Consider the following 60,948-nt stretch of genomic DNA (forward strand, 5'->3'; position numbering starts at 1 on the left):
GTAACATGCTTCTGCACAAACTACTGCGTGCCTAGTTCTCAACACTGTTAAAATTTGGAGAAATGGAGCAGAGAAGAAACTAGAAAAGAGAGGAGGAATGGAAGGGCATGGAGCAAGAAGAGCTAGGAATAAAATATTTTCAGTTGCAAAAAAATGTCTAAGCTAAAAATAGATTCCCACATTGCGTGCAAATTCTGAGGCAAAGCTTCCTCTCTTTTTAATAGCTAATCAAGGTTTTTTCTTATCCAGAATCATATTGGTTACCTTGTTTTCTTTTTCTTTTTTTTTTTTCTTCACAGTCCACCTGTCTTAAAGGTCATAATGTGGAACAGACTTCAATAATTTCAAGAAATTAAGTTAATGATCTTGATCTGTTTCCCTAAAGTGATAAAACCATCTATGGAAGGCCGTGGCTGTTCCAGCTCCAGCCAAATTTTAAGAACACCTTCACAAGGGCCAATAAATAGTTTGACTTTTTTCATACCCTTTTTCCCAATGTCTAAGTTACGCCCAGTAAAGTTCAGCTGACTTTTAAGCAGGCTTTCCTTTGTTACAGCTTGCAATCTGCTTTCTCTTTTATCTGGTCCTGGAAGCCTTTTCTCACTCTGCTGAGGTGGCATTGGTGAAGATGAAATTATTATGGTTAATAAAGAGACAAGAGAGATGTACTATAGGTATCACGTGGTTCATGTTTCTTTCTGACAACATTCTTTTGAACATGCAGAAGGTAAATTTCTAGGGTTATTGTGGTCCTGTCTGCTAAAGAATGTTTCTACAGAAGAAGTCTTAATGTCATTTTTAACTACACTGTCAGATTTTAACACAGACCAGTAAGGTTTAAAATTGTTCTGTGTGTTTTCTTAGCAGTTCTGAACACAGTGTGTGTGCTCTTCTATGTGTAATGAACCTTGCCCATGGCAGGAGATTGTCTTATGTTTCTTGTTACAGTGCAAACCTTGTTGATTAGAAACAAATGCAGACCATTGGGACTTGCCCTGTTCAACATCTATCTCAGAGCCAAGAGAATAATTTCCTATGTATCTTCACATGGTTCCCACTCACTCACATAGACAGAGCCATCACTTCACACTCAAAACACAAAAATAGAGAGTACTGTAGCAACTGCTGTTAGAGAACAGCTCTGTGATATTGGCAGTGAGCAGAAATATTACTTCAGAGAAAAGTCCACATGGCATTGTGTCTGCGACTGACATGCACTCAGAGCTCTGCAGTTACTATACTATTCTTCTTGGGAGGTGTGTGCGTGCGCATTTGGTCTTCTCTACCCTCCTAATCCATGTAGAGAGGATGACTAGCACAATGACGTCTTACTTCAAAGAAGTGCAGGACCTTATAATACCTAGTGCTTGTACAAGGGTTGGTTAGGCTCCTTTTGCCTTTCTGCCCTTTAGAACCATGGAAAAGCACTTACAGCCTAAAGGGTGTTCAGTTTGGCAGAGAATGTTATATCTCATGGGAATTATCTCTTCAAGTGTTCCTTCATTAAAAAGAAAATGGAGAACAGAGCAAAAAAGGCTATCTGGGCACAGAATATCAAGCAACACAAGTCAACAAACAGCAATACATAACTTGTATATAGATTACGAATAACAGCAGTTTCTGTTAAAGCAGCTGGGCAAAGAAATTACAGTTTCAGCAAATGTTTCTGAGGGTAAAAGGACTTGGAAGAGAAAATAAATTCACTGATCATGGAGGGAAGGGTTGGAATTGGTGTTGACACATAAATGTCTTGCAGATCCACTGTTATTGCTACCAGTTATTTCTTAAATACCATAGAGAATGTACTGAAAGACCTGGAGAAAAATAGAGAACATACTTTTCCCTAAGAGAGGAAAAGAAAAGCTTGAAAAAGAAACATCAGTCCCTGCCTACATCAATCCATAAGCTGTGATACCAAGTAGTTAAATAATACCACTCATTTTCTAGTCATACCTGTCAGTAATGGGTCTAGTGCAGAGAATTAATGAAAATACCATCATCTTAGGAAGAGAAATATTCTTTATACCAAAACTGCTCAGACTGAGAGACAGAGAAGGCTCAAGACAGGACTTCAAGAGGTTGAATCCCTTGAATGAAGTAACTTTGTAATGCTATTTTGGCTTGGCTATCAAAGTATAGGCATTGTGCATAGAATGAGTTAAGTCTGAAATATATCTTATTGATATGGGCTGCAGTATGATCAGCTGCTGCTTTGCCTAACCCTCTGAAGTGGGTTGATCTTGGACTGTGGCCAGATGCCTACCCTACTGTTCTCTCACTTTTCAGGGCAATCTCTGCCTTAGTGCCTGCAGCATCTCCTTCCACAGTCCTTGATGTCTGCAGGACTGTTTCTCACATTCTTCTTTCCCCTCCCTTCCTGTATAGCAGGCCTTTCTTATATACTTTTTTGCAGAGGTGCCACCAGTTTGGCTGATGAGCTCAGCTGTGCCCTGTTGTGTGTTCACAGGAACTAGTTAGGACCATCTGGAAGTGGCTGTGTCCAGTCCAGGGCAGTCCCTGGCCTCATCTCCCAGAGGCCAGACCTGAAGCTCTCTGCTATCGAAACTGTTCCACCTACACCCAATACACCTCATGAAGCAAAACGTTGGAAAATGTGATATATAAACAGGGTAGAAAGATGGGAGAATCCATCAAGATTTGGGTGAGTCTAAAACTGCTGTTCCTCAGCTGAAAATCTACTGAGGCAGGCATGAAGGAGGTCACATCAAGTCACACTGATGCTACGTGAACTCTGGGAATATGTTTATCTCCCAAACGACTTGTCCTTATAGAGGCTTGGTGAGTCATTGAGTCATTGCTCAGGAAGACATTGTCTAGCAGCAGAAAATATAGATATAGAAGCAAGGAGAAACTACCTTGAGAATACAGAGAATAACTGGTACATTAAACCAGAAAACAAAAGTAACAATTACATTTAAAGAGAAGTGTGCTGGGCCAAAAGAATTTTCTTATTTTTACCGTTGAGGGATTATTTTTATAACAGCTTCTCCTCAGACAATGAGGAAGAGGGATACTAAAGAGGATGTTACGGTTTGATCATCCATAATCAGAAATGTCTTTCTCTTCCATAGCCTACATCAACTTTGTCTCTTCTTTTCTTAGAGATTTTCAGTGAACGAGGAGCTGATAAGTCTCAAATGAAATTTTTTCCAACTTTTCATGCATATATCTGCGTGAGAGAAACAAGAACAGCTTGCTTGGCATACAGTTTATTCTAATTTTTGTCTAAGTAATAGCATAAGGTAATAACTACTTGTTAGAAATTCTATTTGATTCGTAATCCTTTTTATGTACTCTATCTACGTGAAGGAGCATCATTATTTTGCCTTATTCTGAACTTAATCACTTGACAGTAATTGAATTATTGCCATTAACTTCAAAGGGAGCAAGAAAAGGCCTCTGTTTTTGTCAGCTATTTAAAAAACAGAGGTCATGAGAAGTGACCACATTTCTCTGGAAAACAAAATACATTTCTAAAAGGCATTTTTAACTTGCAGCCTCTTCACTTTCCTTTTTCTACCAGCTACAAAACATAGGGAGAGTTTGGACTGTACTTTTTTTTTTTCTTTTTTTTTTTTTTTTTTTTTCCACTTACTGACAGACCTTTCTTTATTGCAGGGACAGTTCCAGTGCTGTATCATCAGCCAAGCCCAAATAATGAAAACCTAAACCCCTTTTCTTTCCCTTGATCCCTCATGTTTCCACCTACATTCAGTTTTTTCAACTCACCTGACTGTTTTCATGCCTCTCAGCTCTGCTATTGGAGATCTTTTACTCTTTTTCCTATTCTCCAGAGATCTCCTTTCCCCAGTGATTTGTTCTGCCTTCAATCTCCCTACTCTATTTTTTACCCAAACCTCTGGTTTTGTTTTCTCTCACTTACATGCCACATGCACAGTCAAACCTGTTTCTTTCTCCCGTGTTTATTATTCTCTATGGATTTCCACATGGGTTGTGAAATTAGTCATTTCACAAACAGTAGGACTACTGAAGCCAGGTTTCTAAAGGGCTTCTGTCATGAAAACAGCCTGGGCATAATCTCTGATGTCTAATTAAAAAGAAAAGTAACCTTTTAGTCTTTTCCACGTGGGGAATCTTAAAGGACCTCTTGTCTTTTCCCAGATGCCATTTAATAGTAATGTGTTATATCCGAATGGCTGTTACCCCTTAGGATAGTTGTTTGTCCCTTTGTGTGTATGGACCAGCTAAGCAGAGTCTTTTCTGTTTTTTAATTTTTGTCTCACTGGTGGTATGCTGTAGGGGGATGCCTAGGGTCTGGTGCACAGATGTGTGTGCCTGCACAAGCCCTATGCTCCCAGCTAGACTGTTACAAAATCTTTGCAAAAGAAACCTTAAAAAACTGCATTTTACTTCAACACGAGCATATGTTAACATATTATCTGGTGCTTGAAAAGAAAATAAAAATATGGTTGAGGATACTTATACATCCTATGTTGCTTTTAAATGAACAAAACCAAGATTATGAAGTCCAACCGATAAATTAATAGTTTCTTTATTTGTCAGTGCTGATGCATGGGCTGCAATAATTACTGCAGAGTGGTGTGCCAGTGGCAATAGGACTTACAGAAGCATTCTGGCCCCTGGCAAGAGTGGAAGAAAAAGCAGCACTGACCATCATGTTTTAGTAAATCTCCTTCATAGGAAACCTGAAATAGGGAAAGCAGGAATTAGTCAGAGACCTCAAATTAATTACACAAACTGTAACAACAGAAAAACTATGAGACTGAGCATTACTGAAATAAAGAAACCTTGGTTTGAATTATGTTGTGAAGAATATGGGATGGAGATTTGGATCAGTATTGCAGTAAATAACATGTATTTCTAAACTAATGGTTATTACACTGATATGCCATTACCAAACCTTAGAAATAATTTATGCTTCATCACAGTGCAGAATGCAGTTAAAGACCTATTGCTTTTTGCAATTTCTACTTGAGTTTTTTTTTTTTTTTTTTTTTTTTCTTTTAATCTGGTTTCAGGCAAAAAAGAGTGTGTGTTATGTGGAATTCAAGACAGCACATGCCACAGGAATGTCATCCTGCCCCCAGGCAAATAGCTTAGCAAACCCCAAACAGTGAACTTTCAAAAGCAAATTCATAAGCTGCTTTCTTCAACCCACTATATATTAGCAGGCGTGAATTAAACATGCTTATCCTTCCCATTGCTTTGCTTAGGTAACTGTTGTATAAGAACAAAACTACCTGGAGGGATATGATCTCAAATGTCAGGTAATAAACCTTTCCTGTTCTCAGTAAATTTTTATGTTTATACTCTTAATAATACCTAAAACCAGCAGACATTGCTTCCTCCCTCCAGAACTTTTTAACCCTGCAGGATATATAGCTGATGTAAACCAAGCATGCAAGATGTTTAACATTTGACTACATTATTTCATACAATTAGCAGTGATTCTATGTTAATAGCTAAGAATATATAAGAACATAAAATGAACAAAAAGGAAAATAAAATACAAATGGCTTTCCTGCAGTTATTCCTGATTTATGTTCTGTTGAAGTAGGCAGCAATAAAGGGGACAGTTCTTGTACCTAGAGACATGCCATTAAGTACATGAGTTTGGGTATTGTTATCACTCATTTTTCTGTTCAAGTCTTCCTGTTTGATTCTTGTGATTTTAATGTGTTATAAAGGACTCTGCCTGGTGCCTGGTCCTCAAGAGTATAGGTCAGGTTTACTATGTACTTCGTTGCCCCCTTTGAGATTCCATCCTCAAAAGCTTCTCCCAAAACAGAAAAGCTGCTTGGGCTGCAGGGATTTATGAATGACATTTGTTGCTGCCACTAGAGGGTATGATGTCTCCATCATTTATAGCTGCTCAGGCCTCCTTGCATGTGTATTTACACTTGGCTTTTTCAAGAGTTTTAAAACTGGGGCAAAACTTCTCAGAGAAACCCAAGGAAATTAAGGTTCTTTTGAATATGAGCACCTAACTTTTTCAGTCCACTTTGATGATCTCAGACTGAGACTACTTTTCAGAAGGCTGCAAGCATGAATGAGAACTGAACAAGGTATCTAAAGTGAAAACATAATTCTCAGGATTTTTGGAAAACATAATTAGAAAAATCAATAACCAGAGCTGTTTAACAGACAGAGAGCAGACGAGGGAAATCCTAGCGTATCTGTCAACCCAGTCTGAATGTGGAGGGCTGATGTAACATAAAGCATAAGCCAGACATCCATTAATCATGTTTCCATGTTCTTGGGTGGTAGGATCTCATGGCAGCCAAAACAAAGGTCACAAGGCTGAGCAGCAGCCCTGGATAAAAATACAACCAAAGAGATCACTGACTGTTAATTCTGAGGAGGGAACAGCTCATTCTGACTCTGCTGAAGTCACGAGCTCTGGGCCTGTGTTAACAGTTCCACATCAGAGTCCTTAACAGAGGGTTCTGGGCAGTACCACAACCCCAGCCAGAAGTGAGAGTTGTACCATGGCAGCTCTTCTTCTGGGTGTCTGGGGAGTCTTTAGGAAGAAAACTTGCACATTCAATTCTAGAATTTGTTCTGCCAGTTAACAAATACATATTTCTCCTTACATCTAATGAGAAAACTGATTTTTAGGAGAAAAGCTACTTACAAACTGCTAGAAAGTTCCATGCAATTGTAGTCTTGATGCATTTGGGGATACGTCCTGTATTTGATTGTCTGACTTACAGTAGTAATTTGCTGTACTGCAGTCTGAATACCTTGCTGGACTACATGCTACAAAAAGCCAGTGGGAAAAACAACAACAACAACAAACAACAACAAAAACACCTTGTAGCCTAAATTATATTTGCAGAAGTTCCTTCTTAACCTCTGAGAATAAAGATGCAAGATATTAGGTTCTCCATCCAACCCTTCTCTGTTTTGTGTTCTCTTACAGAGAGGTGAAACAATAAAAAAATGCATACATCCATACGTAGATGTTGCATATATATAAAAAAAAAGGTGGGAGTATTCCTTTAAAAAGTGGGAGACAAAAAAACTGTAAAAGTGAGAGAATGCTACCTAGTCTTTGTAAGAAACAAGAGAGAATACAGTGCCATCATGCAGACTGCACTGCATTTAGGTAATCAGAAGGGGTTTTTTTTGGCTAACAGTACCCGAGTCTCTTGCTAACACTGTATAGCCTCCTGCCCCTTGGAGCACAGACACTTCCTACACTGCAGTGCTGGGAGCCTTGGCATTTAGATGGCACCTGAGTACTAATGTAAAAATGCCAGTGTTGAATTCCAGATTTGCCACAGTTCAGTCTTTTATTGCAGAGACATCAAGTAGTCTCAGAAGTATTTGCTCCACTAATCTGGCCTATATTTAATGGCTATCAGATAACCTGGCCATGGTGATTGTTAAGAGGCTTTTGTCCCCAGCCAGTGGAAATGCAGATGGCACAGCAGCAAGGCTGCCGTTCTTGAGAGGGCAGTGCCTGAAGAATTCAAAAGCACAGAAAGTCTGCATTAGACTGGTCTCTGGCTGCAAGGGACTCAGGACTGAACTCTTCCTCTTCCATTTTGAGTGTGAAGGCCTGGAACAGTAGAACAAATCCCAGAGGAGAAGCCACATTGACAGGGACCATGTCCATATCTCGTAATGTATCCCACCATGTGTAAAATCCCATCACCACAGCTGAGTGGGCTGATTGAGAAGTGGGCTAGTATGATTATATGCATCAAGTGTGCACCCAACAGCCAATGGTACATTGTTGTAATGCAGAGAGGCTCTGCTGTTGCTCTTGGGCAAGAAACCAGAAATCAAACCCTTGTGAGCTATACTGGAACTGGGCCAATAAGTTGTACTGTAAAGTTTCCTTCAGGAATGGGACTGTGAGTGAGAGACAGAAATGTTTGAGCAGGGCTAGAAATGCCAGACCCAAGAAACTTTGACTGCTAGAAGTAAGTGCTAGACTCAAACCTTGGTAAGATGAAAACTTCCTCAATGGATTTCAATGGGGTTTATATCAGGCCCAGCTTCTATTTACTAGCATAACTGAGAGCTTTGTCTGTTTTTCTACTTTATGCCTTGTTGGAATAGTATCTTTTCCTTTCCTTTCCTTTCCTTTCCTTTCCTTTCCTTTCCTTTCCTTTCCTTTCTTTCCTTTCCTTTCCTTTCCTTTCCTTTCCTTTCCTTTCCTTTCCTTTCCTTTCCTTTCCTTTCCTTTCCTTTCCTTTCCTTTCCTTTCCTTTCCTTTCCTTTCCTTTCCTTTCCTTTCCTTTCCTTTCCTTTCCTTTCCTTTCCTTTCCTTTCCTTTCCTTTCCTTTCCTTTCCTTTCCTTTCCTTTCCTTTCCTTTCCTTTCCTTTCTTCTTTCTCAATTAATTCCTTAAAATGTAATTTTTAAAAGGAAAAGCAGTCTTTACTACTTTCTAAAGATTTGATTAATATTTATTAGTAAGTATTGAAAGCATCATCTTACTTCATTCCCCCAAAACACCTGTACATGGCCAAAATAGAGGGCGTCTCTGCCCATAGATTTAAATGGAAGAAATTAGATGTTCAAACCCAAGAATATTTTAGCAAAGAAAAATAAAATATGTATAATCAATTTTTCAAACATTCACCTTAGGAGAATTGGAAATTTAAATAAAACAAACAAACAAACAAACAAACAAAAAAGTCTTAAGAGACTTTAAGAGAATCCTGACAGTAGAAGACATAGACAGATTTGTATATTCTGCCAGAAATAGAGGGACTTGTTATGAAACTATACTGCAATGGAAATGTGGATTATGTGGATTATGTGTAAAATGGAAAAAGGCTTGGAAATTAGTACAACTATTTGTAGTTTTTTATCAGTTCTTATTATATTATACCATGCTCCTAGTGGGTCCATTTCAGTTTTTGGATGGTATGCTGACTTTAAATGCTCGTAGCATGGACATGTGATAGCTCATGTCAGCAGACATGCAGAAAATTCCAGTGGAAGACAAAGCCATTCACAGTTCTCAGGCATGTTAACAGGTCTTGAGGTTGTCTTCACCTCCTGAAGCTACAGTTACTTTGACCTATCTAGGGTATTACCTCCTGAGGATTACTGCATATTACATGTTCAGATAGATAGATTACTCTGGAAGACAGAATTAAGTGTTGGTTGACTCATGGATTTAGATAGAGATGACAGACAACAAATTTAAACCCTTTGTCCATTTGAGGAATTCCGCTGAACCTGAAGAGGTCAACTGGATGTAAATAAGTACATGTTTCCTTTGGCTTAAAACTAAACTCACTTAAGTGGATTGCTCCAGGAGCACTAAACAAAGTCTTCTCTAGAAATCAAGAGATTTGTAATTTTAATGCATTCTTGAAAACAAAAACAAAATACCAAAATTACCCTGTGTAGCCACTTGCAAACTTCTTAATGTTTTCCAAATGTATTGCTACGTTTGACAGTTATAATACAATACTGCTTATTGTAGGCTCATATTACAGCACAACCTTTTCCTGTCATTGTATTTAAGAAAACATAACTGAAGTTTGCATTCTGAAAGCTAGAAATGCATGAAAGAAGATGCAATATAATATTCATTGTCCAAAAAATGCAGAGAAAAATATGCAGAGCACTTAACACTATCTTTATTTACCCTGAAGATGTCAGCCCGTAAATTAGGAACTGGGAACAGAATTTGGTGATGGCTTCTTTTTGCTCCTAACCAAACTGTGACAGATTCAGTTCTCCAGTCTGTACTGCTGAACATCTCCAGTACCCACCTAAATTTAAAAGTTTTGGTGATGTGTATTGTTCTTAATGTTGAAAATTCAGTCAATTTTTTTCAGGATGCATGGAACATTTGCTATGAAACAAATAAAGCCATAGAGTTATTCTGTCTTCCCCTTCAGAGGGAATTTGTCTCTTTCTTCCTTGGGAATAATCTTTGAGGATCATTTTCCTTCGCTTTGTTCCCTCCTGAGGAAGGAGTGGGCTGTAAGTGCCTCCCCTCTCTTCACTAATCACAGTTGCACGTCTGTCAGGCACTGGCTGCCTCATATAGAGCTGAATATATTGTTGCCTAAGTGAATTTCTCTCTTGTAGTCAGGATATGTCCTTGCAGTCCAGAAGTGGTATTGCAGCTTCTGCAGACAGAGAAATTGCTTAAAACTAAAAATACTTACTTTTAAGAGTGCTATTTTGTGCTTACCCAGAACATCAGGAGGCCTTACTCAGCTCATGTAAGAGCAAGTATTGCTGCACATGCACTACTCTCCATAACAGCACTTGGAAATTTTAAGGTACATCTGCTATGTCTAAGAGTGCTGTGGCCACACCTCTGAATTACAGTGTGGACATGGTGTGTTTTATGATCCTATGTACTTTTGTTTGCACTTTAAAATACCCATATGCACTCTTAACTCTTGTTATGGATATCACAGATGAAAATATTAGTAACTGCTTTCAAGAATTTGTGCAAAACCACACTAAATGTATATGTGGTATACACATAATTTTTCATGTGAAGAAATATACTTAAGGAAAGATAGCAAAACTTTAAGAATAATCATGTTCTGTTATTGTCTATTTCTTTCCACTAATTATGGAAGAGTCCAAAGTGGACACATCTAGATATATCTGTATTTATATTTTTTATAGGGACAAGAAAATCCCTCCTCATGCATCCATGCATTGAAACAATCTTACAAATCACACTGGGCTGCTTGTAGGGAATAATCCTTCTCATGCACACTTTCAGTTTTGTTACTTTACAACATTGAAGCTTGTCAGCTTTGACTTACATTAACTTATCTTATAAGAAATGAAGACTTGTTTTCTACTGAAAACATGAGAATAAAGTTTTACACCTACATTTATATATATGACGGCTGGGAGTGTCAGCTACCTATAGATATTTTTGCACAATGCACGTTAATGGAAAAAAGTAGCTGACATATTTTAGAGAGTATTGAAAACTCCATTTTTATACTGCAAGTTAACATTAGAAGGCTAAAGAAGGTGTGAAGAAAAAGGAAAACCTAATAAAAAACGATTTTTCATTGACATATTCCTACAAGTAAAGCCTTGGAAGTTGAAATTTTTCCACTTATTAGCTATAGTTCTAACAAAGCTTTGTTGAACCTTTAACTAACTCTTTGTTAAATTTAAAAGAACAGTTGTTAATGTATCCCTGTAAATGTACTTTCCCAAGTTCCCAAGATGGATTCTCTAACAGTAAAGGGAAAGAAGCTTAAAGACATTGTTTCTCTTCCAGCCTTCATCTTGTCAGGACTGTGGTTAATTTTCTATTTGTATTGTGATTCTTAAATTCCGTCAATTTTTCTTCTATGTTACTTCTTGAGACTATAATATAACAGACCTCAAAATTGTCTGCAAAAGATTACCATTGAACTGGCCTCTTTGAGCTACTAACTGTTGTCTAAATGAGACAGAATTACTACCATAACTATTTGCTTGTTGTGCCGGCAAATAAATCTGGTAATAAAAGAAATTAAAAAAATGAAATTTAGAAATACGGAAGAATAAAATCTAATATCACTGTGGGGATTACAAAAGACTTTAGGCATATAGAGGTAATGTGTGTGGTGGTGTCTTTTTTTTTTTTTTTTTTTTTTTTCTGTAAGGATTTATAACACTGGATCAGTTTATAACTGCTCCACCTGAAAACAGATTTTTTTTTTTTTTAATGTCCCAGGTGACACCAAACTAGGTGTGCACACAGTGACTTGTACATGTGATGAACTTAGATGAATACAACAAAGGTGTGAAATGTGTCCAAGTTATGCTGTGGAAAAAGCCAAAAAATATTTTAAATTAAGATCTGCCAGCTAAGGCTACTGTATGAGAAATATTAAAACCCAATACACAGCCATACTCCTGTGGTGTTTGCAACAAAGATGACCTCCCAACAGGAGGCAAAAAGGAAAGTGGAGAGGCTTTGAGTCACTGTATGCAGCTACCTCCTTCAGCAGTGTCAGGGAGGCAGTGGGGAACATGGGGATACTCTGTCTCTTAGAGCTGAGTTTTCCTGTTTAATTAAGTATTGTTTTTTAATTAAAAGGCTGCTACCGTGTTGTACCTCTGTCTCTACATTAAAGGAGTGTAAGCACAGTAAAGGTACATATCCTCTAAAATGGGTGTAAGAAGACAAGCAAAACAGCTATTTAGGACCTAATATTAAAAAGTTTTGTCTCTAGGTTCATCCTTGCTCTCAGATTCTCAGAGGCCTTAAGGTTCAAGAAAGTTGCCCATTGCAATGCCAAAGCACCCCACAGGTATCTGCCATAGAAGCCTAGGGAACAGTTAACATCCTTCACGGGCTTTGTATGACATTTTAGTCAACATAGGAGGATCATTCAGGAGGAGACCCTGTAAGCAAGATCTCATGTTAGTCAAAGGACCTTAAAGCAATGATATGTTGCCAAGATGCATGAACTTATGCAGAACAAGTGACAGGCTGCAGAGCTCATCTGAGTGCCTTAGGATTACAAGTGTGCAACCAGTGAATGGTCTGCCATAGATAGCAGCAGCCCTTCAAGATGCTCTAACCAATGTTGGGACCATGACATTTCCAGTTCCTAAGAGATGAACTTTGAAAAGGTGCATTTCTGACTTCTGTTTGACACCTTGCAATGCAACAGGACCAAAAACATTTCCAAATCCATCTATTATCCCTTCCTGCATGTGTATATGTGAGGCACCAAAACCTTGTTTTTTTTGTGGCATTCACCCATGGCTATTGAGGCTTCCTCCTTTCCCAGTAGAGAATTTTCCATTAACAACACAATAAAGAGCATTTTCATCTATTGCACTTCCAGAAGAGTATAATTTCTGTGCCAGCACTGTCACCCTAAAATGTTCAAAAAAGATGACATATATGACATATAAACAATATTACACCTTAGCAGTCCATCTATGCTGTTTTTCATGTAGTGCCTTGCACTAGCAGCTCATTTGCGAGAAGCCTTGAACATTGTTGACCAAAGAGGGAGTTCATTCCTTACACTTCACCTAGAGGAGAGGTCTGAATCATGGGTCTTCATTTTGTATTTTTCCATATTAACAAAGCAGCACATCTCCTCTAAAGTAAGAATAAGAGGACAAGCAAAACAGACATTAAGGTCCTTGTATTAAAAACTGATTTTCCAAGTTTCATCCCTGTTTTCAGTCTCTCAGAAATCTAAAGTTTCAGGAAGGTCCTTCATGAAGGTCCTTCATCTTGCTAAATGTTTGACTTCAGTGCTTCTCAATGACTAATAGCATTAATCCCATACTAAATAGTATTGATAGCACATGTAGGCCATAGTAATGCCTATGCAGGAGCTACATTTGTATCAGCCTCAGGTGAGTTCTTCCCCTGTTAGCCTGAGGAAAACTTTAGAACAGTAGGGAGTTCCTCCATCCATCAACACACTGTATTCATGTTAAATGACCAAAATCCTTGATGATATACCATTGTTAATCATAGGAATAAAGGATATTTTGAAATCTGGAGTTTTTTTTTCCAGTTTTCTTCTCTGCTTCCTCCTTCAGAGTTGAATAATTCCAACATATGCTCTCCAACCAATTTTGGTCACTTCTTAAGTTGTCTTGACATTACTAGACCTGATTGCTTTTATGTTTACAATTTACTCCATCTTAAAAAATTACAATTATCTCTCTATTACTTGTGTGGTAAACTAATAATAAAAACTATGCCCACTTTCCTTGGCAGAGATGAGAAAAGCCAACAAGACAAGATGCACAGAAACTTTAAGAGATCACCTGGAATTAAAGAGGATTTATTTATTTATTTATTTATTTATTTATTTTTGCATTAGGTGTGAAATGTAGAAAAATAATATTGAAGTGAAGAGTGAAGAGGGAGTTGGATGTGATACTAAACAAATGATTTCCAGGTGAATGCTTTCCCTTGCTTTGCACTTTCTCCTTTATAAGACCCAACAGTGTTACTGCAGCCCCATTTTCACTGATGTTGTAGCTATGGCATTATTTCAATTGCAAAGCCCTATTTTCAGGGTTAAACCCTGAAAACCTGGCTATAAAAAGTCTCAGTGGGCAAAAGTCTTGGCAGACCTGGTCTCAGCAAGCCATTGAATTTTAAGAGATTTTATTTTCCTATAAGATGCAACTTAAATAGCTTCATGGGTTTTCCCTAAGTGAAACTTTTCAGATTATCTATGTCCTTTTATAACCTGAACAATGAAAGCCCCCAGGTGCTGAACAAGAATAACACCTGCTGCCTAGTGAGGAATGTCACGGATGGGTCTCTGAGCACACTTTTGTCCAGATCTTCCAGCTGTATTACAGCACTAGCAATTCTTAACCAGGAGGTGAGAGCAGATAAAACTTAGGGACAACTCAGCACTCTGTCTTCATTCCACACCAATATATTCCTGTTACCAAATCTACAGACTTCATAACTTGACCAATTCCCTTCCATCAGTGGAAGTTATAAACCAGGGAGCCATTCTTTTCTTCTTTCCCAATTCAGAGTTTAATTTCTCACTTTGGTCCTTACAGACATTTTACTCCTCTCTGAATATATAAAGGAGTGATTAAAAATACATAAAAGGTATTTATAGTTACTTTAAGGGCCCTTTCAGCTGTTCAAGTGATATAAAAGGCATACAGAGTAATAAGAAACAGAAGCAGCAATGTGATAATCACAAAAAGAATGGGAAAAAAATCTGTTAGATTTGGGTTTCTAAATAGTTTGCTTCATTCTTACCCCACCAAACCTCACCTGGTCTATTTGTGTTGGTCACATGCTCTCTCCCTACTATGTGTAGCCTCTCCAAAGAAGAAATGGCTTCTGATCTGTGTAGGTTTCAGAGTAACTACACATATTTCATACTACACCATGGCAATACTAGCCCTTACACAACATTGCAGATAGACTTTTGGTGCAAGCAAAAAATGTTATTTCATATTTGCCTGTAGTATCATTTTGGTGGATGGAATTAGGTAGTTCACAGCAAACCTTTACCTCACTGTATTATACTATATATGGGGTTGAAATACCCAATCAAGACTTATGTTCAGTGCTGTGGACTAAAAGACTCCCCAGTTAATTTTCATTTATTACTAACCTGAGTCTGGATGTCCTGAGAAATAACCTCTTCTAAAGGAGTGGGAGAGCTTCATCAATCCCTTATGTGGCTGCACATTTTTAGGAAGAAAATAAAATACCCACCCTCTTCCACACACCACCTGCCTTTTTTGTTTTGTTTTGTTTTTAACCAATATATAACCTATATCTCTGCTGAAAAGTAAGAGAGAATCAACTAATGTCCTTCTATTAATGGAAGGAGAGAGCAACTGATTGTCTTATATAAAGTGATTCACTTTGCCTTTGTGGCTTCAGTCTTTTGTGCTAAAACCATGCAGCCCTTCAGGCTTTTCCATCTCTGGTCATTTTTCTGTTGCTTTGTCTTTCCAGGAAGGCTACAAATTTCTTGAAATGTAGTGCTAAAAGGGACACATAGTGCACCTGCTGCAATCTTGGCAGCATAGGTGTGCTGAGTGGTGTCTTGCCCTAGAAGGACCTCCAAATGTATCATACAATGAGATTTATCTTTTTTTCTGTCAGTGTTACTGCTTCATGTTGGTCATGCCATCACTAACAGTGAACCCTTATTAATGATACTTCTGCCCATCAATTATTTTTTATTTCTATGTATATATATGCTTTATGGTACCTTCTTAGTTGCATCACTTTTTGCTTGGCTTCACTGAGCTTCTTTTTGTTTATTTTGGACCATTATCTCAGTTTTTCAAGATGTTTTGGATTCTGATTCAGTCCTCCAAAGCACTTGGAACTTCCCTTTTCTCTATATGATATTCAGTTTTTATGAAAAGAGCAGTTGAGCTCTTATTCTTTGTTAATACTTTGTGCAAATAATGATTTTTTTTTTCTTCTTAGTCCAAACAAATGAAGCATTTGAACTTAATCCTAAGTGATTTTTTTTTTCTTAGTGAAATAAAAGACAAAAAAAAAAATCATTATGAGTCAAAAGAAATATTTTTGGTTTTATTACAGGCAATTCTAACAAAAGCAAAGTACTGGAAATGAAAAGCTTCATTATGTAACATTGAAAAATAACAAAGAAGAATTGTCACTCACTCCTCGTACTAGCCCAATGCCTAAGGTGCTTACTTAGAACATCATTTTGATCTATTGCCTTCTTCCACAGAGAAGTTTCAGATTACCAGGTCCCAAAACAATGCCCGGGCCCCCACACACTATGTTAGAGCTGGGCAGCTTTTCAGTCTCTCCTTTGAAGTTACTCTGACTTTTAGAATGCTATTAAGTGATCACTAGCACAGGAACAGGAATCAAGATATTTCACTTTCCAGGTGAGCAGCCTAACCACAAGTGTGAAGGCACTAACCAGTTACTGTTTTCAATGTCTGTTGCCCTGGGCAGTTCCTACACATTGATATCTATCTGAGAACAACCACCAAGCAGACTAAGGAATCTTCTCCCATTCCTCTAAACCTTAATGTGGTGATATCCTCAGATGTGGAACCAGAGGAGGGTAAAATCTATCTAGGCAGGGCTGAACCAAGGTGTTTCACATGGGGACATCAGTATTCTCATAAAAGAGGATAAAGATCCTTTCTCCAGTTGAGCTAGTGTATCTACCCAAACAGTTTCTTTTGATTGAAATTTTCATACAATTTGGCAAAACAGCAATGCATCATTTCATTGAGTCAACCCAAAACTCATTCTTCAGCAGGCAAAACACTTTTGCTTGTATCTGTGCATGTATCTGGGATTTGCTTTAATATCCAAAGCATTGGTCCTGCTCACAAACTTCTTTCTTATCAAACCTAAGCAAATTCTCTTTGACCCAAGCCATAGTGTTAGGCCTCTCCTACGTTACCACACACCTAGTTTAGAAGTCAAGGCACACTGACTATACAGCTCTGAGCTGTGACATGCCCAGTGTGTTTCAAGCATGGTACAAACATACTATGCTGTTGTTCATCTCTGTGCTGAAGTCCAGAAGGTTATCAAAAGATGAAGTGAACAAAGTGAACAAGCTTCCTGGTCTGTACTCTTGGCATATCCCTTATTCCTTCCAAACCTGACAGAAGGGACCTCACTCAGCTTCTGTTGACAAAAGCTTAAGGACGAGTTCAGTCATTCTGAAAGCCCAGCCTGATGTTATCATGCCACAAGCTTAACAATACATACATTTCAAATGTTTCCTCTTCTGGTAAATTTACTCTGAGCTTCCAGATGTTGTCAACAAGAACAGTATGTGCTGCTCATGTCTCAGCTGCCATGTGGAACTGTTTCCACAATCTAAACCATGCTGTGTTCAAGATGTTTAGAGAGCATAACAAAGAAAAAAAAAAAAAAAAAAAAAAAAAAGGTTCAGTTGGAAATTCATTGATAACAAATGTACCAGATCTTTGCTGCTTATCATATAGTAGGACTCAAGGAAGCCAGTCCACTTGCTATGAAGTGGCTGGGGCAATGAAGAAAATGTTGAATCCATCAGCATGTTGAGCTGTATATTCTCAATAAAATGGAAGGTGTTGCACATATTGAGACTATTAAACCCTAGATCTCTAGCAAAGATCAGTGTCTGTTAGGCCATTGCTCAGTACTATGTTTACACAGGGATCATAGAATCACAGAATTGTAGAATGGTTTGGATTGGAAGGGGCCTTAAACTTTGTCTAATTCCAGCCCCCCCCCGCCGTGGGCAGAGACACCTTCCACTAGATCAGGTTGCCCAAAGCACCATCCAGCCTGGCCTTGAACACTTCCAGGGATGGGGCATCCACAGCTTCTCTGGGCAACCTGTTTCAGTGCCTCACCACCCCCATAGGAAAGAACTTCTTCCTAATGTCTAGGCTAAATCTACCCTTTTTCAGTTAAAGCCATTATTCCTCATCCTATCACTACACTTCTTAACAAAGTGTCCCTCCTCAGCTTTCCAGTAGGCCCCCTTTAGGTATTGGAAAATTGTTATAATGTCTCCCCAGAGCCTTCTCTCTTCCAGGCTGAACAACCCCAAATCCCTCAGCCTGTCTGTGCAAGAGAGGTGCTCCAGCCCCTTGATCAACTTTGTGGCCCTCCTCTGGACGCACTCTAGCAGGTCCATGTCCTTCTTGCACTGGGGGCCCCAGAGCTGAACGCAGTATTCCAGGTAAGGTCTCACAAGAGCAGAGTAGAGAAGCAGAATCACTTCCCTCAACCTGTTGTCCATTCATCATTTGATTCAGCCAGAGATATGGTTGGCTTTCTAGGCTGCAAGCACACCTTGCCAGCTCATGTTGACCTCTTCCACCAGCACCCTCAGGTCCTTCTCCTCAGGGTTGCTTTCAATCCATTCTCTGTCCAACATGTATTTGTGTTTGGGATTGCCCTGACACAGGTGCAGGACCTGGAACTGGGTCTTGTTGAACTTCATGAGATTTATACAGGTGCACCTGTCAAGCCTGTCCAGGTCCCTGTGGATGCCATCCCTTTCTCCAATCCCTTTCCTCCCCATCCCTTCTTTCCTTGGTGTCATCAACAAACTTGCTGAGGGTGCACTCAATCCCACTGACCATATTACCAACAAAGATATTAAACATATTACAAGGTTTCTTACATTTGAGGTGTAACCCCTGAAGAATATTTTGTTGCTGATGACCTCATGTTCAAAGTAATCTCTTGTCAGAGGACAACACCAAAGAGGAATGTAGAAGACTCAGAACACCAGGATTTCACAATGCTTGTAGGTTAATAGCAGTCTAAGCAAACGTCTAAAGCATGTAAGCATGCCTGAAGTTTTATGTAGTAGCTTTTTTTTTTTTTTTAACTGTATGTTACATTGCATATAGTGATATATATATATATATATATATATATATATATATATATATATATATATATTTGGCTGTAACTATCATGGAATCGATTTATGAAAGACTGCCACTTCATCTACCTTTCCAGTGGTCTAATTAAGTTAACTGAGGTGCAAAAGAGAAGACTATGTCTCCCAGTCACGTATCAAGAAACACAAATCGTTTAAACCCTGAATATAAAGCTCTGGTGAAAGAGAAAAAAAGTGTTCCCAGTTGGCACTGAATTCTAATTCAGCTTTCTCTATAGGCTTTAACATGTATATTTCTGTAACTTTGGCACTGGCCAGAAGTAGTAAAAAGAACAGTCCTAAATGATACAATCTAGAACTGTATTTTTCATGATACATCCGAGACATGATTCTTTCGAAATCTCATGTCAATATTCCTAAGATATTTTACCCTTTCCTAAAATTTCACTAAAATGATGCTTCTAAAACTGTTCTGCAAGTCTAACTTTACCGTGTTACTTAGACCAAGTCATAACTCATGAGAACAGGATCATAAGGATGTTTTAGCAGGTCAATAGAGCATCAGGGAAGAAACATACATGTAAATAGGCCCAGTATCTGAGAAGGTTGTAATAAATCTTAATCTTCCTGACAAACAAGAACACAAGACAATTTAGGAAATGAACAGCTCATTGAGCTGAATCCTTACTTCTCCAACTCTCCTTACATCTTTTTTCTCATCTCTTCTTGTCTCTCACATATAATAACTCATTTCACTTCCTCACTGTCTTGCAGAGCATAGCTACAGCAATTATGCTCCAGGGAGATCTAAAGAAATTTCCACTATCTCAAGTGAGGAATTGCTCTGCAGCTTGATAGGCTTTGTTCTGCAATACTGACAGCATATTTTTAAATGTACAAAATGGATGTCTCACTGTGCTGTGATTTCTGATCTCAGTTGTTGCTACTCAGCCAGGAAGTGCAAGCAGAGAACTGCTACCCAAAAACTAGATGTATCACCATGGAGTCCTACTATGAGTTCCAGTTTGCGCAAACATACTATTTATCACTGTTAGCAGAAAGAGCAGAAAGGTGGATGTGGTGAGATGGAGCAGGGGAAAACTGAGCACATGTAGTGAATAGCAGATGCGTGATTTCTTTCTCTGTTTGGGATTATTTGCTTGTGCAGTCTTGGATTAGAGAGAAGAGAAGAGAGAGCCTGGGGTCTGGACTCATGATTTTTATTGCAACTGATGCTTTTATAAACATCTTTGGAAACATTCTGGATAGTAATTTGTCCTTCTTACACACAAAAGGAGATTTTTCTTCTCCATTTTTCCTTCATTTCCATATCCTCTTCTGCTCTACCTCATATCCTCCAGTTTACCTATTTTTCTCTGTTCCAGGAACAGAACACACATACCTTAAATGAACAGCAAGTGGTTTAGAATTAGTGGAACACTTTCTGGATGTACAATTCGAACTGGCTTAACAGACATGAATCTGGGGTATGCATCTATCCTTCTGCATATTGAGATTCTAATAATCTTGTGCAGTGCTGCCAATTAGGAGGCTAAAATTGCGTTTGAAATTTGACAGTGTAACAATCTTCTTCCCTCCTCTCACCTGATTAAAGAAACTTGAAAATTGTAGTTTGTTTCTCCTCCTCAGTGAAGGTAGTAACACAGAAGCACAGAATGTTAGGAAGGGACCTTGAAAGATCATCTAGTCCAATCCCCCTGCCAGAGCAGGAACACCTAAATCATGTCACACAGGAACACATCCAGGTGGGTTTTGAAAGTCTCCAGAGAAGGAAACTCCACAATCCCCCTGGGCAGCCTGTTCCAGTGTTCTGTCACCGTCACCATAAAAAAAAATTGTTTCATATTTAATCAGAACCTCCTACGTTCCATTACGCACCCATTGCCCCTTGTCCTATCATTGGGTGTCACCAAGAAGAGCCTGTCTCCATCCTCCTGTCACTCACCCTTTACATATTTATAAACATTAATAAGCCTCCTCTTCTCCAAGCTAAAGAGACCCAGCTCCCTCAGCTTTTCCTCGTAAGGGAGATGCTCCACTCCCTTAATCATCCTTGTGACTCTGCGCTGGACTCTCACAAGCAGTTCCCTGTCCTTCTTGAACTGAGGGGCCCAGAACTGGATGCAATATTCTAGATGTGGTCTCACTAGGGCAGAGTAGACGGGGCGAGGACCTCTCTCAACCTAGTAACCACACCCCTTCTGATACACCCCAGGATGCCATTGGCCTTCTTGGCCACATGGGCACAGTGCTGGCTCATGGTCATCCAGCTGTCCACCAGGACCCTCAGGTCCCTCACTGTTCTCCAGCAGGGCAGTCCCTGACTTATACTGGTGTCTGGGGTTGTTCTTGCCCAGATGCAGGTCTCTACACTTGCCCTTGTAATATTTCATTAAATTTCTCCTCGACCAATTCTTCAACATGTTGATGTCCTACTGGATGGCAGCTTTATGGCATGTCAGCCATTTCTCCCAGTTTAGTGTCATCAGCAAACATGCTGATGATGCACTCCATTCCCTCATCCAAGTCATTGATGAATATATTGAACAACACTGGTCCCAGTACCAACCCTTGAGGGTCTTCACTAGATACAGGACTCCCAACTCGACTCCGTCCCATTAGCCACAACTCTCTGGATTCTTCCCTTCAGCTGGTTTACAGTCCACCTCACTACCCAGTCATCCAGACCACACATTCTCAGTTCAGCTGCGAGGATGCTGTGGGAGACAGTGTCAAAGGCTTTACTGAAATCAAGATACACCATGTCCACTGTCTTTCCATCATCTATCCACCCAGTTTTATATTCATAAAAGGCTGTCAGGTTTGTCAAGTATGACTTTCCCTTGGTGAAGCCATGTTGACTTCCCCTAATGACCCTTTTATCCTTGATATGACTAGAGACAACACCAAGGATAAGTTGTTCCATCCCCTTTCCAGGGGTGGAGGTGAGGTTGATCGGTCTATAGTCACCCAGGTCCTCTTTCTTTCCCTTTGTGAAGAATGGAGTGACATTTTCCTTCCTTCAGTCCTCAGGCACCCTCTGCCGACGCCCATGACTTACCAAAGATGATGGAGAGTGGTCTAGCAATGACTTCCGCCAGCTACCTCAGCACTCATGGATGCATCCCATCAGGACCCATGGACCTGTGGATGTCCATCGTGCTTAATTGGTCCTTAACCCATCCTTCATCAACCAAGGCAAACTCCTCCTTTATTATGACTTCATCTAGGGCCTCAGGGGTATGAGGCCCCTCAGGAGAGCCTCTGGGATTATAGACAGAGACGAAGAAAGCATTCAGTAAAGAGCAACTCCACCACCTCACCTTGCTGGCTTGTCTTTTCTGAGCAAGACATACCCAACCATGACGACATTCCAGTCATGTGAGCTCTCCCACCATGTCTCTGTAATTTCTACTAGGTCATAGTCTCCTGACCAAACACGGGTTTCTAACTCCTCCTGCTTATTCTGCTTGCTGTGTGCATTCGTGTACAGGCAATTCAGGGTGTGAACTGAGCATGCCAGTTTCACCCTAGGAGAGTGGGAGGTTTCCCAGTCTTCAACACTGCTAGGGCACTGCCCCCCCCCCCCCCCCCCCCCCCCAGTGCAAGGTCCAGCTATAACCTACTCTCCCTTCGGATCTAGTTTAAAGCTTTCCAATGAGCTCCCTAACACTGGAGCATCTCTCAGCCACAATGAATGTGACAAAAGTGGCTTATAATTAACTGTGTGCTGCTCTCTGAATATTCACGGCCACAACCCAGCAAAAGAATATTATTATTATTATTTTTAATAACTTTCTTAAAGTCTAGTAGTGACTAAATTCCTTCCTTTCCTTTCCCTTTCCTTTCCTTTCCTTTCCTTTCCTTTCCTTTCCTTTCCTTTCCTTTCCTTTCCTTTCCTTTCCTTTCCTTTCCTTTCCTTTCCTTCCTTTCCTTCCTTTCCTTTCCTTTCCTTTTCCTTTCCTTTCCTTTCCTTTCCTTTCCTTCCTTTTCCTTTCCTTTCCTTTCCTTTCCTTCCCTTTCCTTTCCTTCCTTTCCTTTCTCTTTCCTTTCCTTTCCTTTCCTTTCCTTTCCTTTCCTTTCCTTTCCTTTCCTTTCCTTTCCTTCCTTTTCCTTTCCTTTCTTTCCTTTCCTTTCCTTTCCTTTCCTTTCCTTTCCTTTCCTTTCCTTTCCTTTCCTTTCCTTTCCTTTCCTTTCCTTTCCTTTTCTTTTCTTTTCTTTTCTTTTCTTTTCTTTTCTTTTCTTTTCTTTTCTTTTCTTTCTTTTCTTTTCTTTTCTTTTTTGTTAAAAACAAAAGATATGCAAGCATAAATGAGCAGAAATTTGGCAGATCGATATGAATGGGAAAAATTATCTTGAGTAATATATATGAGTTGATGTGCATGTAATGAAGTTAGAGTTGTACCTTAACAGATTTCAGTGAGTCATTAGGCTTACAAAAAATAAAAATTAAAAAAATCATAAGTCATCAAAATAAATTGAGGGCACTATTCTGATGCACATGTGTGGAATTTTCACAGACATGAGTGAGAAGTGAGAGCTTTCTAGACATAGAAAATGGATTCTGTAGTGTTGTTGACATGATGGGCAATACACAAGAATCAACAAGGGGAAAGAGCTTTTTCCCCTCTGGCTCTCCTCTTGGGTCAGCTGTATTGTGGCTTGGAAAAAAAAAAATCACCATAGAGAAGTTTTAACTTCAACAGAACCCTCCTTTCCCTTTAGCATGTTACAACACCATTACAATATTTACACAGTGGCAAAATCTTTGGAGTCAGTTCTGTTGCTACTGAAATCAAAGACAAACATCCCCACTAAATTTGGGTATCAAAATAAAGGTCTTCACTGTTGCAAAGAGCTTTGTTGTGCTTTAAGCCTCCTAAATACTCCAGAAACATTTTGGTTGCTAAAATAAAAGTATCATGACATTTGTTTACAATCTACAATCTTAAGCAAGATCTGATTGACTCTTTTGACTTAGTGAAGACAGTAGAATATCACCAACAGAAAATATTTTAGGCATGCTTTAACTTAATTGCTAACACTTTTGTTTTACATTTTAATGCTGCACTAATGCTGAATTAAAATGGACTGCTGATGGTAACGTACAAATATTTAAATGAATACCAAGAATCTCATGAAAATGAATATTAAAAGATATAATAGCAATGAGACTTACAAAACAAGTATTGTTTTTTAGGGAATCAAGACTTTGGTGTTCATTAACTCATGCCTGACTAATGCTAAATTATAGTCAAATATCTGGAAAATACTTGTGAGAGCCCCACTAATGCCCACAAAATGTACCCTAATTAATGCTTTTATAATATATGCTGAAAGGATTCATTATGGCTGAGGACTTCTAATGGTTAGTCACCCGTAAACTTCATCTCAACAAATTCAACCATTATCACAACCACAGAGATGACTATTACTTCCACAAAGATGCAGTTTAAAAGCTCACTTCAACAATGTCCAAACTCTAAGTTAAAGTCTACCAATGATTGCCTTTTCTGTTTCACATGTTTCTGCTGGAGCTTTCTACCATAGTGTAGAATCAACATCTAGTTTTTTTCAAGCAACAAAATCTCAGCCGGGCAGTATGAATTATGCTATATGTTTAAGGGTCAATGCATCTCTAAGTCCATATAGTCTCAACAATAAATACATGCTTATGTGCTCAGGGCAACTGGGAAAGCTTAGAGATTAATATGATTTCTATGTGTCTAGTCTCATGGTATACCATTTTTTTTACTTCATTTGCCAGAGAAGAAAATATTTTGATTCAGATTCTGCTATCAGATACCAGTTATAAGTTTTGTTGTTGTTGTTTTGTTGTTGTTGTTTTGTTGTTTGTGTTTTTGGTTTTTTTTTTTTTAAGGTTGTTCTCTCCTTTTTATCTTTAAGGGTCTTCCAGATATATTTCTCTATAGGAAACTGGACCAACACTTTCAATATTGTGAATCTGGCTCAGATTCTCTGAATGCAAAATACATATTCTAGCAAAATAATTGTTTTTTAAAATATTTCCCGGCATAATTAAAGGCCAAAATAAGTTGAATTTGCTTTAATATCTAAAACATGAGGACCATTTACAACTTTTCGTGGTATATGATTAAAGACTTACTCCAGCAGGGACTAATTTACAAGGTATGGGACCAATATATATTTAAGTTACACGGCTTCAAGATTGTGAAAATCATGAATAGTACTTCAAATTCGTGTTACCTTTATTTTAATTGCAGATGCTCTCTGAATTTTACAGTATACACTCCTGACTTACAGAGCATAAAGTGGAAGGAAAATTAGGTCAGCAGGAAAGTTTATGCTGGTTTGATCACTAACCGTCTTACCCAGAGCATGATGATGCTTCTGTGACTACTGAAATAAAGTCATTCCCTCAGAAACCACCACTGAAGGCAAGTACTTACATTGGGAATGAACATGCCTGCATGTGATAGCTTTCCTTCATGATTGATAAACCTTCCATAAGAATTCCGAAATACATTTGGTCGCAATGCACAAGGATTTGTAAATGAGACTAAGGAATTGTTCCTACAAGCTGTCCATGTTCAAACCCTTCTAAGAATCTCGGCTTTCAGATAAAATGTGTGTCCAGCCCCATGTTAATATTTTTAGAGCATATGCTTTCTGAACTCATGCTTGGGTTAAATCAAGAGAACTCCAGGCTACCTATATTCTTCAGAAAAGAACTGCATCCATACATATTCACACTTTTTCCCAAATCAAGCTTTTAATCATAGTAGAATACTTTTTTCTTTTTACATTGCTGAAACTTCATCTTTGTTTAGCCTTCATATTTATTGATATAAAATTATCCACCAATGCAACAAGTGCTATCTGCAAGTCAGGATAGAGTTATACCAAAATTATTTTCTTTGTAGCCAGTAAACAGGAATGAACAATAGGAGGTTCATTCAGTTTGCATTCTTGCTACTCTACATATCTGTTATCTATATTTTTTATAGATAACATTTATCTATACATTTTTAACATCACTTATAAATCATTTTAATATCATATAGAAAAGATCAATTCATTGATTTCTTCAGCTTTTTCAGAACTAAATAAAAACATTGTGATTTGCTAAAAACAAAACAAACTGTGGGTCAGATTCATGCCTAGTTATGCTATTTGACAGATATCTGTTTCTACTAGGAAAACAGGTGATGTAAAATGACATCTTCTTACACAGATCACACCCCCATTATGAATAAGAAGAATCTAAACTACTGACTACTGTGATGAAGTTACTTGTTTGCTGCTTTTTATTCCTATTAGACCTGCAGAGAAAATACAAATCAGAGATGCTAGTGGAAGAAAGTGCTCCTGCCTATGGTTAAATTCAATATATTTAGTCAACAATGCAAGCTTTAATTAAATATGTGTTGAAGTGCTGATGCTTAAAAAGATGATTACCTGCATGGAACTGGGATAGTGAGTTAACTTCTTTTCCACCCAATAATTCAAGCAGGTCAGGAAGTAGATTATTGTTTTCCTGCAGGAAAAAATAAAAAGAAAAAACAAAACTTCATACAAGACCACTTATTTATTTATTTATTTATTTTAATTATTTTCTTGTTTTTGAACTGCTTATGATATCATATTAAATTGGCGGATATGAAAATTATCATCCTTGCAAATAAACGCCACTGGAAAGCTTTCCAAAGAAGGAAAAGGATAATGTCCTTACACAAACAATTAATCTGAAAATATGAAAAGGCATTCTCATCTGCATCTTTATCAAATTGTCAATATTCAGGACCTAAAATTATGAATAAAAAGCATAACAAGTCATGTAAATAGGTACTTATAGCTTTGTTACTATTAGACAATCAAATCATTACATTCCTCAGTGGTAGGGCTGGGAAACTGAAGCTCCAAAGGGTTGTTTGTCCTCTTTTAACATTCAACTCAATTCCAGCACCTCTCAGATGGAGGAAAAGAAGCGGGATCTGGGGCAGCATTCACCCCAGTGAGTTTTTGGATATGTGAAATTTAGATGTCTAGCTCAAGTTAATCATGTGAAGTTCTCCCCAGTCAATATATAAGCACCTCTAGGAGGTGATTTACCTTTCTCATCTAAGAGATTAAATTCAGTAAGACAGATAAATATAGATTAAATCAGTCTTGTTCTTACTTCTACCTTCTGCCATTTTTCCTTCCCCTTGATTTATTTTTCCCTACTGGTTATATTGTGAACAACTAGATGGTAATGAATAACTAGTTTCATAGAACTTGTTAAAACACTTGTTATTTATTTATTTATTTATTTAAAATAAAACTGAATCCACCAAGGTATTTTTATATTATTATTATTATTATTATTATTATTATTATTATTATTATTATTATTATTATTATTATTATTATTATTATTATTATTATTTTCACATCTCCTGTTCCCAGAGTCTGAAGGAGATAGAAACAGAAATTTGGAGATAAAACCTTCTAAGGTCTATGAAGGCCATTTTGTTCCCATGAGGAAAACAAACAAACAAACAAACAAAAGACAACAACAAAACACCACCAACAACAACAACAAAAACAAGCAATATTCATTGAAGGGTTTTGTTTTGCTTTATTTTGTTCTGGTGCCTGCCCAATCTGTTTGCACTTCTTGGAGAGGAATGTTTCATTTTCTGTTACAAAACTATTTATACAATTAAAAACTAATAACAAATGTAAAGGTGAAGTATCAGAATTTTTCAAAATAATCGTTTTGAGTTATGGGTTTGATATTCCATTTTCTTCATTTTCTTCATAGTCATGGTACCTAGGAAATTCTGAATTGTTTCTTTGCTTTCATTTCTTCCAAGAAAAAAAAAAAAAGGTATTCCAAAAAAAAACAAAAAAACAACTTTCTTCCATAACCATTCTTGCTTTCAGTTTCTTCCAGAGGACTCTGACCTGTGGGAGAACTGTTTCCAGAGTTGTTCATGAGTAATGTGTACTCTTTTCCTAGAGACAAAAATAGAATTATGTTTCTAGGCAGTGACTTCCCAATCAGATTTAATTATTTTAGAAAAGGAGAAAGAAAGATTTCTGGGCATATTGAATATGTCCCTCAATAGGTCCCTCAGCCAACACCTGTAGGAAAGCATAAGTATAAGGGTCCTGGATCAAGGCCTTTATCTCCATGTGGATTATGATTTCATTCATCTGCAAACAAGGCTAATATTTACATTGATCTCACAAAGGTGTTGCAAGATTCACTTTGTTAAAATTTGCAAAATGTCAGGTCCTTGGAAACATTATGGGATGGAATTATAAAGAAATGATTTTTAGTATTCATAAATTCATCTTTAAGCCTGCCAAAACAGATGCACTGCACCTTTCTTTGTGCCCTCCAGGCTGCTGAACTCTGGTGAATCATGAACAGAAATTAGTTCCAGACCTTGCCTGCAGACACGGCAGGGATTGCATCAGACCTCATGGAAATAACAGTATGTTCTCAAGACCTGCTGGAGTCCTTTTGAATCTGTAGACTGGGCAACTTCATATCTGATTCTGTAGCTTTTCAAAATATTGTGCTAGTTGAAAATTCTTCCATTAGATTTGGCAGCTGCTTAACCCATTACAGTTCTTCTTTTGTTTTGTTTACTGAATCCTGCTGATTTCTCTATCATTTTTCCATGCTTGGAATTAGCAATTTTCAAAACTGCATTTGCTGAGTTTAAGAAGTAAAACTATATAAATACCCAAATAAAAAGAGTTAGAATCAACAACAACAAAAAGACAAAAAAAAAAAAATCACCCACAATCAAACCTTGAAAGCAGAAACTAAAGCCAAAACAGATAAAAGGATAAGGCTTAAGTGTATCTGAAAGAGGACACTGCATAAAGAGAAGATCAGGGGAAGACTGTAAAATATATGATTTATTTAAGCTTATTAAAAAATATAAATATATATTTTTTTTGTTTTTTGAGAATGCTTCAGTTTCATTGTGAACATCAGTGGCTCTTTGATTCAGCCTACAGATCAAGCCTACAACTGCAGTTCAACATGAAAATCTGTTCCTTCCACTATCTTTCTTTCTGACACCTTACCACTATTGCAGCCATATTTCAAATCTGCCCATGTTACCAAAACTGGGAACATTATAGAGGAAAATGCGTGCAACCACTAACATTTCCATTGCTGCTTTATAAAGGCCTGCTATGAAAAATCCCCTGCTACCAGTCACTAACAGTACTGGCCACAATGAAGAGAACAACTCTATGCATAAGTTGTGTGAACCTTACTGCTTTAAGATGTCAGTACTTCTGTATCAATAAGACCTCCTGACCGGAAACTGCCAGGATGACAGAAGGTGAAGAAACATCACTGCATTCTTTTTCATTTCTTATACTCCTTGCGTAGGAAACCGCTGGCTTCTGTCAGAGCTAAGTTAATGATCTCACTCAGCCCTGTCACTAGAAGGGGATACGCTGTGGTAGCGATGAGTGAAGCTCAAGCCTGTGACAGGATCGTCACACCACCAGCATCACTTTATGTTACATTGCATGTCAGTGTCCCTGTGTGATACTGTAGTATCGGACAGACACAGCAGCTTGCTCAGCACTAACTGGGTGATTCTTGAGTGTAGAGGTGCATGATATTGAAGGTGCCTGTGGGTCTGTGTAAGCAGCGTTATGCTGACATTATGGACAGCTAATGCAGCACACAACATCATATAGGACATAACCAATGAGACATTTCAGGTAAAAAGAGATAATGGAGACATGGTTCATGGAAGTGAATTGTCTAATTTGTGCTGCTAAAATGTTGCTGATAAAATGTGATGACAGTTTCAGTGTTAATATTGTATGTACTATCTCTGTGATCAGCAGAATTATTATTTATTTTAGAGAATGTTGCTTATTTCTTCCATTGCTTGTCCTAGTCATTCAGGACAGAACAAAAGATCATTTGTGTACTGTAGAGCTGGGCTTAATCCTACAAAGGGCTAAGCATTCTTGAAGCAGTGGACTTAATCACATGCTTAACTTTAAGCATGTCAATAGCCCCAGTGAAATTGGCAAGACTAATTATGCCCTCAAAATTAAGCATGCACTTAAGTGCTGTTTTGGATCAGAGCCAGAATACTCAGAACCTTGCAAGGCTGATGGTCCAGTGACTGAATTTTGTTTTGGAAGCATTCATATTCAAAGAAAAGAAAACAAACAATAACAACAACAACAACAAAAACTTTTCTTTGAGTATTATCAAATTGGATCCAGGCCAAAACTTTGCCATTCCCACCAGCATATGCAGCTGTTCTCTGTGCAAAGGGTGTAATTCCACCCCCCTGGATAAAAGTGTACATTTCAATTCATTTGCCATAAGCAGAAGTTTGTCATTTTCCACAGTAATAGCAACTTTTCCTGGTTACTGGTGGTTTCCTAGTCTCCATTGAAAACTGCCTCAATTTCCTATGGAATGTTTACAGGCAGGAACAGGAAACAATTTCATTTTACTACAAACCCAAAATGTATTTCCCATTTCATCAAGCCTGAGAAGTGTGCCTTTCGACCTTGCAGGCTGATCAGTGTCTAGGTGAACACCAGGGACTTGTTTTCAGGTACTGCAAAACTTATATCAAGACCTCAACAAGCTTAAAAGAGGTATTTCAAGAAGCAATCTGTATCCCCAGGGAAGGCAATACAGAGAAGTACTATAAAGGAAAGCGTCACTGGTGTATCCGTATGTACCCTGACTGCAGGAAAAGAACTTTCTGGAATGACAATGGCTCCTTGTACAAACGCAGCAAAAGGTGTTTCTCTGTCTCAGTGCTGCTCCTTCTTTGTTGACAACTTGAGTTCTGCATTGCAACATAACTGATCCATGTCCCTTGTGTCTCAATAGACTTCCTAATACACCACTGTTGAAGTTCATATGGAGTTAACCACAGCACAGAGCAAGCATAGCTTTTGCTGCCATTGACTTCAGCCAGAGCAGAAGTCACGCGGTTTCTAATTATATACATAATAAGACACACCACTGGGTACCTGTGCTTCACCACTACACAGCTTGTCATCTCCTCCAGAATGAACCTGACCTTCAGTTACTGCTCTGTTGTCTGTTTTCTTTCACTCATGTACTCATTCTTCCCCACTGCAAACCAAAATTTTTCCTTAGGTTACTTAGATTCTCAGCTTTCCATGTCCTACTAGCTTCTGCATTTGTCTGTTCCCTTGCATGCATAGAAGTGAATGAACCTCAGCAATCAAAATCTCATAGATTAAATGAAACAACTACTCTTGGGAGTAAATGAAGGGTTAGGGGTTGGGAGAAAGCAGGAAAGAGAAGAAAGTCCCTTAGCTTTGTAGCTGCCAGCGCTTTCCCTAGCAATGCCCTCCCAACTTGCCAGAACTTGTCAGTCTAGCCTTCTGATTACCACTTCCACTTTGAATTTCAGCTAGAATGTACTCTGTTGATTTCCAATTTGCTGTTTGGTGAGGTTAATGAGGAGCAGCTGAAATACCTGTCCTAATCCTTGTCTCTCCCCTCCTTTGAAAGTAATCACACATGTACAGCTGCTCTGGCTTGGAAACCTTACAGAGAGCTTCCAAGTAATGTTTGTTAAACAGATCTTCAATTAGCTCTAAAATCCCCAGGTTTAGCTCTGGAAATGCTCAGTGTAGCAGCTGAGTTTTCAGTTCGGTCACCTATCAGCTCGACTAATTTTTAAACCTCTATCTTATTCTAAACCTCAGCACTGAAATCTCACCTGTTGTTTGTTTGTTTGTTTGTTTATTAATAATATGAATATTCAGTCCTGCTTTTTTAATGCTTACCACCTTCAGGTTTGAGTGACTTCGGAATACACCCCTATCCATCATCTATCTGAGTCATTATATTTTGCTCTTTGCATTGGTACCCAAGAAATGAGATCATTTTCCTGGAAGGACAGTAATTGCTGATTTATTTAATACAAATGAATAATCTGTAAGCACAGAAAACTGCATATTATAGTAGTACAGTGTGAGTGACTCCCTCTGCTTGCTAGATATTCTTCATTTTAAATGTCAGCATTAACTGACATTTTCCAGGAAATCCCTTTTTGCTCATTTATTCCTTGTATATGACAAGACTGAAAGGAAAATCTGAGGGTTATGTTTGTATATGATTGTATTCAAGATTTTATTGTGTTGCTATGTCTAAGCATAGGTCATTTCCAATCCCATGTAAACAGGTCTAATCATTTAAATATGGAGAACAAATTCAAGCTGTCTGGGAAAAAAAAAAAAAAAAAAAAAGTCTTTGTCAGTGTATAATGGTACAAAAGGTCGAGTCTAAAAGGCAAAGAAGTAAAGTAGTAAAGAAAAATTCACTGTAAGAAATCACCTTTCTACAAGTTATTTACTTTCACAAATGTATGCTGACAAAAAGAAATATTTTGCCATTAAAAAAAAAAAAAAAAAAAAAAAAAAGATATCCTTAAATAGTTTATTCAAGACACAAACTTGTTTATCTAAGTTGCATAGAGTTTCTAGACATTCTAACACTGACAAAGCTGTTTCCTGGAAACTCTAAGGCTTTAATGGTTCCCCTGCCCTATTCAGCTGTAGAAGGGAAGATAGTAATCTCCAAATATTTTAAAGTAACAGGAATTTTAAATCCTGCCTTGTCGCAATTAACATTTTCTTCTAAGATGCGACATGCTCCTTTACTTTGCACACATCAGTGACTACATCCTCAGGCTAATCAGAATGAAACACTTGCCATCCCTGGACAGTAGATCCACACAATGTTTGAATGCTAAAAGATATCTGAAGCAGCATTCAAAGTTTATGAAAAAAAAAAAAAAGGAGTCATCATGAGAAATGTCTGTTTACTTCCCACTGGAGGAGTTTGAGACAGTTCTGTGGAAGTAGCACTTAGTAACAGTGTAACATTTTTGCATTCACTGTGACATAAACTTAGTTTTTCTTGAGAATTTGCTTCATCTGGAAAACTATCAATGCATATAATATATCTTTTCCTGTTCAGAGAGTTATGGTGGTTGGTATGGCAGAACTGCTATATCACAGAAGTATCTTCAGAGCAGAAGGGATATTTTAACAGAATTAGAGTGAGGAAAAACAATTTAATTAATTATTAAAAGGAAACAGTAAATGGAGGCAAACTTTTTAGGACTCTAAAACAAAGTGTATTCCACAAGGAAGGTTTATTTCATTGGCTAAATATAGCCTTGAATAATGTAAAACAGTTTATTACAGAAAAACAAAACAGAACGAAACATGCTTCTAATAGCGTACTGTCAGCTCTGTGTCTAGAGAGTAATACAATATATGGATTTAAGTACATGGATTCAAGATGAGTACCTCTGACTAATTCAAATAAAGTTCTGGTGTATTCCAGAGAATTTGCAGGAGATGCTGAGTAAACTGGTATGAATTAATTGTTCAGCTATACTGAAACTATGTATCAATCTCTTTTATTTAGACACTTTGGTTATTGCAGTATTTGAGAGCTGTATATTTTTTGTAATTCTTCTCTGAACAGATCTGCACAGCATGTCCATTTTCAAGATAAGGAATTAAAACAGAGATTGTGGCTTGCCTTTACAAAGGGCTTGAATGCTACACTTGTCAGCACTGAATGATCTAACAGGAAGGTGCATTCTTGTGGATGGGATCCACAATAAATTTGTGATTGTCCAGCTCTATTCCACACTGGTGCAGCCTCACCTCAAGTACTGTGTGCTGTCCTGGGCACCACAGTACAAAAAGGATATGAAGCTGTTGGAGAGTGTCCGGAGAAGAGCTACAAAGATGGTGAAGGGCTTAGAGGGGAAGATGTATGAGGAGCAGCTGAGATCACTAGGCCTGTTCAGCCTGGAAAAAAGAAGGCTGAGGGGAGACCTCATTGCAGTCTACAGCTTTCTCACGAGGGGGAGTGGAGGGGCAGGTGCTGATCTATTCTCTTTAGTGTCCAGTGATAGGACCTGCGAGAATGGAGTCAAGCTGCGACAGGGGAGGTTCAGGCTGGGTATCAGGAAGAGGATCTTCATCAATAGGGTTGTTGCACACTGGAACAGGCTCCCCAGGGAGGCAGTCATGGCACCAATCCTGTCATAGTTTAAGAAGTGTTTGGACTGTGCACTTAGTCATATGGTCTGAATTTTTGGGCAGACCTGTGTGGTGCCAGGAGTTGGACTAGATGATCCTTGTGGGTCCCTTCCAACTCAGGTTATTCTATGATTCTATGGTTCTAGTTTCTGTGAGAGTGCCTTAATCACCAGTCTATAAACTAATTGTTGGGAAGTGAAAGGGCTTCCAACACTCTCCTGCGGTAGCCGTTCTGCTCTAGTTCATAGCTTTAAAGGGAAGGAGATGAAGCAAAGTTCAGTCTTGCCAGTAGACTATGAGTTGTTTGGGAAAGGAGAACTCATAATTCCCCTGCTAGCTCAAAGGTTTCTCATGCATTTTATCTAAAGCAAACTAAAATCAGTAAACAGACTAACAAACAAAGCAAAGAAGTTATTATGTGCACATTTGTATAGCTTGCTGGGCTCAACAAATCTTATGTTCTTTTCTATAACTGGCATAGATTTGCCAGGAGTATTTTCCATCCCTTTGAGAAATTATATACATCTGGATTATTAAAATAATCTGCCATGAAGTAGCAGATAAGGGTCAGATGTTGTAAGGCAAAGGATGAAATTAAATTTTTTGTTTGTTTTTCACATCTGGGGGGAAGATTTAAAGAACTGAGGTCCTGAACTGAAACAGTAAGCAACAGAACGAGCAATACACGTTTTCCATATAGTGGTACAACTTCACCTCATCACTGCAGCAATTTCAGCTTTTCCTACTCTCTGTTCTGCTGCTTTTCAAAGCATTTCTAAGCAGTTTTATACCTGAAATGGAATCTTTGAATTGATATAAATGGGCATGTACACGAGTGTGTGTATATTTAATGTCTCATTCTATCATTCTGAGCTTCACTTGTACATTTCCTGAGCAAGACCAGAACATTTGTAATCACTGTAGTAGCAAAGGAGTGAGAATTGTGCAAGCCAAAGGAAATTTTGAATGCTATTATGTATTCATGCAATAAGGCTGTCAGTAACTGTCAGTAACCTCTGTCACAACATTTCATTTCATGAACTGTTATTACTGTGTGTCTGAAAAACTTTGGTGATCAGGAAACTATTAAGGTTTTGAATTATGCTGTTGAAAGGAATTTGATCTGCTAGTTGCCAAGGAAGTAAAAATTAATATCTCCAGAACTAAATTGAATATGATTTCTAATCTGTCAGGGAACCCAAGGAATCCATCTGCCATTGATTCTGGGGTAATTCTGGGTAAATGGACTTTTGTTATTCTAAGTAGCACTGGACAATAACGATTTGAATCATTCACAGTATTGATTACCAGAAAAATTATATGGTATTGTGAGGTTGCTGAACAGACAGGATTGCACTCAACAACTTTACAATAAGAAAAAAAAAAGTATTCCAGAAACAGGAGAAAGAGTCAAAATGACACCAGAATCCCAGACGCATAAAACCAGGAAAAATGATAAAATACATGTCCATCAGGGATATGTTAATGTGACTCATTAGAAACAAATGAATGATTTGTTGTCGTTGTTGTTGTTTTGTGTTTTTGTTTGGGTTTTGTTTGGTTTTAAGAAAAAAAAAAGTCACATAGTAGTTAAAAACTTAGGCAGTTCTGCTTTGCAGATAGAGCAATCAAGAACACAGGTACACAATGTCATCTTAAGAAAGAGATGACTGGAGAATTAGATGCCACCTTCAGAGCATAAAGACCAATGGAAGCTAGAGGAGGAGCAAAATGGAGAACTGAATGCCTCTATAGGCATTCTCAACACTGACAACACTTATGGTATTATTTTCCAAGCCCTATTAAAAATAAAATAAATAAAATAAAATAAAATAAAATAAAATAAAATAAAATAAAATAAAATAAAATAAAATAAAATAAAATAAAATAAAATAAAATAAAATAAAATAAATAAAATAAAATTAAATACAATAAAATAATAAGATAAAAGCCAATGTTAATACAGAGACCACATATTTCAGTAGGTATTGCCTTATCTTAGATTTAAACTATATGATTGTATATTAATTTATTCACTCTAATGTGTATGTTCTTCTAGGCAATTAAGTTTATCTGAATATGTAGGAGTTTCTACTTGCCTTTATTAATCCTTTGATTTCAGTCATTATTGCCATACAAGATTCAGTCACTACTAGACAGAATCTGCTGTGACTGTCCATTTCAATGGATATTCTGTCCACTGTAAGACATATTCACTCCTACACATACTCATATTTTCTAGCATAGTCTCCTGCCCTGAACCACGCCCATGAGGAACTTGTCCTACTCTGATGACTACAGAGGAACTTGCACTGACTGGCCTCTGATTTTAGTGCTCATTTTGATGTTAATCATGCTGCTCCTTTTCCTCCCTAACCAGACTACACAGAACAAGGCAACATGAAGAGTGCAAGAGCTAATCTTTGGTGTTGTTGTTTTTTTTTTTTTTTTTTTTTTTTGGTTGGTTGTTTTTTTTGGCTTCTGCAACACAGAGTATTATCATTTACATCTCAAAGGCACCAGCAGAACATTAGTACCTTCCCTGGCCAGAGGAAAGGGAGGGAGTAACTGTGACTCAGACTTGTATCTGAGTCACAATCCTCTCAGCAATCATCAGGGTGGTGCTGCTTTCACCACACTCCTCTCTCAGAACTGCACTCATGCTTAGAGCCCCATTTGGTCTCTGTCTGCATGAGGCTGCCTCATGAGGTACCTACCCTTGTGTACTTGATTTTAAAATTTGGACCCAATAAATCCTTCTAAAACAGCCAAATCTGCCCTTAAGCTTATTCTGGCTAAACTTCAGGCCACAAACACTCTTGTATGCCAAATAATCCTCTTTCACATTGGAAAAAAAAAGGCAACAACAGAGGAATTTTATTTAGCATTGACAGAAAATCCAAGAACAACACAGAACTGGAAGTTTTCTCGAGCTGTCACAAAGCGACATAGTAATATTGTTGGCCCCCAACAAAGACCAAGCAGGTGGTCAGTATAAAGGCAGTGGTCATCTTCTCACCTGCTACACTGGCATATAACACAGCTAACAAGGTTTTTGTAGTAAAAATAAAATAAAAATAAAAATAAAAATAAAAATAAAAATAAAAAACTCTTCTAATTACCTATAGGACATTATTTTCTTTTCAGGTTTAATACAATATGAAGGACACTTATGTTGTTTTAAAAAATGTACAATTTATGCAGAATTGTTACAAGCAAAGCTGTGAAAAATCAGACTTGGATTACACCCACTAGGGCTAGAATTATATTTAATGCACAAAGATTCTCCAATCTGTCATTTACTTCAAGGCATTAAGACACCTACATAGAGGTGTTTCAGTTTCTCTAGTGCCAAAGCAGCCCTAAGACCCAGGAGTAAATCTGGGCTTCGTATGTAGATCATAGAATCATAGAACCAGAAGGCTGATAGGATAGAAATAATAATTATTTGAGGGTCTACTGAAATTCAAAGGAATGAGCATAGTTCTGATGGAACTTGAGCTGCCCCTATACACACCGGTTTTATTTTTGCCTCAATAGACTTCTGTATATCTCATGAGATATGAATAAAATAAGGAAAACACTTTCATATGAGCCTTTTTGCCTGCTTTCATTAAAATATACTCTTGGAGTTTACACATTTATTTCTTGTTGAGCAGACATCACCATATATGTATAGTTATTTTTTTATTTTCTCACATTTTGAAATTGTCTTGAACCAACATGAACAAGGACAAGTAAATTTAAAATGGAAATTCTCTTAAATATCAGAGGTTATTATGTGGGATACATGAAAAAATGTAGAGCAAACTGAAATTATTCATGTCATCAAATTGTTAATTGATTTTCTGTGTTGGAAAGAAAAAAAGAAGGAGAAGGAGAAGGAGAAGGAGAAGGAGAAGGAGAAGGAGAAGGAGAAGGAGAAGGAGAAGGAGAAGGAGAAGGAGAAGGAGAAGGAGAAGGAGAAGGAGAAGGAGAAGGAGAAGGAGAAGGAGAAGGAGAAGGAGAAGGAGAAGGAGAAGGAGAAGGAGAAGGGAGTGAAAACATTCAGAAGAGAGATCAGGTTTATAGGAATCAGTCTTCTCGGTCATCATCTTCAGAGTTGTTACGACTGACTTTTCACTTATACAGTACAACCACATTTATTTTTACGTCACCCATGAAATGTTTATTCATCAACCTGTTCTCTTTCTGGAAAGAAGTAGACACAGAATAGATCCATGTTTTGGGGTTATTTGAACCCAATAGAAAGTGCATATGAAATGCAACTGACAACACACTGGATTCCTGGAATCACAGAACCAGTGAATCACAGAATGTTTGAGGTCTGAAAGGAGCTTCTGGAGGCCATCTGGTCCAAAACCAATGCTCAATAAGGTCCAACTAAAGCAGGTTGTCCAGGACCATGTCCATATGTCTTTTGGTTATCTCCAAAAAGGGAGACTTCACAGTCACTATGGGCAACCTGTCTCAGTGCTCAGTCACCTGCACAGTAAATACATGCTTCCTGCTGTTGACAAAGAACCTCCTGTGTTCCAGTGTGTGTCCATTGTTCCTTGTCCTGTCAATGGGCACCACTGAAAAGAGCCTGGCTCCACCTTCTTTGTACCCTTCCTTCAGGTGTTTATAAACACTGATAGGATTCCCCCCTGAGCCTTCTTTTTTCTAGGCTAAACAGTCCCAGATCTCTCAGCCTCTCCTGATAGAAGAGATGCTTCAGTCCCTTGATCATCTTTGTGGTCATTGCACTTTCTCTAGTATGTTTATATCTCTCTTGTACTGGGATAATGGGGGTGCAAGAAATGTAGAGAAGTGTTCAAGCACCTGAAGGATTATGTAAATTGTTCATCCTACTGAAGGTAAACATAGCAACCCCTCAGAATCTCTAGAATCATATCATAGAATCATACCATAGAATGGCTTGGGTTGGAAGGGACCTTAAGAATCTCGTTCCACCCCCACTGCCATTGGCAGGGATGCCACCCACTAGATCAGTTTGCCCTGGGCCTTATCCAACCTGACCTTGAACACTTCCAGGGATGGGGCTTCCACAACTTCTCTGGGCAACCTATTCCAGTGCCTCAGCACCCTCTGAGTGAAGAATTTCCTCCTAACATCTAATCTAAATCTCCCCTCTTTTAGTTTAAAATCATTCCCCCTTGTCCTGTCATTGTCTGCCCAAGCAAAAAGTTATTCTTCATCTTTTTTTATAAGCCATATAAACTTAAATAATTTCATAAACTATTGAAAAGCTGCAATAAGGTCACACCTAAACCTTTTCTTCTTCAAGCTGAACATCCCCAGCTCTGTCAGCCTTTCTTCATAGGAGAGGTGTTCCAATCCTCTGATCATCTTCATGGCCCTCCTCTGGACCCCTTCTAACAGATCCAAATCCTTCTTGTGTTGAGGGCCCCAGACCTGGGTGTAGTACTCCAATTGAAGTCTCACAAGGGCAGAGCAGAGGGGGACAATCACCTCTCTCAACCTGCTGTTGTCCTGGCCTGCAAGGGCACACTGCTGGCTCATGTCAAACTTTTCGTCCAATAGAACCCCCAAGTCCTTCTCTGTAGGGCTGCTGTCAATGAGTTCTTCTCCCACTCTGTAGTCCTGTCTGGAATTGCACTGACCCAGGTGCAGCACCTTGCACTTAGAACCTCATCAGGTTCACATGAGCCCACTTCTCAAGACTGTCCAAGTCCCAGTAGATGGCATCCCTTCCTTCTGTTACATTAACTGTACTACTCAGCTTGGTGTCATCTGCAAATTTGCTGAGGGTGCAATCAATCCCGCTGTCTATGACATTGATAAAGATATTCAACAGTACCAGTCCCAGGACTGATCCCTGAGAGGCACTGTTTATCACCGGCCTCCACCTGGACATAGAGCCATTGACCACCACTCTCTGGGTGCAGCCTTCAAGCCAATTCCTTATCCACTAAATGGTCCACCCATCAAATTCATCTTTCTAAAATTTGGAGATCAGGATGTCTTGGGGGACCTTGTCAAAGGCCTTACTAAGTCCAGGTAGATGACATTACTGTCTTCCCTTGTCAACTGATGCAGTCACTCCATTGTAGAAGGCCACCTTCTACAATGGCCATCTGTTACCAGTTCACCTTTCTCATCCATCAGAGGGCGTACACTTTCTTTGACTTTTCTTTTCTCAGCAATGTACTTGTAGAATTTCTTCTTGTTATTTTTTGCATCCCTTGCCAAGCTCAGTTTCATCTGATGGTGCATGGGAGATGCACAGAAGTTTTGGTGCAGCATGGGAGATACACAGAAATACTAGTGTGAGCTCTGAGTTTGCTGCCTCATATACATGTCACCACACACTGCTAGAAGAAGCCAGCTCAGTCTTGAAAGCTGTGTACCAGCAGTAGTGCAGCACAGTGCTATGCCCATGGCATTTGCCTCGCTACAGGGTTTATTGTGTTGGGGTGCTGCCCTGTTGACATTTCTAACTTGCTCCAGCTCTGGAGACCCATTTCTCAGAGCCAGTTTAGGAGTTGCTGCAGGGCACTCAGCGGGTGGTGGAGACGAGACCTTGGTGCTGCACAGAATTCTCACTGATATGTGTCACCAGAAACATCAATTTAGGCCATATAAGGATTAGGTTTGAGGCAACCATTTGAAAAGCAGGACCCTTGTCAAGGGGCTGGTGAGCTGAGATTCAAGACAAGTCATACGAGGGGGGTGGTCTAGGCCTAGGAAGCCTTTATCAGATCAGATTTGTATTCCTTCTGGTTTATTTATGACTGTGGGCAATGCCAGTTATTTCAAAAGAAATTCAGCTGTAGACTACTGCAATTTATCCCCAGGGAAAGCCTAATTTTATATTTTTGGCTTGAGTCTTGAACAGAAGATTTATATCTATTTGAAAAAATGCTAATAAACGTTTAAGTTTTTGGACAAGATGCTCTCCAGTCCCAGGGGAAATGCATTCTGGAAAGCTCTGGAGTGGATGCTGGAGGCCTCAGAAAGACTCTTTCAGTCTCAAGCCTCAGGGGTATGGGATGAGCTTATATAAGAGCAAAGTCACTTTGGGCTTTGCAGGTTTAGGCTAGAAACAGAAATATTTCCAGAAAGATGCAAAATTCACATCTTCTGTTGTGTTAAAGGACAGTTTCTTTTCTTAAGACAGCATTTTATGCCCTGTAAAACTGAAGACTGATGACCACGTGTTATGATTTAACCTGGCAGGCAACCAAGAACCACACAGCCACTCACTCACTCTCCTCAGGTGAAATGGGAAAGAAAATCAGAAAGGTAAAAGTGAGAGAACTCATGGGCTGAGATGAAGACAGTTGCGCAGATTAAGTAAAAGCTGCATGTGCAAGCTAAGCAAAACAAGGAATTCATCCACTGCTTACCTTCATCAGGCAGATGTTCAGCCATTTCTAGGAAAGAAGGGCCCATCACACATGTAACCATTTTCTGGGAAGATAAATGTCATAATTGTAAGTGTTCCCCCCTTATTCCTTCTTTCCCCCAAGTTTTATTACTGAGCATGACACCATATAATATAGGATACCCCTTGGATCCATTTAAGTCAGCTGTCCTCCCAGCTTCTTGTGCACACACAGCCTCCCCGCTGGCAGGACAGCATGAGAAGCAAGAAAATTTTTGACCATGTAAGCACTGCTCTGCAACAACTAAAAAACCGATGTGTTATATGCACTGTTTTCACCCTGAAGCCAAAACACAGCAGCATACCAGAAAATTAACTCTTTCCAAACATAAGACAGAACACAACTTCAGTTCCCACACCTCCCAGGGATCACCCAGCACCTTCCAAGAAGTTTCATTCACTGGTCAGTCCCTCTCCACCCTGCTAAAACCCAACTGTCTCTGTAAAACAGTGGACCAGACAAATGGTGAAGTACCTCAAATGAATCCTCTCAACCTGCTTCCTCCTTCAGAAACACTCAGCTAACTGAAGATTTATTAGACTGTCAGGGAAAAACAAGGCATTCAGGAGACCCTCCTGATCCCATCCTCAAACTCATTAACTTTCTGCTTTCCAAAGTGCCCTGGTGGTGGCATGTTAACGAAGACATGTAATTGGTAAATGAAATTGATTACACAACTGTTTGAATGAGGTAAATTGTCCATCTCTAGAGAAAAGGTATAATTTTCTACTGTGCATAAATCAAATACAGGTCTCTTAAAAGCACTAGGTAACTAGAGAGCATTTGAAATTGGTTACAAAGTGCTGGAGAAAGCACTTGGCAGAAGGAAGGGTTTGGACACAAATGACCTTAGCAGCTCTTTTCTATCTCCAGTTTCTATGATTCCATGAATTTTAATTCTATGCTGCACAATTTAATTAGCGCTTGCAAAGAGCTGCAGAAAAATGATTTCCATTTTCTCCTTTAGACAGGTCTTTTCCATCATCTGTTAGCTGTGAGGGTGCTGATGTACAGTTTAATTGTTTCTACAGAAATATTCATGTAAAATTGATTTGAGTCTTTCTACAAACCTCACATTATGGCATTACAGATAGAAAAAGCTCTCAGATGTAGTCCTAAGAAAACCCCAACCCCCTCTTCAGTAAAACAATCTGATTCTCACCACTTTGAAAGACTACTCAATATCTTATCCTTTAATCATCCTAATATCTTCATATGTCTGGTTTTGAATTGCTACACACTGTCAGTTCCCAAGGAATCGATTCCTTTACACACTTACTCCACTCATAATAGCCATTTTACTAATGACTGTTTTTGCCTTTTCCTTCTTAGTTAGAGGAGTGATGTATTTCTAGGCTATTTTTGGAAACAGAGAACAATTCTTTTTCCTCCTGCCCTTGCAGCAGTGTTATTGTTACACCTTTCACTTGTCCTTAAAGAGATCCTCCAAGTTTGTTCTGAACTGTTACTTTGTACTGGTTCCTTCCTATTTTGCCGTTTCTCCTGAAGCTGTAATGACTCTATAGAGAGAAAGAATTCTCAGTGGCTGGCCATATAAATTGCTAAATTATGAGCCTGTATATTCATGATTCCATACAGTTTACATAGTTTGCATGGAGCTATTACTTTTAAACGATTAATGCTCTTCAACAGCTTCTTATATTTTTCTTCTTGTTTATTTATTATTATTTTTTTTTAAATCTACATTACATTGATTTTCTTGCATAGTCTGATACGGTATGAAACCTAAAGAGATCCCAGACACTAAGTCCCTACAATCTTCTATTCTAAGGTCTCTAAAAAGGTCCAAGAATGTCAGGTGTCTAAGATTTCCATCAGTATTAAGATTTTAACTCCACTAGATAATCCTAATATAAATGATTAATTCAGCCTTGTTCATTAGTCCACTAAGGTAACCACTCCCACCATTCATTATAACATAATTTTAGACAAGAGGATTAAGACCTTCAGTAGCACAGATTAATTCACAGGAAGACAAAGTGGATAGTTTTTGCAAAGAGGCAACAAATAATAATTCGTATTATAAGATCTTACTTCTGGAGCTGATTTATTTCAACTCTCTGTACCAGAAAGGAGAGCACTATGTTCTGTGAATGTGCTGAATAAGAAATTCTCCCTAAAAACACAGCATAATATACAAATAAACACTTTGCCATGGGAAGATAACAGAAGGAAGGTGTTGAGACTTGTCTAAAGCCACACAGGGTGTTAGTGTCACAGTCCAGATTAGGATTTTGCAAATCACTCATCATTTCCCTCACTTGACCTGGTATCCGGGTGTTACTCAGAGAATCACAAAGAATCCTGACAAGTTTTACCTTTGTTCCTGTCACTGGCACTGAAGTAGGATCTGAGAACACATGCATAGAATTAAGATTCTAGCCCAGCATCTTTTCCTTCAACGGATAACTGAAGACAAAAGTAATCTGGTTGAAAGGTACAAAAAAAAAAAAAAAAAAAAAGGTGAAAGCTGTAGCATACATTCCGTGTGACTGCAAAATAAGTTGAGACAGGTAGGTCTCCTAAGAAATAAATACAAGCAGGGAGGTGGTCCTGACACATGTTACTGCTACCATCCAGGTGTTTTTTTGTTTTGGTTTGGTTTGGTTTGGTTTTTGGACAGAAAATGGAGTGTGAAGTAGATCTCCAGGACCTATCAGAAAAAGGAAGAGCATCAGTAATTCTTTCCATAGCTCTTGGAGAAATTTCGTCTGTGATCCCCAGCTATGCATAGGTCAGAAAAACTATTTATTATTATTATTTATATATATATATATATATATATATATATATATAGCATATATGACAGTGTATTTATATAAGATATCAACTTTCATTGCAAGTCTTGCTTGAAAATCATTGTAGTGACTGACTGTGATAATCTTTCCATGCTTGTCATAAAAAGACAAATTATGTAGATGAAGTGCTAAACCAAAAGATAAAGCTAGACATTCAAACCACATGTTCTATTCTCTGCATGAACATTACTCTCCTGTCAACAGGATCCAGAATCTGCCTGGTATAATACGCACCCTGGAGCTAGCTAGTGTGATCATCATATCAATTTACCAGTACATGTACAGTCCCTGTCTCTGATAACACTCTTGTTTCTGGGACATCTGTGCCTTGGTTGCCCTTCAGGTAGATGTAATGACCTAAGATTCATTGTAACAGAAGGATATGGAAAATTGATTCTGGGATCATTTATTTATTTTCCTTTTTTTTTTTTTTTTCTAGTTACTTTCTTTAGAAATTTTGTGCCAGATAAAATAACAAAGATAAGGACTTCTTAAATGAAGGATCATACCCACACACTTTTACAGTCAGATCCCATACCATTCCTAGAATCCCTGAAAAGAATTACAAATAGGGCATAGAAAGATAAAGTAAAACTTATAGAGCATTTCTGTCCTTCATAATTCTTATCATTCCTAAAAGTCTGTGGATTTTGATCTCTATCTTCAAGAAAAAAGACAAAGTTTCCTTTCCTGTCACTCTCCATCATATGGTAATAGTTCAGTACTTGTAGCTGAAGAGTATATGCCATTCTTAAAGACTAATGCAATGTCACTTTTCCCCTATATTGCAGGATTTTATTTTCTGTAGCTCCCTCTATGAATAAAAGGGAAAGGATAAGCAGCAACAGCTAGCATAACTACTGATAGTATCCGCCATCACACCAGCACAGCTTGAGAATTGTAGGGCACTGTTCCAGACACAGGACTTTGAGACATGCCAGCTTTATCCAATTCAATAAATGATTTAATTCACAGTAATTGTAACATCTAGAGCAGACTTCACTAACCCAAGTAGAATTCCTAATTGGACACAGACTTATCCCCCCAGCTAGACAATGCCTACAAAAGCACTATTTAAAACCAATGGATTACAGTCATTCTCATTGTTCCTCTGAAACTGAGGGTGTGAATCGATTTGAAAATCTAAGCTCTATCAATATTTGTGTCATCCAGGATGTTTTTAACATATATATTATACACAATTATAATTTTATATATAAAATGCAATTATACTGTTACACATAAACATTTGGAGGAATTTTTGCTTCATTTCAAAGGTTTCCAAAATGCTAGCCTGGGAAATATTACAGATAAATCATGCAGATAGAGAAGCGTCTTAGTTTTCAAAATTGTTTCAACTGCCTTCATGAAAGATACTTTTTCGGCTAGATTAGGTCAAGAGTTATTGGTGAAATGCCATAACAGAGATGTACAAATATTAGATAACCAGAGAACATTTCAAATAAATATTTCACTACCTCTGCCTTCGCTCCTGTACTCATTGACAACATTTATTTTCATAGTAACTAATGAATTTTACTCTGATGGCACCCAGTCTGCGCACTGAGATACAGAAAAAATGAAGACATTTAAAATAGTAAAACATTAAAACACAGCTGAAGCTCTATAGATTGTTGAGATTTATGATTTTAGCCCAGGGACTGTCACAAGTTAAGTTGCAAATGATCCCAAAAGAAATGGTGTGGATTAAGGGGACATGGAGGGGACTTCCATGACAGTGCTTTCTCACAGTCATTTCACACATGAAGCTGCGCAAGCTCAGTACCAATTTCCTAATGAGGTAATGGAGTCACTGATCACTTATAATCACTAAAAATCTACTGCCACCTTTCATAAGACTGGATAGGGCAAAGAGATTTAAGATTGCAATGCGGTTAATTACATTCAGCCTGCTTAGACTACCCTGCATTTTCAATATTACAGAGTAATATATTTCTGCAAACTGCTGGGTAGTAATTTTAGGCACTAAAAGGAGGGTTTTACTGTGTCAGATGACTACCAGTTGTTACTTACAAGTTGAGGATAATGATAGAATCACAGAATATCCTGAGTTGGAAGGGACCCACAAGGGTCATTGAGTCCAACTCTTGGGTCTGCACAGGACCTCCCAAAAATCAAAGTGTATGTCTGAGAGTGTTGTCCAAATGCTTCTTTAATTCCAGCAGGCTTGCTGCCATGACCACTTCCTTGGGGAGCCTGTTTCAGTGGAAAACCACTCTCTCAGTGAAGAAACATTTCCTAGTATCTATCCTGAACCTCTCCTGACACTGCTGTTCTCTTGGGTCCTGTCGCTGTCCCCAGAGAGCAGAGCTCAGTGCCTGCTCCTCTGCCCCTGGCCCCATGAGGATGCTGCAGGCCACCATGAAGCCTCCCCTCAGCCTCCCCTTCTCTAGGCTGAGCAAACCAAGTGACCAGCTGCTCCTCATACATCTTACCCTCTAGGCCCTTCACAATCTTTGTTGACCTCCTTTGGATTCTCTCTAACAGTTTTATGTCCTTCTTATATTTTGGCACCCAAAACTGCACACAGTACTCCACGTGAGGTGCAGAGGTGCACCTGAGGTGCAGAGCAGGACAATCACTTCCCTCAATTGTCTAACAATGCTAGCTAGTTGTGTTTGATGCACCCCAGCATACAGTTGGCCCTTTTGGCTGCCAGGGCACATCATTGATTCGTATTCAGCTTGCTGTTAACCAGAACCCCTTGATTCCTTTCCATGGAAGCTGTTCTCCAGCCTCATGTCCCTAGTCTGTACATATATCCAGGGTTGCCCCATCCCAGGTCCAGAATCTGGCACTTTCTCTTGTTCAACTTCATATTGTTGGTGACTGACCAGTCCTCTAATCTGTCATGATCTCTTTGAAAGGCCTCTCTCCCATCAAGGGAGTCAACAGCTCTTCACAATTTACTGTCATCTGCAAACTTGCTTAGTATACCTTCAAGTCCTAAATCCAAGCAATTTCTGAAAACATTGAAGAGAACTTGTCCTAAAATGGAGTCCTGGAGAACCCCACTAGTGACTGGCTGCCAGCCTGATGTAAACCATTTTACTATAAGCCTTTGAGCCTGACACATCAACTAATCATTCATACATCACATTATGTATTAGTCTAGCTGTATGCTGGACATTTTGTCCAGAAGGATACTGTGAGAATTGGTATTGAAAGAATTGGTATTGATTGGTATTGGATTTGCTGAAATCCAAAAAGATTACATCAACTAACATTCCTTAGTCAACTAGGTGTTAGTTTTGTCATAAAAGGAAATTAAGTTCATTAAGCAGGACCTCCCTCTCATGAACCCGTGTTGGCTATGGCCAATGACTGTGTTGTCTTTCAGGTGTTTTTGTACCAGGGTCTTCTTTCTTGTCCTTGAAAACTGGAATATTTGCCAGCTTCCTGTCAATGAGAACCTTTCCAGATTCCCAAGACAGTTGAAAAATAATTGAGATGTCTCACGATGACATCAGCCAGCTCTTTTGAGTACCCTGGGATGATCCCATCAGATATCATACTTACATGCATCCAGCTGGAGCAGCAAATTCCACACAGTCTCAGACCTGGCTGGGAGATTATCCTTACTGCAGTCACGGTCCTCCAACTCGGCTCTGCTGGTCCCAGGGCCCATCATCTGTGTTGAAGATAGAGGCAAAAAAAGGTGTTAAGCATCTCTGTTTTGTCTACATCCTTATTTGTGAAGTGACCATCCTCATTAAGTAATGGACCAATGTTATCTCTGGTACTCCTTTTCCTGTCAAGATACATAAAAAAGCCTTTTTTTTTTTTTTTCTGTCCCCCACAGTACTGGTCAGCTTCAACTCTAATTGAGCTTTGGCAGCCTGAATTTTCTCCCTACTATGGTGAACAGCATCTCTGTAGCCCCCCCATGTTGTCTGACCTCATTTCCAGTGATCATACATTTCCTTTTAATGCCTAAGTTTTAGAAGAAGATCCCTGCTTAGCCACACCAACCAGCTCTACCTGCTTGACTTCCAACATTTTGCAATTGCCTGTTCCTGTGCTCTTAAGATGTGGTACTTAAAAAGTCACCAGCAGTGACTGACCCCAGTGCTTTCAAATGGAGTTTCCCAGGGGACCTTACTAACTAGTTCCCTGAGCAACCTGAAGTCTGTTCTCCCCATATCCAGGGCTGAAGTTTTGGTGGTAGTTTTCCTTCTATCACCTTCTATCAAAGATTTTAAACTCGACTTCAAACGTAAATCTTTTAATAATTGGCCACATGTTAATATCAGCCTTATTTTTAGGGGACCAGAGCTCTCAAAATTAGTAAGTCCTGATACATTTTGTAAAAATGGGCTGTAGGACAGCAGAAAGCAACTCTATTAGCTCTTCATTTAGGGTGATGATGGAGTATGATTTGAGTCTTTGTTAACTACAAGAAAATACACAACAGAGGTCAAGCTTGAGACATAAACCTATGGGAATCAAGACCTTGTTAATGTCACTATAAGTAGAATGAATTTCAGTAACAGTTAGAGACTTCTAATATGTATGCATGAAGTTGGGAGTTCTGGAGCCAATATTATTATAGTAATAATCTTTTCTCCTTGTGATTAAAAATAAGAAATGTGAATGCAGATAATTTAAATAGGACATTGAGAACATGATTGCTTGGGAAACCTGGGATTACAGCAAGAAAAGAACAAAAACTGTAGAGGAAGAGAGAGGATAAATGAAATAAACTTTTATTGTGTGGATTAATATCAAAATAATCTTACATAAACCTAATAAAAATACTGAAAACTGAAAAGAGAATTAGTAACTTAGTATGATAACATGTTGCATTTGGAGGTAATGTCACATGATAGTAGACCAACTAGCATGTGACATTCTTTATTTGAATTTCCATAAAGCAAGCATTGCTTTTAACACTTCAGTTCTGAAAGTCTAATACTTCACAGTCTTTCTTTCAGTGTATGTAAAATTATGTCTGCATATGTCTTAAATTGATAAGTATTAGAGCATACTGAATTTGTGTGCCATCTGTGCATTTTCTTACTTTTTCCATCCATGCTGTTTGGAAAGATTAAAGGGAATGAGTACAAAAAGGTAAGATACTGGATTATTGTTAAGGTATGATGTTCTTTAAAGAAGCAAGATTTACCACAGAAAGCAGGATTACAGTTGACTGAGGGACTTGGAATTGAATTGAGGAAGTGTGTGTAGAAGTATGCGTTTATGAATTTGGATTCAGTGGGACAAATTCGTATGTTCAGGATTATAGTGGATTCAGAGCAGTGTTTGCATATCCACATTGCCTCATATTTCAGTGTTGTAAAACCCTTACAACTCATTTCCTACCACACAGCTCTGATAAAAACAGCTCAATATGGTTGGAATGTAACAGATGAGAAGAGTGGTTTTTAAAGGCTTCTTGCTGCAGATTAAGCAGGAGAACAGCAGCTTTTCATCTATTCCTTTGTAGATCTGCAGTGAAGAATTTCAGGGAATGTACTGGGTCTGGCTGGAATGTTAACTTTCCCTGCAGCAGCCCATACAGTGCTGTACTCTGCACTTGTAGCTGGAACAGCAGTGGTATCACACCAGTGTTGTGTCTGCTGCTGAGCAGTGCTGGCACAGCATTGGGCCTCTCTCTAACATTCCTAGGGGGTGGGCAAAAAGTGAGAAGAGAAACATCACCAGGGCAGCTGACCTAAACCAACCAAAGGGATATTCCATACCATATGATGTCACACTCAGCAATAAAAGGTGGAAACAGGAAGAAGAGGGGAGGGGTGGGCTCTCATTGGGAAAACGTCGGTCCTCCTCCTGAACACCAGCTACCTGTGTTGAGGCCCTGCTTCAAGGACGTGGTCAATTTGTGGGAAGTAGAGAGTAATTTCTTTCCTCTGCACTTCCACATAGCCATCATTTGTTTTATTTGTTTGTTTTCCTCCTTTTTTTTTTTTTTTTTATTTTCCCTTTCCCCCTCCCCTTTTCCCTTTCCCTTTTTATTTCCCTTTAGTTAAATAGTTTAGTTCGTAATAATCTTTCTTTAATTATTATTATTATTTTCCTTTAATTAAATTATCCTTATCTCAACCCGTGAGTTGTTCTTTGCTTTACTTCTCCCCCTCCTCATCTAAGCAGGGGGAGTGAGAGAGCGGTTGTGGTGTTTAGGTGTCCAGCATGGTAAAACCACCACAGGGAAGGATATAGATTTAGTGACAAACAAGTGAAGTGGTTAGAACCCCTTGGTCTAATGATATTTTTTTTTATTTTTTTTTAATGGAGTTTATTCCAAATCGTAGTCCAATCATTTATTTGTTTAAGCAGTTTCCACAGTAATTGGCTGTAGCAAACACACAAAGTCTTATATGGCTGGTATGATCACTCTGCTATTAATTTATAAAAATAAATCACAACTTAGATGTCACTTTGCAATCCCATATAGGGAATTGATATCCAGCTGGAAAATATGCTGGTTTACTTTTTTTTTTTTTTTCTTTTCATAAAGCAGTAATGCAATTCGTTTTCAAGGTTGACCAAAACCCCAAGACAGCATAACAGCATCAAGACTGGTTAGCACAAGCTAATACTTTGGGTCCTTATTGTTTCCAGTGTGGAAAATGGCTTTTGGTGAACTGTACATCACAGAGATCTTCAGAATACACACACAAAACATAGGCTATATCATTGGATATCTTTCCAATATAAGGTTATTCCCTGTTTTTAAATTCCTGAAGCTGTATTGATATTTTCTCAAAAAGTGGCAACAAACACCTTCTAGAGCTGTTTGGAAGACAAGAATTTTCCATTTTCATTATCATTTAGAGGTTTTGGCATTTGTTTTGTCTGCTGTTTTTGGAAGAAAAAGTGAATTTGAGCAAAAATTGAACTGGAAAACATTTTCCCTTCTTAGGAGAAATAAAAAAAAAAAAAAAGAACAGCCCCACCACTGCAATGCATATTGAGGGACAGACAGAACAATTGTGCCACTGAGGGGGACTAAGGTTCAAATCCTAGCTTTGTCTCTTGCGACCATCTAGTTCACTGCCATGTACTCTGGACTACAAAATTAACCTGTTGTCCTTATTAATAGATTTTAAATTATTTAAATATTCAACAAAACCAACAACAGTTAAGAACAGCTTTTCTAAAGTAGCATTGTCCAAGCCTCTTAAAATACCTTCACAACCACCATAATCAGTGTTTTCCCTCAATAACACTATAACATCCACAAAACATCCACAAACTCTTTATTTGTATATATAAAATAAACTGAACTTCATAAAACCACTAAAACTGGTAAAAAAAAAAAAAAAAAAAAAAAAAAAAAAAAAAGATAGAAATATCCATTATTGGCAGAACATTTTTCACCAAATAATAGCTCTATTTTTGAGTATATTTGTTTCAGGGAAACAAATCTTGCACATCTGGAAAACTGACATTTGTTATTCTGTTAGATAATGAAACATACTGACTTGAAATACTGTTTTTACACTTATTACAATCTTTTCCCCTATGTGCTGATCTCTCTCTCTGTCACATGCATAACAAAATACTCCTCTCCTACAAAAAAGCAACTATTTTTTATCTCAATTCAAATAAATTATCAGTCCAAACAAAATCATATAAAATATCTAAAAGCATATATTTAGCTTTAAGTTTCATGTTTTGACAGACCAAATGAGACGATTTTGCTTTCAGTAGCTTGTTTCTTGTTTCCAGCTATTTCTGTTGGACCAAGAAAGTATTTATTACCTGTCCCTATTACACTTGCCTCTTTTTTTTTCCTCAGAGCATTAGATACATTTCCTACCATTAAGCTGTATTTTTCATGCTTCAATTCAGTCTCTGTAAGCAACAAAATTGAAATCTACTGTTTGAGGTAGAGTATTTTTTGTTATAGAATCATAGAATCACAGAATAGTTTTGGTTGGAAGGAACCTTAAAGATCAACTAATTCCAACTTCCCTGCCATTCCCTGCACACTAGACCAGATTGACCAAAGCCCCATCCAGCCTTGAACAGTTCCAGGGATGGCTAATCCACAGCTTCTCTAGGCAACCTGTTCCAGTGCCTCATCATGCTCTGAATATAGAATTTCTTTTCCTGGAAGGCCGATAGCTTTCCTGTAGCTGTTAGAAGTTCCACTCAGGTGGAAGATACTAAAAAATGTTATGTAACTTTTCTTCTTAGTAATTCTTGTGGTCTTGGCTACATAAAATAGTCCAAAAATTTCAAAATAAAGCCACCTGCCCATTCTGCTACTACTCCAAAGATGCTGTTGTCAGGTGTCTCTCCATGTCTCACTGCATGTGACATGCTGTTGCTCAGAAGGCACCCAGTCAACACCATTTTTTGACACAGAATGGACAAACGGACGTAAGTGAGAGAGACTGGAAACAGTAGGTCATTAACAAAGGTGACTGGGTAAAGATGTACCTGAAAGGATTGGTGTAAGGAATGTAAATCATGCCATTTTGTTTACATTGACCTATAATTCAAGAGTAGAGGAAAAGAAGTACAGTTAAAAGTCAGAAAAGTTGAAATTGATAAAAGGGCAATGATATTTCAGTCAATGTCAAATACATCTGCCTGTTATATGTATTTTTCACAGATAAAAAGAATGAAAGTAACAGAATTTTTCATTATTCTGTTAGAAGGTATAACTGAATATGCACCATAAATAACTATCTTGAGTAAAATATATATCAGTTATTAATAGAAGTTATTTTTAATGGTTAAAAAAAAAAGATATATCACACAATGCATAGTTAGTATGAATGGAGAACACTAAATATAAAATATAAAATATAAATTAGATTTAATGTAAAAATCCTTTAATTTACTTGTTTCTGGACATAAAATGTTCAGGATAATGAACAGACGGTAATAACCAGTCAAGATAATGATGGTTTGCATATACTTATTTGCAGGTAAGTACTGTATGTGAGAAAACAGAGGATTAGATCCCATTTAAAAAGAAAAAAAAAAAAGTTAAAAAAATCAGAATTATGAATTTAAACAGAGATAAAAAAACACTTGCTCTCTAGTGCAATTGAAATAAAAAATAGACTGCCATAGACTTTATGAGGTCATAGAATCACTCTCCAGCATCTCATCACCCAGTCTGTAGGTATAGCCAGGGTTGTCCCATCCCAGGTGAAGGACCTGGCTCTTGTTCTTGTTAAACTTCATGCAGTTGGTGATTGCCCAGCTCTTCAATCTGTCCAGATCTCTCTGCAAGACCTTCAACAGTCAACAACTCCTCCCAGTTTAGTATCACCAGCAAATTTTCTCAAAAATCAAACTTGTTTCAAAAATTTTTTAAATTTGTTTCCAAGGACATCCAGTGCATTCTCTTACCCTAAGCAAGATTACATAAGAGCAAACTTCAGTCTCATATCTCTTAAATGTCTAAATTGCTCTTTAAATATCCTGATATATAGTAAAAGACTTCACAGCTTCTTTTGTTGAGCTAATGTAGCATTTCGCTATCTTACCATACCCACCCTAATTCTATTGAGACAATTCAAACACATCATGTCTTGTCCTGTTCATTGTGACTACTGTCACGTCCCTCCATATTCTTCTCTTCACTAGACTAAACAAGCCCAAATCTTTCAATCTTTTCTCACAAGTCTTGTGTTCTGGACCTCTAATAATTCTGTTTGTTCACCTCCAGATTGTTGCCAATTTGTACAGACATTTCTTGAACTGTTATCTGCCGTTTGCTGGACATACTATCTTAGCTGAACTAGATGAACTTTTACTCTTATGGAGAAGTATTACTTCCCATATCTTATAAAGCACACCCCCATTTATACATCCTGTAAGAGTACTTTTTTTTTTTTTGTAGCAGTATTTATTAGCTCAATCACATTCAAATTCCCTTTTGTAGGACTACTGTCTGCTCAGTTGTTTCAGACCTTGTATTTATCCCCTTGACTGTTCTTATCAAAGTACAGCATCTTTTTCTTCTAATTGGAACATTTATTTAAATTCTTGAGTTAAGGGAAAAAATAAAAATAAAAACAAAATCAAAAACAACAAAAAAGAAACAAGCATTTTCTGAATTCAAAAGACAAGACGTTCCAGTCCAAAAGAGGAATTGCACACACAGTGATGGAAAGAGAGAAAAAAAAAAAAAAAAAGATTAAAAAAAAAGTTACCATATAGATGCAATTTCACAGATGATAGATGCAATTTCACTACTCCAAAGTTATCATTAACACAATCTTTACTCCACTATTACAAATGGCTATAGTAAAGTGACCCAAGGTATGAATTACTTCATTTTGTCTACATTTGAATCTTGACATAGTAAAAAGAATCAATGACTTCTAATTTCTCTTTTGGAAATAAAAATACAAATATATATGCTTATTATGCATATGAATTAATAGAAGGTCTTCGGAGAAAGGTAGATTTTTTGTCTTGTCAGAAAGTAAGAAAGAAAGGTCAGAAAAAGAACAACATTTTCTTGATTGCCTGTTATGTTTTAGAGTAAAAAAATGTAATTGTCTTCAAATAAATGAAAAAATCCAGATCACCAAAAAAACACTTCAATCACAAGTCATTTTTCTTAAAAAAAATGATTTGTTCCATTGTCAGCAGAACACGCAAATCCAAATTCCCTGGAATTCTAAATTTTGTGGTTGAACTGTCCTCTGAATTACAAATTCTGGCCAAAGCATGTTTTGTGGCTAGAGCCTTACTTCCAGTGCCTTACTGCTTAGTTGTTGCTCTGGTTTCAGATATTATATTTGAGCTTGTGCACCAGGTTTTCACTCAGTAAAGTCTACTTTGGTTCTACTGTTCCAGACACCAATTTATTGTAATTTGCAGTTTAGTCTTTGAAAACTGCAGTGTCAAATTTAACTGAAATAGGAAAGGCGTTTCAAAGGCATATTCTGTTCAGAGGGGAGAATAACAGATATCAAAAATAGTTGTTAACATCAATCTTGTTTTTATAGGAAATTAAGGTAGAAAGCCCGTTGCTTTTTGTCTACTGTTAAGTGTCTTCCCACAAAATATAAGCTGCTTTGTTCAGGTTTTCTAGAGATAAAATCCTTGGGATCCAAAGAAAGGTTGTAAAAAAAAAAAAAAAAAAGGTTCCCGTGGGTCAAAGAGAGATTGTGTAAAAATTCTACTAGCACTGAGACAAGGGGTAAAAATGAAAATTGAAATTTCATGCTTAATTACAGCTGGCATTGGTGAAATCCACTCTCCTAATTCACTCTGCAGCAATGAAAAAGACATTACAATTACACTACCATTTAATTAACAGTGGCAATAATACAGAAAGCAACAATTACAAACACATTAGAATTTGAGCCAGCCAAATCTTTTATGTTTTCAAATCTAATTTATTTACACATTTCCCCTCCTAATATAGAACTATTTAGAAGTATTAAATTTCAAAAGAAAACTGTGCAAAAACACTGGAATATGCTATGAAAATTTATGAGATCTCAGCCTAGGTGATATCTATGGTCATATATCTGAAAAGTGAAGCAATGTCCTGAGAGTCAATTTTCAGTTCTGACGGTGTTTTTTTTTGTTTGTTTGTTTGTTTTCCCTAGAAAGGAAACAACATGCAGCCCTTCTCTTTTCCCTTCAAAACCAAAGAATTTACAGGGTATTAATTATATATAATTCCACTTAAAATACGTCTCTGTGAAAAAGGATTATAAAAGGAGGGAGGGGAAATAAGCCAGCAAAATTATATCTGATATTTGTAACTGATCATTAAATTGTTGATTTTTCCTACCTTCTTGGTTTTCCAAAGTTCCCTCTGCCTTTCCTTCAGAAATTCTTTGCATTGTTGCAACAGCAGTTCCTAGTTCATTATTTCAGGCTTAGGCATCCAGTCCTTTTAAATGGGGGTTCCCTCAATCATTTTCTGGTCATGCAAGTAACCTTCTTCTCAAATATATATATATTTTTAATTTTCTTCTCTCTCTCAAAAGCAAATCCACCAGTATTATATTTCCCTATCAGAGAACAAATATATGAATTAGAAATTCTTCCTTCTTTCCCCCACAGCAGCCCATTGATTTCATGCACACTTTCTCAGAAAATCCAGCAGCTTCACATTCTCCCTGCCCCCAAAACCATTGAGTTTCCCATTCCCACAGTCTTCTCCGGCACCGCTGAACACACCATGCTTGTTATTTCCAAGGACTCAATAAAAAGCACAGAAGCTGGGTGTCTTCTCTGGCAGCTCTTCCTTATAACAGCACCAGCATGACAGTGGCAGCAGATGGGCTGCCTAGCAAGCCTGAGTTAACAGCACAATGTGACAAACCAGTCTTCTTGTGGGCTCCAATATTTGGCTGGTTGGCAGGCTAGGAAGTGGTAGAATCCAACCTCCCTCTCTTCTGTACATTAGATAGGAAAAAAACCCCTTCCTCTCCCTCACAGTTTTCAGAGCGAGACAGGCTTAAAGACTTTCACGATGTGCAGACAATATAGACAGCCCCATTCTCCTTTTTTAAACTAGAGAAGGGAAACACTTCCCACTTCTAATTCACCTACGTTTCCATGACTTGCTGGAGACGTGATTCCTGCTGTATACACCTGCCTCTCCTGCTTACAGTGTGTGTGCGTTTGTGCATGTGTGTGCATGTGTTTCTGTGTGTGTGTGTGTATTAAAACTTCTCAAGCCTTTTGGAGATGTTTGTTTGAAAATAATAACTTCTATCATGATACCTGGACTGCAAGGAATTAGTGAATTTCTAAGTATTCTATTTTTTTAAAGTTGTTTTCTTGCTTGATTTATTAGGTTCAGCCTTCTAAATATATATATTTTTTAAATGTTACTAATTGAAACTTGTAGAACATATGGATCATATCTTTATGTTCCATATAGAAACATAGAGCATATGGACCATATGGAAATCAGTTCATGCAAGTCAAAGAGAATAGGTGTTAGTGAATTTGACTGCAAGCATTATAATGAAAGAAAAGCTCTTTCATTTCTCAACATATCAGAAACAAACTGAAGATTACTATTGTCAATGTTATTTTGGAGAAAAAATTCCCAAATCTGTCCTTTAATATCTTTACAAAGTAATTAATTTGCGATGTGTTTGATTATTTAAATATAAGGTATGGAACTACAAAATAAACAGGGTTCTATATTATGTTAATAAATATAACTTAACTATGATTTATGTCACAATAACACTAAATACTTATAACAGGAAAAATGATTTTATTTAGAGAAGTACCCTAAAATAAAAATAACTGAATGCTTAAAATAGCTGATCTGTTAAATACCAAATTGCTCTTTTCATAGGAAATATGCTCAAATTCTGATACACTGACACACCATAAAATAGTTATAACCTAATCCTTGTGGACTGGGTGCTAACAAGGCTTCTTGTCCCGCTCCCCTTTGGCAAGAATTAAATACTTCTTCCATCTAAAAGCAAATCTCCTTTTCCTACATATTTGCTATCAGAGCTGTGTCTCACTAGGCCTTTGACATCAAAAATCCAATTTCTTTCTATTCTTAACTGAAATTCATATGTATGGGTATTAGGAGTAGTAAAACTACACATATTCTTCCTCTTCCTGTTCTCATCTCTTAAAATATCCAGGTCTCTATTGTCCAGAGGTAGCTGTTTTTTTTCCCTGCTTCTAACCCCATACAGAAGAGAACTAACTGCCTTATGTTTGTGAGCTCATTGATACCTTGCATATGTGTAGCAAAAATACCATGTTTCGTGTTAGCTCACTAATCTGTGTCCCCTGTTCCCCCACAGAACATTTTAACTCTATGCCCATTTCAGTTGCTATCACAATGGTGGACAAACTGTGGAGAGGTGAGTTTTGAAGGCAGCACATGTGTGGAACCATGGGGTAGACAGTGTTCTACCTCAATAGAAGAGGTACAGGAAAACCAGAATTGACCCCATTTTTGCATTACTTGTAGCTGCTAGAAACCCCCATTTTTCCTCAGTTAACATCTCCTTGCATCAGTGAGACTTAAAACTGTAACAATACACTTTCCAAATGAAATCCATCTGCAAAGATTAGTATTTTTGCATAGACACTGCTCAACAGTTTGCTTATGCTAGTTACCCATTACCCATCTCTGTTATCTTTAATGGGACAAAACTGAATGCAAGCTGAAAATTTTCACCTTCTGTGGCAAGCCTAAAGAGAGAAGGAAAAGTCCCTTCAAAAAAAACTTCTGAATTGGAGGCAGGAGAGATGTTACAAGGTCTGTCAAATGTAACATCTCAGATAGGAAATGATAGCTAGCTGATTATACATGACGTGGAACCAGCCTTGTCTTGTGTCTTTTTTTCCAAGCTCTTCTGCAATGCTCTTGGAGAGGTATGAAACTGCGCTTCTTTCAGAATGGGTCATCACGTCCAAGCTGACAATGGATTTTGCTGCAAGGAATATTTCTGTGTTCCATATTCTGCATTAAGATCCACATGAAGAGCAGCACCTCAAAACACCAGTTGACTGCTGTGCCACATCAGAGCTGTCCTGCTGCACTCACATATTTTATAAACTGTGAGTGAACTTGCTCACCATGACATAAGGTTTGCAGGGAGAAACTTCAGTTACTCTTTTTAAAGCTCCATGTCCATGTCAGAGCAGGAGTCTTATGTCAGACTATGGTTTTATTCTGTCTTAGAAATCTTTTTTTGGTTGGTTGGTTGGTTGGTTGTTTGTTTGCTTGTTGGTTTTGCTTGTTTGTTTCCAGAGAATTATTTTCCAGAAAATTAAGTGACTTGACTGCAGGCAGACAACAATTCTAGAGCAGTGCAGGAAAGTACTTTTATAGCTCTGTCCCTGAATAACTGCACTCACTTAAAACAGCAGGAATAAGAACAATTGTTCAACATACACAGTGTCCCAGTGGTGAACCTCACTTACACAGGTGACAGTTATGCTAAAAGATTGATAGAGTATATGGAATGTGATTTCATGAGAGCTGGTACCATGACAGACCTCAGCATCCAGTGCCATACTCCTAGCTTTTGACCATCCTTCTGCAATATGAACCTAGGGCACTACTTACTTTTTTATAATTATTATAAAAAAAAAAGAAAAAAAAAAGCTCTTCAGACAAAATCCTTTGAACACAAAACATGAGAAAATATGCTGCATTTTCTGCAAGAGAGAACTCTGGAGAAAGGACACAACTGAGTCTAATTTTTTGGGTGGCAGGAAAACCCTCAGAAAAAGTGGTAATGAAAGCCTGTGAATGCTAATCTGAATATTTTAAATAAAGTTTGTCATTGGTAAATCAATGCATTGATTGAGATGACAATAATTTAGACTTCTCTTAAAATACTGATTTTCCACTTCAACTTTTATGTGAGCTGCCTGTTTTATGGGGTCTCCCAACTCAATGTATTGCTGCATGAAAATCAAGAAGCATTTAGCATAATGAAAGCCAAGTTTTAGGCTGCTACTGTCTGGTTACTTTTCCTGTCCCCTGTCATTTCCCTGCCCTTTTGCTTCACAAGCATGGCACAGATTTTCCTATTTACAGCTTTGTTGGGATTGTACTTTGTCAAACATGTATCTCAAGCAACAGTTTCACTTACCAGATCCCCAAAGGTGCTTAGTCAGATAATGTGTATCCACCTTCATGTTTTGCTTTCCAAGCAATATTTATATTCACTGCTTCTGCTCTCAAAGTGAGCTCAAAAGAATCCTACAGTAAAAAGGGCCATTGTCCATCTCTTGTCTAATAGTGATGACTTCAGTGGATGAAGATCAGGACACTTCTGCAAACTAGTGCATATTTGGAGAAGATTATAATCTAAAAATATAACTCAGAAAAGATTTACACCTGTGCTTCATTTTATGCATGTAGACACTCAAAGAAATCAATGGGATTATTCATATACATAAAGTTAAATGCACCCATTAATCTCTGTGAAGTTATGACCTAAGGGTCCAGTCTTGTATTTATCTTTAATATAGATTTTAGTACTAGAGGTAATTTCACTGATGACTTGAATATGCTCACACATAGTAGTATGTCATATTCATGGCTGCACCTATCTGGTCAATCATGTCCTTAGATAATAGGTGAAGTGGTTTAAAAGATAAAACTTTAACTTTTATTTTTTTCCCCAGTAACCCCATCCAGCTTGTAGTCCTTTTTACTTATGTTTTAACCATAAAAAGGCAGAAAATATTCCTTAATACTGAGTTAATCCATTTCTTAACTCTTTCAACAGGAATCCTCATTCCATAAACTGTGGTTTTTAACTTTAGTTTATGAATAAATTATTAGTGATAGATAATTTTCCACCTTACCACTGCTTGTACTAGATCAGATTTGTTTTTTTTAATAAGTCTGTTTTAGTGTTCCCCTTTTCACAGAAATTTTCATTTCCCGTACCCTAGCAAATATAATATACCCTCATGTAACTGCATCATGCAAAATTTTTTGACTATTTGACATTTGTTGTTATATTTTATATTCAAGCATCTTCATCTGAATATAACTGGGCTAAATGGAGGGCTGAGCCCTATTTTTATGGTTGTGTGACTATTTCTTCTCTCCTAGAATTTCAAATTGTATTCACTACTATTCATTACTTCTCACTAAAGATATAACAAAAAATATATATTTTATACTTACTGCATTTTTCCTAAAGTTTGCAGTCATCTGTCTTAAAAGTCTGAAGTTTGCACTACATTTATTAAATCTGCTTATCTTCAAAGAATGCACCGATCACCTTCCTTTGAATGACTGTTATCTGATTTTTTCTGTCTTGCACACGCTAATTTTGTGAACCTGAACAATTTTTTTTCTTAATGA

At 37.9% G+C, this 60,948-nt stretch overlaps 1 long non-coding RNA gene across 1 annotated transcript; it reads right to left on the reverse strand.

Annotated features, from left to right (window-relative positions):
- Positions 1–3,644: 3,644 nt before the first annotated feature.
- On the reverse strand, positions 3,645–56,391 carry LOC137841475 (uncharacterized). Its single transcript, XR_011088629.1, has 4 exons — positions 55,915–56,391; positions 47,694–47,805; positions 26,285–26,363; positions 3,645–4,688 (listed from the first exon to the last, which is right to left on the reverse strand). It is a non-coding gene; the product is annotated as an uncharacterized lncRNA (long non-coding RNA).
- Positions 56,392–60,948: the final 4,557 nt, after the last annotated feature.

The sequence above is a fragment of the Anas acuta genome, chromosome 1, assembly GCF_963932015.1.
Source record: "Anas acuta chromosome 1, bAnaAcu1.1, whole genome shotgun sequence".
NCBI classification, from domain to species: domain Eukaryota; kingdom Metazoa; phylum Chordata; class Aves; order Anseriformes; family Anatidae; genus Anas; species Anas acuta.